The sequence below is a fragment of the Podarcis gaigeae genome, assembly GCF_964106915.1.
Source record: "Podarcis gaigeae genome assembly, chromosome: 1".
NCBI classification, from domain to species: Eukaryota; Metazoa; Chordata; class Lepidosauria; order Squamata; family Lacertidae; genus Podarcis; species Podarcis gaigeae.
In genome coordinates this window covers 86534503-86595661 of record NC_139678.1, presented here as the reverse complement: position 1 = coordinate 86595661, position 61159 = coordinate 86534503, and the positions used below count along the sequence as shown (strand labels likewise).

Here is a 61159-nt window from a genome sequence, read left to right as displayed (position 1 = left end):
ATGACCTGGTATTAACATTGCAGGAGCCTGTCTCTAGTACTAAAAGAGTGTTAGAATTAATTTCGGACTTTGGTCGGGTGGCGGGATTTAAGTTGAACAAGCAAAAAACTAAGGTTCTAGCAAAAAAATTGACAATTATAGAAACAGATGAGTTCGTGAAAGAAACAGAATTAAATGTGGTTAAAAAAGTAAAATACCTAGGGGTGTATCTGACCTCCAAAAATTTGAATTTGTTTAAAGACAACTACGAGAAATGTTGGTCAGAAATCAAAAGAGATTTGGAAACGTGGTCAAGATTGAAACTTTCCTTGTTGGGCCGAATAGCAGCTATAAAGATGAATGTATTGCCAAAAATGTTATTTTTGTTTCAGACCCTACAGATTGTGGACAAGGTGGAATGCTTTGGAAGGTGGCAGAAGGATATCTCTAAGTTTGTTTGGCAGGGCAAAAAGCCCCGAATAAAGTTTAAGATATTAACTGATGCGAAAGAAAGAGGGGGATTTGCCCTGCCAGACTTGAGGTTATATTATGAATCCGCAGCCTTCTGCTGGTTGAAAGATTGGATCTTACTGGAAAACACTGATGTCCTAGATCTGGAAGGGTTTGACAACGCTTTTGGGTGGCATGCATATTTGTGGTATGACAAGGTTAAAGTGCACAAATTGTTTAAAAACCACATTGTCAGGAGAGCAATTTTAATGGTCTGGACAAAATATAAAGACTTATTGGAGAGTAAGACTCTGAGGTGGCTCTCACCGGTGGAGGCCAAGGCACGTAAGAGACCTAATATGGAAGCCAATTGGCCTAAATATGAGGAAATTATTGAAAAGATTGGAGACAATTGGAGGTTGCAGAGCTTGGAAAAACTAAAAAACAAGGTGCGAGATTGGTTGCATTATGCACAAATTCAAGAGGTCTTTAAAGTAGACAAGAAGGTTGGATTCCAGGTGGAAAAATCGAAACTAGAGACAGAACTGTTAGAACCAAAAAGTAAACTACTTTCGAGAATGTATAACCTGCTGCTTAAATGGAATACTCAGGATGAGACAGTCAAATCCGCCATGATAAAGTGGGCGCAGGATTTGGGGCATAACATTATGTTTGAAGACTGGGAAAGGTTATGGAACACCGGAATGAAATTTACGGCATGTAGTGCCTTGAAGGAAAACATTATGAAAATGATATACCGGTGGTACATGACCCCAGTCAAGCTTGCTAAGATATATCACATGTCTGATAATAAATGCTGGAAATGTAAAGAGGCGGAAGGGACATTCTTTCACCTCTGGTGGACCTGCCCGAAAGTGAAGGCCTTTTGGGAAATGATTCATAATGAACTAAAAAAGGTACTTAGATTTACCTTACCTAAGAAACCAGAGGCCTTCCTCCTGGGCATGGTGGACCAGAGAGTGCTTAAGAAGGACAGAACTTTTTTTATGTACGCCACTACAGCAGCAAGGATCCTGATTGCAAAACATTGGAAGACACAAGATTTACCCACACTGGAGGAATGGCACACGCAGTTGATGGACTACATGGAACTGGCCGAAATGACTGGCAGAATCCGAGACTTGGGAGAAGAAACAATTGAGGAGGACTGGAAAAAATTTAAAGACTATTTGGAAAAACATTATAAGTTGTATGAATGTTAAAAAACGCACCTTTTAGGAAATTCTAGCTTCAGTAATGTTAAATTAAAGAAATGGAAATTAAGGTACAAGAAGTCAGAGATAGAATAATGAAACAACTTTATTGTGTTAAAATGAAAACGTACATGATTTGGGTCATAATATATTTGAAATTGGGTAACATGATAAAATGGAAGATACAATAAGTATTGAAACAAGTTAACAAATTGCAGATGTTATGTATCACAGAGAATGCAGGGTTGGGAGGACGCGGGGAAGTCCAGTAGATTTGGAAAAAAGAACAAGAAAATTTGTAACTTTCTTTTTCTACGTTTATAATATGCTCTTTATTCTTTTTTCTGTATTTCATAAAACTAATAAAAAATATTATAAAATAAAATAAAATAAAATACCCAGAATTAGGGGGAGAAGGGAGAGCCTAACCCTCAGCCTTCAAAGTTTTGAAAGGAGTATCGAGCTCTTGCCCAGGAAAATGTACATCCCAGCTCCTCTCCTTCCCCAAAGTTGGTGCTGACTCATTCCATCTGATTCATTTCCAAGACTGCAGAGGCACAAAACCTCCACGCGGTGGCATCCTCTCCCCATCAACATCTCGTAAGGAGGATTTTGGTACATTTTCAAGTTCATTTAAGCAAACTGATCTCTTTGAGAAATGTACTACCACGTATATGATAAATCATAGTTGGCTGCTCCCTGGGATGGGGCACCCACCACAAAGGGACCCAGGTTTTGGCCCTCCCAAGATTGTCAGGAACAGACTGCAAAAGAGCTGCCATATAACCTTTGAGAGATGCTTGGAAACCAGGAATCCACCCGAGTTAGCTTCTCATGTACCTTGCGAGGGGAGAAGCTGCACTTTCTAGAATTCTCCCTCTCATATATTTGTTTGTGTTTCTGGTGCCCGGGTGGTGATGGGAGAGCTGAGGAAAGAAACTATTGTAGCTGAATGAAAGCCCTTATCATCTTTCCACAGAGCCAAGTAGCATCTTTTGAGCCTGAGTTTCTTTTATATGGGTAATGAGCTGCCTTTACGGTTACAAGCCATTATTCTAACAAAGCCCTCCGCCCCCCAGACTGTGGAATGACTGGAAGGAAATTCTTCAGGCAAAGTATCTCCCTGTTGGCAAAACATTTCCATTTTGCCTCTCTTTCCCTCTCTCTCTCATATACAGTGGTACCTTGGGTTACATACGCTTCAGGTTACAAACGCTTCAGGTTACAGACTCCACTAACCCAGAAATAGTGCTTCAGGTTAAGAACTTTGCTTCAGGATGAGAAATCGTGCTCCAGCAGTGAGGCAGCAGCAGGAGGCCCCATTAGCTAAAGTGGTGCTTCAGGTTAAGAACAGTTTCAGGTTAAGTACAGATCTCCGGAACGAACTGAGTACTTAACCCAAGGTACCACCGTAGTTCTGGTAGAAAACTGCCATGCCTACTCTGAAGGGTTGCTGTGAACATCAGTCTGAATCAAAGAGCTGGTACTCACTTACCTAACAGAGCAGTTTCCTGAAAATCAGTACATTTTCATAAATCTTGGTTTGTGCCAAGGATCAGAAACCTGTGACCCCTCTAGATGTTGCTGGAGCTATACTACGCATCGGCCCCAGCACAGGCAATGCTTAAGGCTGATGGGAGTTGTAGTTTAGCGAGATCTGAAGGGCCGCAGGTTTGCCACCTCTGGCCTACATACAGTGGTACCTCAGGGAAGTACTTAATTCATTCCGGAGGTCCGTTCTTAACCTGAAACTGTTCTTAACCTGAAGCACCACTTTAGCTAAAGGGGCCTCCTGCTGCCAACATGCCGCCGGAGCACAATTTCTGTTCTCATCCTGAAGCAAAGTTCTTAACCCGAGGTACTATTTCTGGGTTAGCGGAATCTGTAACCTAAAATGTATGTAACCTGAAGCGTATGTAACCCAAGGTACCACTGTACAGTGAAATCCAGGTCAACAGCGGTTGCTGCATCCATCAAGACACCATTTTGCAAAATTCCTATGGAGAAGGGCTTCTTAGCTCAGTTGTCAGCAGCTTATATAAGAGGAAAACATCTGGGAGAGAAAATGAGGAAGCTTGGCAACTGTTTTGGCCTCCAGAGAGGCTTCTTGCCTCCAGAGAGTTCATTGATCTCTCCCCAGCAGGAACCAAGAATATAATAAGTTTCATGTCCTCTCTCGCCCTGGAGGAAAGATGGGAGGGATCAATGTAGGTGGGAAATACAGAAGCAAGGATCAGGAAAGGTTGGCTGCAGCTCAGATGTAGGGCACTGGATTTGCATACAGAAAGTCTCAAGGTCATGGCAGTTATGTCTCCAAAGTCAAGGCACTATGCCTCTGAAAGCCAGTGGCTAGGAATCACAAGAAATGAGTGTGTTGGGGTGTGTTCAGTATTGCTTTTGGGGTTCTCATACACATCTGGTTGGCCACTGTGAGAACAGGACCCTGGACTAGTCAGGTATTTGGTCTGACCAAGGTGGTCTCTCCTTGTGCCCTGGCATCTCCAGGTAAGCCTGGGAAGACCCATGCCTGAAATTTTGGAGTACTGCTGCCAGTCCATGTAGACAATACTAATGGACCAATGGTCTAACTCATTATAAAGCAGCCAGTTTTGTAAGTTCCTGTAATCAAGACGAAAGACGGAGAAGCCTCAGAACTAGGAAACTCAGTCAGAGTGTAGCAACACAGGACTTTTTGACAATACCTTTTATGGTGTAAATGTTACTCAGAAGCAGCATTTTAAATATCTCTTGAACTGTACCAAATCATCTTGCAGAAGGGGGGGGGGGGACACATCTGAACGCTTCACCGTGTTGCAAAAAAAATCTAGCATATGTGAGGGAGTGTTGCTCAGTCTTCTCCCTGCTGTGAGAGCTTTTCAGAGACAGCAGCCCATTCAAGCATGCCATTTTGCCACCTGCCTCATGGAAATGTGTACAGCTGAGGAAGGGCAAGATCATCTCACATTGATTCACGCACGTTAAATTTGTCCTGTCATAAAGTATCCAAGTGCCTTTCCCCAAATTAATGCAGTTCTTAAATCAGCTGCCATGGGAGACTGACACATTTTCTGAAGTTTGCACTTCTGTTGTTAAGAACAGAAAAGGACACCCAAAGCCCCCCCCCCTTTATGCTGTTTTGTGTAATGCTAACGTTTTCATTGCAATTCAGAATGCTGCTTGCATCAAAGATGTGCTACACATGCTGTAAGACGCTTATCAGCTGGTGTGCATGGAAACAGTGACATCCAACACACACACACACCCCCTATGCCTTTTGGTGCAGTTTTATTTTTGGATCTTTAGCAGCAGAGCATTTCTCCACTGTCCTTGATCCTTTAAGAAATCTACCCTCTCTTGTGTACTGAAATGTCCCCAGTGTTTTGTGGATTACTTTTGGAAGGCTGGATACACTGCTGCAATGCCCATGTCTCGGAAACATGTTTTTAAAAAGGGAAGGAAGAGACACTCTGGGATGAAACTGACATACCTTTTTAGAACGTATTCTATATCCTGCATTGTGGAGAATGGAGAATGAATTAGGACTTTGGGGGGAGGTTGTGCAATGAGGGGGGACACTGCGCACTTCTCAAGTTAACGCAGGGTAAATAGGGGCATTGGCAAGTAAACCCATAGGGCTCCCTACCAGTTCCTACAAGCCTGGTTGCATCAATTCCCCTCTCTGCTCCAAAGCAGCATTTTAAAGGCTTGTTAGATGACATTTATTTCAAGAAACCAAGCAAAAACCAATGTACCACTCAAGAAAAGCCCAAAATTTATTGGGAGATTCAAATCCAAACAAATATCACAGTGTGTGCTACATAAATCTTGGGCCCTATCCCTTATATCAGGTGTACGGAACCTTTGGCCCTCCAGATGTTGCTAAACTACAACTCCTATCAGCCCCAGAAAGCATGGCCAATGGTGGGAGTTTTAATTCAGCAACATCTGGGGGGCAAAGGGTTCCCCACACCTGCCTTTGATTATCACATTCAGAGCCACCAGACTGTCAGCATTTTGAGGGAATGGTTCAGCTGCATACCAAAACATTAGGCTTTATTTAGCATTTAAAGTGGTTAAATCAATCGTCGGCCTAGTGCAACAAGTCCACTTTTTGAAAAAGAAAAAGGACACCAGACTTTTTCCCGGTTGGAAAGTGACAGGAAATGCACTGATGAACAAATAAATAAAGGGAAAGAAATGTAAACAGCCTGCAAGCAAATTGGGATGAATTCAGGACAAATGCTCATTGCCTTATGACCTGCCCTCCACAATAAACAAATCAGAAGGAATGCTCATTAAAGAGTTGCTGAGCTGAGACTTGGCTGGATGAGCTGGGAGGCACAACCTACCTCAGCTGTGCCCATCTGGGCACTTGGCACAGCACAAAGGTACATTGCATGGGGGTAGAGCGTCTGTGTGTTCCTATGTCCACAGAACCACCACCCCCTTTACCAGAAAAACTCTTAATATTGGGATGGGCCTGGAAAGTCTGCACTTGGGAGTTCAGCCAGACAGAACATTAGGGATGCTGCTGGTCCCTCAGCTACCTTTTTGCCCAGCAGCATCCCTGACCGAGCTGACAGCTACACACCCCTGGGCAAGCCAGACCCTCTCCTCTGCTTCTTATCTCAGTGCATCTCCAGAGAGTTTGGTATCAGAATTATCAGTTCCCTTACATGGGCTTCCTATAGGAAGGCAAGATAACAGAGGCTCCTGGGTGTGACAAGAAGGTTGTGTGACCAAAGCCACTTTCCCCACCCCCCCAGAGAGCACCGATTACCAAGCAAAACTCATGGGCCTCATGCTGCCTCTTGTCGTGCAAAGAGTGAGGGTGAACTAGCTTATGCCCCTGCCCTTGTTACAGCAGCAAGCTTAGAGGAATGAAGTGTAATCCAGGAGCATAAAATTTCTTTTCTCCGAGTAAAAGACCCTGGCGAAGCCAAGGTTTTGCACGGCCCATCATCAGCTTTTCCTTCCATTGTAGTCCTACACATGCTAACTTGGGAGTAGCCCCATACTCAGTATGACTTACCGTATTTCCGACTGGCCTGCACATTCTGCTCCACTGAATCCAGGGACATTAGCCTGATGTATACACAGAGAGAAGGCAGAGCTATCCTGTGGTTCTGGTTGTCCCAGCCCCTCTGCTAGGGACTTGGATAGGGTTGGGAACCTTAGGCCTGGGGGCCAAATGCAGCCCTTCCGGCCTCTCCATCTGTTCCTCAAGGCTCTTTGCAGGCCACCCACTTTCCAAAGGCCATACCCCTCACTGGCCCTGATCAACAACCTCCTCCATTCCTTCGCATTTCTCCCCCTGGCTGGAATGTCTTTTTAAATGGTGGTGGTGCTTCTTTCTTGCCAGGATGAAGCAAGTGGGGGAGAAGAGAGAATATAGAGAATTCAGGTTGTGCCTGGCTAGAATGCAGCCTACTGTACAAAAGGTGAAAGAGTCAGATCTAATGCTCTACGCACTTTTGCCTCTGCTCCCACCCATAGCAGGAAGAAAGGTGGCCCCCAGAAGGTTGCACCTTAAGGGAATGTGGCCCTTGGGCTGAAAAAGATTACTCATCTATTGTAACAGAACAACTTGGGTAGGTCTTGAGAACCAATTTTCATTCAAATGAGGGTCTCAAGACACCATTCTTCCAAGATTTGTTGCTACACCTGGTTTCCTGCAGGTAATGCTTTCTCCTGCCAATACTTTGCTTTCATATTTCAATGCAGAGTAATCCTTGGCATGTTTACTCAGATGGAAGTCCCTCTGTGTTCAATAGGCCTTACTCCCTTGTCACTTTGTTTAGGATTGCAGCCTAAAGGTGATGGCTCAATGACCCAGTCATCAGCTACTCACACTTTATCCTCCTTCCTGCAGAGTTAAGACTGTGTAGGTGTTCACTTCACAGTGCAAAGAATATTTTTTTCAAAGTTATTACTGATCTTTGAGAGCCTCTGCAAAAGAAACACATTTTTTCACCTACCTGAGGTTAAGCACACTGTGTGTGCAGCATGGTAAGCCTCCATTCTCAGCTTTGTTTTACTGACACCACAAAGCCTCAGCATTTGACAGAAGAACTGAAGGTGCAAAGTGAAACAGCAGTTCTCTTAAGATTTCACAGCAGTCACTTTGAAAAACACACCCACCCACTGTTTCATGTCTTTGCAAAATAGAGCCAAACATATGTAGTGTCCACAATAGAGAATACATTAAAATGTGAAGTGGACAAAAAAAGGATTCCAAAATAATCTATCGTGCTATTTTATTTCATCGCCAATGAATTAAAAAAAAAAGAGAGATTACGTTCTTTTGAGCCTCTCATTAGAACAACCCTGCGCTATAAAACTCACAGACAGTAGAAACTCAGCTAGCAGGAGCCAAACTCAACTATATACAGATAAATACCAACCATATGGCCACAGTGCTGAGCTTCAGTTAAAAACACCCTCACAGCCATTAATGTACAATCTCCCTTGAGAACATCTTGCATGTGGTGCCGGGGGAAGAAAGCAGTGTATGCCATGGGGGACTGGCAACATATTCTCAGAGGTAGGAGGTGGTGGCATGCCTCCCTGGCTTCGTTCTCCTGCTCCCGTGGGAAGCACAGCCATTGTTGGCCTGAACTCTATGCATTCCTGGTAACAGCTTGTGCTCTGAGAGACAGCTTGGAGAAACACTAGGTGCACCACAAGCCTGGAAACCTGCCTTGCAAGTACATGGAGCACAAATCCAAGCTTGGCCCGGCTGCAAGGACTTATATGCCCACCTGGCTCAACTGGAGAGAAAGTTTAAAACATTTTCATATTAACAGGAGTCAGAAGAGAAGGAACAAGTTGAAGAGGCCAAATGGCAGGACACCTTCTCTCCTTGGATGTAGATGATTTTTTAAAAAGTGCTCAGCTGCCCAAGATTTTGGTTTTGGGGAGTAGGAATATTGGGGAGGCCAAAGTTCCTCCTGATGTGCTCAATAAGAGATGGAAGACCATCTCACATGTGTACACCTGCCTCTCCAGATGGGGGGACAAAGTGACAGGATTGTGCTTACAAGATGACCTAAGAGACCCCCCCCCTGAGCTAGAAATAGGCTGGCACACTCAAAAACAAACACACACATTCTGAAAATAAAGATGCACATTTCAGCATCTCATCATCCCAGGCGCTGCCTTCTACTGCTCCATCACTTCTCCCTCCCACAGCAGGGGATATCACCCAAGCACACCTGGATCCACTACCAAACACCTTTGCAGGTGAAAGGCTGCCAGTCCTACTCGCCATGCCTCATGGATAAGCAGCAGCACCAACAAAACCTTCTGGGGGACGGGGAGCTCAAGAAACGAGCCTGAACCCCTCCGTTTTTTTGCCATTTCACTTTGCACTGCGTGAGAGATCAGCATCCAAGTAGATCCCTCCTCATTAGCATAGTAGAGCCCATTATGTGATCAGGCTCCTCCCTGCAGAGAGGCCCTGCCTGGCCCCTGCCTGTGGGTACACCCTGCATGTGGCTCCAGCCTGACACCACCCGAGATTGCTAGTTTGCTTTGAAGACGTCCTTCCGCAGCCGCACTTCCTTCAGCACCCGGGCCCGGAAGGTGTCCCAGTCCTCGTCCCTTTGGCGCTTCATCCCCACGGCTTCTTGCACCTCCAGGCAGTGCGTCCGCAGGAAGGGATTGTACTGCTTCTCCTCGCCGATGGTAGAAGGGCACTTTAGGGGAGAGAACGAGACAAGTACACACTGTGAGCATGGACAATGGGCAGCACAAAGCAGTAACTCTCCTCCTAACTGCTTTCGCGTTTGCCGCTTTCCTTTGAATGAAGGGGAAGGGAGGCCAGGACTTTGGCATGTTGGGCAAATTGGACCACCTCAACTTTATACCTGACCCCTTTTGCTCTTTCGAATTTGACCTCAAACGCTTTTGATCTTGGCCCGTGAGTGGCTTTTTGCAGGATATGAAAGCAGTACAGACAACATAAAACTCCCCGTCAGGCCATGCCAGCTTTGGCCTTGGTGATGTTTTGCATAGATCCCAACCAAACTACTACAGTGGAGCCTCTGGTCTCAAACGTCGCCGTTAACAAATGATTTGGAACCAAACGCCGAAACCCTGGAAGTAATTGCTTCAATTTTCTAACGCACCTCAGAAGTAGAACGGCTTGTGCTGCGTGTTTTTCCATTTTTCCAATGGATTTTGCCAACCACCCATTGATCCTCGTTTTTTGAACGTTTCAAAAGTTAAACGGTCTTCCATAACAGATTACGCCCGAAAACAGAGGTTCCACTATACCAGTATTTCTACTCAAAAATGTAATTTAATTCGGTGTTAGGTTATGCCATTGCAAAGACCACCACTGCTCTCTACACAGATGGCTCACAGTTATTCTTATTATCATTTATTAAATTTATTGGTCACATTTTTTGCCATGGCAACTCAAAACGACTTACCAAAACCACAGAACATTCTGCCCACTCTAAAAGGCCATAGATAGTTAAAAGCCCAAGGGCTGGTTAAAAAGGAATGTTTTTGCCTGGCGGCCAAAGATATGCAATGGTGGCACCTCCCTGGGAAGAGCATTCCAAAAATGGGGAGCAACCACTGAAAAGGCCTGTTCTCATGTTCTCACAATCTGGGTAAGTGGAACAATGGAAGGAATAGACACGTAGATGCAGGTGAGGTTCAGATAACTGCAGAGAGAGATACTATACAAGGGTTGGTGAAACTAGGCCAAGCTCTGCAACAGAAATGAACCCAGAAGGAATTTAAGACTTAGGTAAGCAACAATGATGAAAATGGGCAGCAATTACAGGCACAGGAACATCACCATGAAAGAGAGACTGAGGTGGGGGGGGGGGCAGGGGACAGTGGGACCCAGCAAAACTGTGGATGGAGTTTCCACAAGCATGCTTGCCTGAGTACTTGAACACTTGGTTGGGTGTGGTTAATTCCCCCCCCCCCGGGGGGGGTTTTCAGGTGATACCTGAAAAGCATGCTATTGATATCTCACAGAAAGGAAGGCAAAGTGCATGGCAAGCAACTGAGGCAGCGAGACCACAGCATGCAAGAATTTGCCAACAGACCCACAACCTCCCAGGCAAGCAGATCCCAGCTGAGAAAGTACCACCTGCCACATTCCCCAGGCCGGTTTTGCACCAGACAACCACCCCACTCCAGACTTCCAGAAGGGAGGAACCAAAATCAGAAACCAGATGCCTGCAGTTAAGAAGACAGAGGCAGGATACTCCCTGGACAGGTGTTACCCAGCTGCACAAGAGAGCCAGGATGCTGCTCTTGGATGAATGCCATGGCATCTGCAGTGGATGGAGGCGGCTGGACAAAGAGGGCCTTGGAGAAGTGGGCATGTGCCCGATGCACAGGAAGGGAAGGGGAATGGAGGGAAACAAAGAAATACACACACACACACACACACACACACACACAGTGCCAGCAGGTTGAGTCTCTTGTCTATAAGAACACTCCAAGATCCATCAATTCCGCCCCCCGCCCCAGCCACTTTTCTCCAATTCTCTCTTGATTCTACAGGGACCACAGCTGATCTGAAAGAACCAGCTCATGCATGCATGCACCCACCCCTCTCACCGTGCTTCTCTTCTCAACCCGCTGTTGATTCACCCACTGTAGCTTCTGCTCCAGGACGGGATTCTCCAGATCCAGAAGGCGTGCAAACATTAAGCACTCTGAAGCATACTCGTGCCCTATTAAAAAAAGAAAAGGAGCAGGCCGTCAACAGGGGCTGCGCTGATGCAGAGCTTCATCCTGCTGAGTGTCACTCCCAGTGACCCTCTAGTGCCTTCACCTCCTCTAATTCCCAACCAGCCACTGCCCTACTTCAGGACCAGCGTAGAAGGAAATGGGCATCGTTTCTGCCCGTGCAGCTATTCCAACTCCTACCTGGCCAAAGCAGTGTGTCTTCAGCAAGATCAGCTGCCGTGTCCAGCGATGCCAGCATTGTTTCTGGCGTCCCTTCAAATATCCGACCTGGACGGTTAAGGAACAAGGAGTTAATTTCTACAGGGAAGAAGCACAAAAATAAAGTGCTTCCTCACAGCCAGACAGAAACAAAAGGAGTTGCTTTATACCAAATCAGACCACTGATCTGCCTAGCTCAACATTGTCTCCACTGACTGATGGTGGCTTTCCATGATTTCAGACACGGATTGAACTTGGGGCATTTGCACACAAAGCAGATGTTCTACTGTTGAGCTACATGCCTTCCTCTGACACCTTTTCTCCCCTTAAGTGTCTCCTCTCTCACAGACACTGCACACCTCCCAGAGACGAGGACCAAATCACCTCTCTCCTATTCCCACCAACAATCTTGGAGCTTGTTGTACAGGTCTCCAAACAAATTAAGCACTGGGAGCACAAGTGCAGCTGCTGCCTTCTAGTGCCTTGGGGAGGCTTCCATATGTGGAGAAGCACAACCTCCCAGGAAGCAATGGCTGTCCTATATCCCCCTTCCCCACTGACTTACCACAGCCAGAGAGGAAAAGGAGGTCTCCCGAGAAGAGAGAGGCGGGCCCTTCGAAAGGTTTGCCATCCAGCACGTACACCATATGCCCCACAGTGTGTCCCGGCGTGAAGAGGGCCTTGAAGTTCAGACGTCCTATCACAATGGTCTCTTTATCTGAGAGGGGACTGGAATGCAACAGTTGGGTTTGTGATCATGAGGAGGAAGGAAAACCATATTGCCAGACTGGAAGACCTTAGCATGGCCCATAGGCCAACCTAGATGTTGGCCCCCACTAAGGGTGCAGAAATCACACCTCCGTGACTAGGAGGCTGCCCGCCTGTCTGCATGCTCCTCCACTGCTCTTGGTGGCTGGGCCGCAAGCATTGGAGGGGGCGCCGATATAGCTCCTTACCAATGGTGCAAAAGAGCCTAGGTATGCCTCTGCACAGAGGAGACTTGGACCCCAGTTCTTGACTGGCCAAATGCTTCCTATGGAAAATGTCATAGCAGCTTGCCATAGAGCGAGGGTGGGGGGACCTTTGCCCTGTCAAGAGCCACATTCCCTTGAGGATAATCTGTCAGATGCCACACCGCTTTCCCCTCTCTTTCTCTCTCTCTTTTTTCTCCCCCTGCCCAATGGGATGTTTAAAGGTAAAGGTAAAAGGACTCCTGACCATTAGGTCCAGTCGCTGACATCTCTGGGGTTGTGGCGCTCATCTTGTTTTACTGGCTGAGGGAGCCAGCATACAGCTTCTGGGTCATGGGGCCAGCATGACTAAGCCGCTTCTGGCAAAGCCAGAGCAGCACATGGAAACACCGTTTACCTTCCCGCTGGAGTGGTACCTATTTATCTACTTGCACTTCGACGTGCTTTTAACTGCTAGGTGGGCAGGAGCAAGGACCGAGCAATGGGAGCTCACCCCACTGCAGGAATTCGAACAGCCGACCTTCTAATCAGCTTCCATTGCTCCATCCATTTAGTGATCCCACCCCATATTTCCACTCCCCCTCACTCTCCATCTGGGACCTTCCAGTCTTCCTGAAACTGGGCTGAGGGGCCATAGATTACCCATCCCTGCTTAGGAGGAGGAGGAGTCAGGAACACTAGCAAATGCTGCAGCTGCTCCCCAGGAACCTTTTTAGCAGATATTAGAGAACTTTGGATTATTCTTTACAGCCTCCCGACAGATCCCCAGCTAATGGGAGGATTTGCCTTTACATTCCAGGCTCAGCAGGGGAACATTTTATCCAACACTTATCCACAGGGGAGGAGAAATAAAAAGGTCACTTACTCTGTCAGTTCTGGGATGTCGTCATAGCTGCTGCCATAGACTCGGCAAGAGCTGTGCCGCCGCCTCAGCGCTGCATTGCCTCCACTGTGATCCCTATGAGAGAAAACACACTTGTTATAAAGCCACAGTGTAAAAAAAAGCTCATCTACCTACCAGTCCTCATTTCACCTGCCCAGTGCCCAGAACCAGAGATGTGTTCCCAAAAAAGGCATGATGGGGGCAATTCCCTCCCAGCTGGGTCACAGAGAATGAAGAGTCCCAAATATTATATTCTTTCCCTGCCCCCCTCCGCAAACGTCTGCATGGATGGCACCCAAACATGGCCGCACAGCATTTGCTCAGCACACCTGTATTTTGAGGCCTTCTAGGGCCCATCGAGGGAAAGGGAAGGAGGGAGCCCCCTTACCAATGCTTGTGAGTGCACAGGATGGCCTCCAGCGTCACCCCCTCTTCCTCGATGACCGACTGCAGAGAGAGAGAGAGAGAGAGAGAGAGAGAAAGGTTTATAGGAGAGGCCCGTGTCCTGCATCCCAGGAAAAGGCAGGAAAGAAAGCTAGCCTGAAACAGAGGAACATCCTCCTGCTCTGTATAAGAGAAACAGGTGCTGCATGGCAAAGGCAGGGGAGGGGTTTATGGCACTGCAGGAACCAGAGTCACACAGCACAACCAGAGGGTCTGAGAAAGGCAAGGCAGCTGATCCCTATTTCAGGGCTTAGATAAGTCTAGCAGAAGGCCATTCTGATAAGATATGTGACTCAACAGAGCAGGAGAGAGCAGTGTGGAAAGTGACAAACACACAATAGCACCACAAGCAAATGTGAAGAGCAAAGAGGCTTGGAAATATCAACAATGAGATTTCTAAACTGATTCTTTAAAAAAAAACAAACGCATGTAAATGTTTTTAAAAAACAATTACATGCAGAAAGTGCTGTCTTCCAGAACTAATGTTTGTACAGATATTAAGTCTTGTATGCAGACATCCACCTGGCATCAAAACAGACTTCGAAAATCATTTACATTAAAAATTAAGCTCACGTCCACAGGGTATACTTCAATATAAAGCAGTAATATAATTTCTCCATAGCGGCTGCTGTGACTAGGACAGAAAGGGGATTACTGTCCTATTATATTGTTAATAAACCATATAAATAAACTGATCTTCAGTTAGTTTTTTAACTGTTTTGTAAATGTTTTTAACTCTCTCTCTCTCCTCTCTCTCTCTCTCTCTCTCTCTCACACACACACACACAGAGAGAGAGAGAGAGAGAGAGAGAGAGAGAGAAGCAACACATGAAGTGACAACACAAACTGATTAAGAATAAGTCTCATGCCAGCATACAAGAAAGCACCCAGGCCAAGCTGAACTTAGGGATCTGCAATTGATCTCTTGGCAGGGGCACTGGGCAAAAGGGATGCTGCGCTGTTTTTGTGATCAAAATCCCCACCTGCGCACGCACATGTGTTTTATCACAAAAACTGAAACCTCCAAGCCTTAATTAATCCAGGGGGTGGGGGTAGAAGAGAGACTGCAAAACTTATCATGGCTTTTGGCTTGGCCCTCTAATCAGGCAGACTCCTGTTACCACATATGAATTAGGGGATAAGGACAGGGCTTACTGATGAGAGAGTAGTAGTATTTGCAATTTAAATTGCATTTAAACTGGGAGTTACTCCATTATGCCCAGGTGCATAATTGACTGTCTCTTGGTCTCAAGGCAGCAAGGGCACTTCCACCGTGTCACTATTCTTGACAGGCCCATTTACCCCAAAGGATCCCATGCATCATCTAAATTTGTTAGTCACTCAATGTCTCCTCCTCTGGGCAATGTACAATACATTAAAGGGCCAGTGTAAGGTTTAGTGCCCAAGCTTTCAGCTACTGGGCAGTGCCACCTTCCCCCATCAGAGTTACATATTCCCAGGCCATCTGTCTTCTATCCACTCTGTTCCGCTATAAAGAGGTTACTGGAACTGGAGCAACAGAGCACTAAGTTTGTGCATTACATTCGCCTCCCAGAGTGCGTCCAGGCAATGCTGCTCCTTGGCTAGGATTCCTTCCGGTTTGTCTTTGTGGAATTTCCTTGCAGGTACAGGCATATTTTGTTGCTTCTGCTTCAGCATTAAGCTGTTACTTCAACTGCAATTCACACGGCATCGCTCTCTATCAGAACAGCACCTAGACAAAGCCCCTCAACTGGGTCAAGGAGGGAGGAATTGCTTCCAGCAGCCCCTCACCCTCCGGTTCTGAATCTGGATCCCCAGCTTTTCCTCTCCGGGTCACTGGTCTGGCTGTCTCATCCGGCCACCCGGCATGTCTCCGCCGGCTGCATCTGAACAAAGCAGCACAGCCGCTTCTCAAGTATAACAGGAAGAGCCAGCCGGACGGGAGCCTTTGAAGGGAAAACACGAAACAAGCCCCAAGCAGGAGGGATGGTGCGCATCATGTGAGGCTGCTACTCTAAACTTGGAATGACCTTGGCCGTGGCCAGCTCCTACCTAGCCAATTGCAGATGGTCAGGAAAGCAAAGTGGCAGGAACCAAAGCCTCAGGCAAGAGGCAGTGAGGAGCAAGCTCTGGGGACGGCTCAATCACAGATTTAAAATTATCTGAAAGCAGCAACTAATACCACTGAAGGAAGTCAAACATGTGCATCTCTGGGCAGGGCGGCTGGCCCCAACTCAATGTAAACAGGGCTCCACATGCCAAGGCAACAGTACAAATTGCATTATCAGTTTTCAATCTCTGCTATAACAGAACTTGCCCCTGCAGCAGGGGGGGGGGCACTCTCCTGGCAGTTCCCCCAGCCACCCCCAAAAGCAGATGAGGTCTCAGCCAGCGAATGGGTGATTCATGCGCAACCATGTGCGGGAAATTTGGGGTCTGAATGAGTGGGAGGCCCAGCTGAGCGAGCAGGAAGGCAGCTGGGTGGGTGTCCAAGCAGGCCTTAACAGGCTTCCCATTGCTGCCCCCAATTTGCCCAGAACTTGCCCCTCAACATATTTATTCCCCTCTGTGAGTGACAGCAGGATCTTGGGACTGGGGTGAGCTATGAGTGGCTAAAGGGGCTTTGAGGGTTGGGAAGGAGGCTGTGGGTTGGAGACGAACATAAGCAGGGGCAGCCACCCCTAGTATTTTGTAAAAGGTTAAACCTGGCTTAGTTTACAACTGATTTAGTGAATGTGGTTTCTTTCTTTTAATGCAGCTTCCTTTTTCTTCTGCTCCCTTTCTTCTGCTTTAAATAAAATCTGTTCCTTTTATATTTCAACCATGAAGTTGCTTACCTTTTTTGTCTAGCTGTAGGAACTGGATTACTTGCATTACCTAGCCTGCAATTCCCTCCTGCTCTAAGCTTGTAAAGAGAGGGGAGTGGGAAGGACAGATGGAGGACTTGCCTGGCCAGATCAAGGGGCTTACTACAAGGAATCCTCTCTTCTCATGTTAATCCTCCACAGCTCCAGGCACCTCCCAGTATGGGAGCAAGGAGGGGAAATGGGAGGTAGTGGCATTTGAGGATTAACACACAGAACGCCTCCCTACCTTCTTTTTCTGAGAGAAGCCAGGTGGGCCATGGGCCTCTCTGCCACATTCCCATACTGGGAATGGGTGCTGAGAGATTTGCTACCCATAGCAAATGATTCCTGCATTGCAAGGGGGTTGGACCAGATATGACCCTTTGAGTCCCTTCCAACTCTCCAATTCTATGATGCCATACTTCCTGATTTGCAGCACAGCCAGTTAGCCATTGTGCTATGCTGGCTCTTGGTTTAACTTGCAAAGAATCCCAGGAATTATAACCTGCTGATGACACGAGAAACTCTCTAGATTTCTACCCCCTCCCATCCGCCTATACTAGAGTTCCCTGCGGAAAGCAAAATTGCTGCCATATTAGCAAAAAATCTACAGCGTAGCTGCTCCACCTGCTCTGTTGGAAGTGTCGTTCCTATGCATAGAAAGAGCCACCCATGTATTTGGGATACTAAAGCCTCTTCTGCAAGTGCAGTGGCTGAACCAGATGATGACCAAACATGCAGATGCCTTCAATGCTATATTATTAATAATAATATAAATGTTTATAAGATGCCTTCCTGGACCAAGTCCAGATATCCCAGATACTGTATAGGGATATCTGCCAGGACCTTCTGTGTGCAAGACAGATGCTCTACTACTGAGATACAGCCCTCCCCCTTTAAATCTGAAGAATCAAATAAGGAAGGAAATGCTAGTCTTGCTCCACAGGGAGAGAGGAGGGGCGATAGGTGTCACGTTTTGTCTCTCTCACCTGTACCGCCAGTGGGTCAGAGGGATCTACAGCTGCAGCACAGTTTGAGCCAGTATCAATAACAAGATAGCTGTAGTTATTGGATAGGACAGGGATGGGAAGAATCTTCACTCCTAGGATGACAGAGGCAGACACAGAGCAAAGGAAAGCAGGAAAGTCAACACAACAGAACTTAGCAAATGCTGCAATTTTTATGTTAGCATTTATTTTCTTAATACTATCTCTTGTAAAATCACCTTATATTTTTAAAAAAGACATATAATATCTAATGTCACACAATACAGACAAAAATATCTATTATCAATACATGCTAAAGTATTAATAAAATTGCAATATTATAGTAAAATGACACCAAGTGTCTTCAGTGCTGCAACACACAGGCAGCTTATATATATATACACACACACCCTGAGCTCCTTTGGGAGGAAGGGTGGGATATAAACTTAATAAATGAATAAAATATACTTTTAAAAGGACAAAGAAGCACTAAATAATACCACTTCAGACTGCTGGAAGGGTTTCGTAGGAGTGAATGCTCCTCCATACAAAGGTGTTCCCTCCACACAGAAAACCAGCCCCTCAGGCTTTTCTTTGACATACTAGTTTCCTACATGGAGGGAATTATTCTGAATGGAGGAGCATTTAGCAACACCCCCCCCACTGCCATCTGAATAGTATAGACCAAACATAGGACTAAGTAACCGTGTGAGAACAAGGCTTGAACTTCATGTGGGTGACCACTCTGTGGGAGGATTGTGGAGAGTCTGTTAGGGCGGTTTGTTGGGGGTTTTCCTTTTTAAAGGGTTGGGTGCGCAAACAGAGAATAAAATGGTCCCAAACACTTGCTTGTTTCTTATGCTGATAAATAAACCTCTGCATAATATAAATGCAAGTACAAACACAAAACAAGAGTTAAGGCAAAACTGTTCAAAGCATTTTGGGTACTCTGGAGCAGGAGTGGTGGCAGTTAACAAACAAGTTTATTTAAGCAACTGAGGTATTTCCCCCTCTGAAATAGCAGAAGCAGGGCGGGGGAGAGAGAAAAGAAAGTGAAATAATAAAATAATAAAACCCCAGACACTAGCTTGCTGCTGCATGTTCATCTTACTTCAGAAATAAAACTTGCTTATGCCCCTTGCAAGAGCTTAGGCACAAGGAACAGTGTTTAGAGTCTTGCACGTGTTAAAAAAGAAAACCTAAACTCGAAACAGAAAGCCCCAGTTCTTCCAATTTCAGGTGTGGTGTGTAATTAATTTCGGGCGTCAAATGTCTGGATTTTCAGGAGGGGTTCATGGGGGAAGCATCTCAAGCAGTTGGATTCCATAAAGGAGTCAAGATTTTGCACTCTGCACACACCACTCTGCAGGTGTTGCCTCTGGCCATTAATCGCCTGGAAATTTCATCAAAAGAAATACCCAAGCAATGCACCTCGAAGCAGCAAAGCACACAGACTAATCGGAAATGCATTGGCAAAAAGACTGGGCACTCACCGCTGAACACCACAGGCTGAGGAACAGAGTGCCCCTGGGGGTAACGCTCCCGCGCTTTCTTCACCTGGCGCTTGTAGAACAGGTAGCCCAGCCGAGTGTGGGCATAGAGATTATACCTGAGGGACAGGAAAGACCAACAGTGAGCTGAGCCTGAACATGTTCATAAACATCATTGACATCATTCCTTCCATTGAGAGTATGCTTAACCATGAAGAGCTAATAGCTGTTTCTGTCTGGCTTCTACAGCAAAGCCAAGTAAAATTTTATAGACGGCTGCAGGCTACGGGGATTAAAACCCTGGGAATCTAGCACAGCACAGATCCACCCAGCCATGCTGGCGATGCTGCTTCAGATTAATGGCTTGTACTTGGAATATGCCAGGTCTCTCTCAGCCTCCTGCATTATTATTTCTTTTCAAATAATATTTGAATAAAATTATGATAACACTATTTTGCTTTGCACTTTTTCACAAGCTGTCACCTAACCAAGCGGTTAACTTGTTAAATGTTCTCCCCTACCACTCCCAAGTGTGAATGCCAGGAGAAGAGGGCTTCATTTCAGCCAGTGCTCAGCCCTGCAAAGCTGCTTTCAGCACAAAACTTTTACATTCAGAGCAGGTTTGGTAATATGGAAGAGTGCATCTGAGCATGAGCAAAGTGTCCTTTCCTTCCTACTATGTGAGCTGGCCTCCACAAAACTGAGGTAAGTGAGATGGCATAACTCTCAGGACAGCCTAAACTACAACTGTAGGATCTTCAAAGTCTGCTGTGGATTCTGTGTTGCTCTACTGTGGAATATTGTGTCTCTTATCACAGGCAGGGTAGAGTACCGTCAGGCACTAGTAAAATCTCCTGAGCTATGAAAGTAAATAGTCAGTTACATGGAATTGAAAAGGGACCAAAAAAACCAGCTGATTTGGTTAATATACAGGACAAAACAAGTGCACTACAGAACAGTGTAAGAAAACCCTTGTTATGCCAAGCTACCTGCTACATACTTTTCTTTCCTGACATTTTTTTATTTGTTACATTTGGTATATTTTTCTATAATGCACTTCACACCCACCATTTTGAAGGCCATGCAAAAGCTCTAATTATTTCTGAACCTGTAGACACTCCCCACATATTTCCAAGCTTTGCTCCATAGCCATGAGGGCTTAAAGCTTATAATTAAAAGACTGGATGCTCTCATAAACCCTTTAGACTTTTCAGCCAAAAGTCTGAGTAATACTATTGAAAGTATTACACATGAATTTCAGAAGCCCAGTCATCTCAAGATGGTTTGTGGGGCACACACATTAAATTAAGCAATCCAAAGGAGTCAGTGGGTATCACTCTTGCTCTGGACTCCGCTATGCCTCCAGGACCATCAACTTCAGAAAACACCATGGTCCAAAATGAGGAGGAAAAAGAAGCAGCAGCAGAAAGAATCAAGCTTGCTATTTTATTCAAGCTGCTTGGAAGTTCCTGCTGATGCCTAGTCACACATCACGTGAGACCTTGGTATCTTAGATGATGGAAACCTTGTAAGATTAGAAGACAACGCAATACCATCACATGCAAATAGCATAACAATGGACGTGGAATGATATAAACTGTTGTAATGTTTCAAAGAATGTGCTAGAATGTGTCAAAGTGACCTGAGAAAAGTACTGCCAAGAAGAAAGGGGTCCCAGTTCAACTTTCACTCCCAACAGGTTACAGTGGTACCTCGGGTTAAGAACTTAATTTGTTCTGGAGGTCTGTTCTTAACCTGAAACTGTTCTTAACCTGAGGTATCACTTTAGCTAATGGGGCCTCCAGCTGCCACCACGCCGCCGGAGCACGATTCCTGTTCTCATCCTGAAGCAAAGTTCATAACCCGAGGCACTATTTCTGGGTTAGCGGAGTCTGTAACCTGAAGTGTCTGTAACCCAAGGTACCACTGCATAGAAATGTATAGTCAATGCCAGGGGTATAGAAGCTCCGGCCTGCAGGCTTATTTAGGCTGAGCAGGGGGCTCACAGAGTCATCAGAAGAGAGGTGACATTTTCTTCACAAATCCATTCTTGACATCTGTTCCTTTGATTAAAGAGTCCCAGCAGTGCAATGTTTCCCTTTGGCATATACACAACACGGCTGAAGTGAAACCATTAATTGACCTTCCACACCGCATTTTCCCTGAGTAGCTCAGATTCCCAGGAATTTACCCAGAAGTGACTTCTAACTCCCAGCGGTTCTCTCCTCACCACATCAGCTTCCAGAGAAACATGCCAGCATTTTCTCTGATGTGCTGTTGTAAAAACAGCAAGAGGCAGCTACAGTTCATGATCACAGTGAGTGGGCAAAATTGGGGGGAGAGAAGAAAGATCAGTGAAGCACTATGTGGTAAAGCTATGCAAGTGGGACTTGCCGATCGGAAGGTCGGCAGTTCGAATCCACACAACAGGGTGAGCTCCCGTTGCTTTGTCCCAGCTTCTGCCGACCCAGCAGTTCAAAAGCATACCAGTGCAAGTAAATAAATAGGTACTGCTGTGGTGGAAAGGTAAACGGCGTTTCCGTGCACTCTGGCACCTGTCATAGTCCTCCGTGCACCAGTAGCAGTTTAGTCATGCTGACCACATGACCCAGAAAGCTGTCTGTGGACAGATGCTGGCTCCCTCGGCCTGAAGCGAGATGAGCACCACACCCCATAGTTGCCTTTGACTGGACTTAACTGTCCAGGGGTCCTTTACCTTTACCTTACCTGGTAGAGATGAACACAGGTTCATCCAGCAGACTCTCTGAATAAAATTTCAGGCCCTATAGCTGGGATCTGCCTCTGCATTAACCAACATACTCTACTGCCAAGACAGAAAAACCAAGCACTTTGCATTGCAGAGCCAACGTTCTCTCCAGCATGCCAGCCAACTGCACCAGCAGAGACTGTTCAGTCAGAACTGTACAGTGTGTTACACAGAGCTACACTTTGTCCAGTTGCTTTATCTTAGAAAAGCAGGGCCTTACAGAGTATTATCTTCAGAACGCTTTGAAATCCAGCCAGCTTCTCTCCCCCAGAGCCGTTTCCTGGAAGAAAGACCCATCTTCAAGCTGTGTCCACAGTAACTTCCTCCAGCAAATCAAAATCTGAGAGCCGCCAACGCTCCATGAACTGTCAGCTATTGTTTAGGATGAGCTAGTTCCAACTGAAATAATGGAAGTTACTGCATTCCTTCGGTGCACATCTAGAGTAGAAGCTGCAGGGACTGTGTAGATTAAGGATGTGAAACCTCAAGCCTGCGGGCCAAACACGGCCCACCAGGCCTCCCCATTTGCTATGTAAGGCAATTCTGGGCAAACCGCGCCCACCTATCATACCTGACTGTCTGAAAGCATTTTTCCAAGCAGTGCTGAAAGAGCAGTAGGGGGCTATTTGCAGAAGGAATTTCAAGCAGCCCCATACTGCATCGTTAAGCCCAGTGTTGAAGCTTCAACACACAGCATCCCCTGTCAAATTTGAACCAGCACGCATGGGAAGAAAAATCCTGGGTTCACGATGATTCCCCATCCCTGACCCACATATTCAAACTAATTTTGCCAAAGCAGAACCCTAATAAATCAGGAAAGGTTAGATAATTGCAAACCGCAAAAACACAGCTCCTTAGAGCAAAGTCACAGCAACATAGAAGGCTACTTTATGATGTGTCACTACTCTGGTCTTTCTAGTTTAGCATTCGTAACATTACTGGTGGCATCAACCTAGCACTCTTCAGCTGTTCTTGATTACAACTCCAATCCTGGTCAGGGGAGATAGGAGTTGAGCTCCAAATCACCTGGAACATACAAGGTTAAGCGAGATCACGCTTAACTGTGGCTTCCTTTCTCCCAGTCACACCGGGGGGGGGGGGACAACGACGACAAAAGCAGGAAAAATCCAAAAACATGCACTAGCATGAAATACTGGCTTGCCACAATGTGTGAATGAGGGTGATCAATCAGTGTATTACCCCCATTCCACAGATAAGGCAGACCAAGGCTAAGAAATAGTGGCTTGCCTAAAACCACCTAGCAAATCTGGGGCAGAGGCTTCACAATTCAGCCACTGTGCCACACTACTGCAGATGGGACACTGCAAATGAAGGGTCTGTAAAAGCACACTTCAGCATTAAAAATGTCTGCTCAGTATTTGATTTTAATTCAGTTGTCAGAATAGCTTTATATAAAACCTATGCTGGTTCCACCTTTCTGGCAAATCAAATTGATATGAATTTATTCACGAGCCTTTTATATTTGGGGAGAGGAGAGACAGGGTTAAAACTGCTGCAGCCCCATCATTCCATGGGGTTTCCTCATCTTAGTGGATTCTTTTTTCTTTAACGTCAACAGTGGCTGATTCACAGGAAGTATTATGTCCCACCAAGGAGGAGGATGCTAAGCAAGCTCAATAGAAAGCCAGGGCAATCTTGGCATATATCCACCACCCCCACTTATCTTCCACCCACATAGTCTTTTTGTTTTGGTAACCTGTCAATAACCTGTCAACTTGCCCTCTTCTCCAGGAAGAGCTACAAGCTGCCTGGACCTAGACTGGAGACCAAGACACCCTTTCTGAGAACAAGTTGCTTTTATGAACTTGCCCAGGCTCAATTCCTTTGAATCACCATATTTTTCACTTGACTACAGTGCCTGGTTGTTTTGTCAAATAGTGAACACCAATGATATCATTGCCTTAATGGAGGGGATGGGAACTGATGGCCCTCCGGGTGCTGTTAGATTCCTATCAGTCCCCACAGCCAGCATGCTCAGTGGTCAGGAAGTCCAACCACAACTGGATGGCTACAGGTTCCTTAGCCTTGCTTTAATGGCTGTGGATGATTCCCTACATATGAAGCACATCTGGAGGGACTGGATCCAAGCCAAGTGCTTGGCAGATTGTGTGAGAGAAAGACAGCTTGACAGTATTTTAAATTTAGAGAAGGACAGGGAGAGTTGCAAGTCGACTGAAAGTGAAGCGTCTCTCTCACTCTGAGAAGATCTCCTGCATTGCAGGAGACCCCGTGTGCTCTGCTTATGCATTTGTAAGTAACACAAACACTGATGAGAGGGCACCATAAGTCTCCAGTATTCCTTATCCAAAGGAAACGTAAGGCTGCAGTTTAATCCAGTTTATTCCTGACGTTTCCCTAACTGTTGATTTCTACATTATATCTGAGCTTTCACATGACGTAAAAGCCACTTCCAGAACAATAATGGATCATAGTGCAGGTTTAGTGCTCATTTCTGTATTATCTGCAAACTGCTTTTTTTCTGGAAGCAAATAACATTCCCGTAACACTAAGCAGGGTCTAGAACTCATTACACAGCCTACCCTTCCGCAGAGATGGAAGGAGAGAAAAAGACATGTTTCTTCCACCGCTGAGTCTGCAAAGGCAGCAGAACTGCTTTGAGTGATAGTCGGGAGGCGGGGCAGGGCTTCCTTCAGGCAGATCACAATGAGAACTGTATTGATCACTTAGCAACCCACATCTGTTATACCTTTTGCAAATAAATCACTCATATCTGTGCTGATCTAAACACCACTATTGATACAATATGATTACTAAGCATTACCGCATTATCTTCTACTTGCTGCTACAGTATTGTTGGGATGGATTTAAGGCACTGTGATTCTCCAGCAGTTTGACTCCACCCCAAGAGGCACATGCCATTGACTCTTGAGACAGATGGAGGTCAACATGGTGGCAGAAGGAAGTTATTCATTGAAGGGTCTGTAGGCAGCGGTTAGAACAACAAGGTGTTGTGGGTCTGGTGTGTGCACAGAGGGGAGACCTCCTAGGAATCCTATGTATGCTCCCTTTGAAGAGAGGGGGGTGCTGTGGTCTAAACCAATCAGAAGGTTGGCGATTTGAATCCCCGCAATGGGGTGAGCTCCTATTGCTTGGTCCCTGCTCCTGCCAACCCAGCAGTTCAAAAGCATGCCAAAAAGTGCAAGTTAATAAATAGGTACCGCTCCGGCGGGAAGGTAAACAGCATTTCCGTGCACTGCTCTGGTTTCGGTGTTCGTTGCGCCAGAAGCGGCTTAGTCATGCTGGCCACATGACCTGGAAAAACTGTCTGCAGAGCGGACAAACGCCAGCTCCCTCGGTCTGTAAAGCGAGATGAGCACCGCAACCCCAGAGTCATCTGTGACTGGACTTAACTGTCAGTGATCCTTTACCTTTCCCATTTTTAGCAGTATTATTATAACTTACTGTCTTGGGGCATATGTGATGGGCCCTGGATTAGGTGGGTTTAAAATAAGATTTGTCAAAAGATAGCTAAATAAGACCTCCATTTCAGAGACAGAATACCACTGGATATCAGCTGCTGAGGAGCAACAAAGATGGAGGGAGCTCCTTATTGCCCTCATGCCCTGCTTAAGGGCTTGTTAGAAGCCCTTGGCTAAACCTAGAAGCTAAACCTAGATGGACCCTTGGTCTGATGCAGCAGAGCTCCACTTATGTTCCTAACCAAGTCCCTTTCTGTAGCACAGAAAACAGACGTGGCAGAACAGGCTGGGAGGGAGGAACTTACGCATGATGCTAATGAAACAGATGGCTAACTAGATGTAGGATTATAAAGTGAACACACTGTCCCTGCTGTGAAGGGCTGCCACCCACCTCCAAACCCCACAGGCTCGAACAGAAACCAAAGGTGGAAATGAAGGCCAGATCAATGCACGTGGGCAGGGCAGAAGACACACATCAAGCCATGGTAAATATATAAGAATGCACAGTTCACTCTGGGATTACCATGTCAGTGTGTCTTTCTTCATATGTCTGATGACAGCCAGAAGGGTGGATTTAAACACCATCTCCTAAGCTATGTCCGATGGGAGGAATGTAAATTGCGCACTTATGCTACACTGCAATCAAGGGATAATGCCAACACATTCTTTGCATACTGCGAACAAAACAGAGGCTAAAAAGAGATTAAATAATAGTAATAATTCTTAGGCCAAGATCATTGAAATGTGTACCATTTGCCAGAACAGAAACCTCTTCACCAAAAGGAAAGAGGTAAGAGTAACTAACTGCCTTTAGGAGGCAAGCTGAAACCAGCATTTAACAATCTACGGAAGTTTGTGCCAACTGCTGCAGCAGTTTCTAGTGGAACTTGTGATACTGATTTCCGCAGAATTTTCTCTTTCTCAAAACCCAAAGCAAAATTTTCCATGCCTACTCTTTACCACTGTGCAATTTGTTTGTGTGTGAAAATCAGGCCAGTGCTAAAACAACAGGCAGTCAACTGATACCAGCGAACCAAAATTAAGTATGCACAAACTCTCCTCATATTGGTCATACAAGGTTGCAATATGTAGAGTTCTTGACAGAATAGTTCCTCTGACCTGGGTGCTTTAGCCTGCACCAATGGGTGAGAAAAGATGCACTCGTATCTTTAAGGCTGCCAGATACAGAATAGCAAGGTTTTGTTCAGGTGAGGAGCAAGCAAAAGTTTGAGTGTGGTGATAGAAACCACCCACTAAATCACCACCACAGATCTGCCCACCCGCAAAAATGCCTTAGCATATTTCCACACCAGCAGTGGCCTCAGATGTCCAGCAGGTCATGTTCACTATAAGAGTTTTCTGCAAAAAGAGGAAATGGGGATTTTAAAAAGTACAGGCTGGCAATTTGATGATGGTGACAACATCATGTGGGCAGCGTGATAAAACTGGATGCATGAGCAGCCGTTAGATGCACTAGAATTCTTGTAAGCCCTCCTTGAGAGTTTATGTTTGCCCGGAAAGGTGGGGTATGAATCTATTTTTAAAATACATAAAATGAAAAGTAAGTGTGCTTATGACCCACCCATTTCAATGGAACTGCACTTTCTCACAATCCATATTTAAAATGTATACTTTTTCTCCCTTTTTCTTTTTTGCGCTTACACAGCATTAACAATAGACTGGGGAAAATACACCAGGTTCCTAGCCTCAAATGTTGAAGGCATGAGGCCCTCTACAGAGGCAAGAAAGTAATTAAAAGCCCAGCACGAAATTGTGGGGAGCCCAAACATCATAGTGCTTTGAGCCCTACAGCCAGGGAGGAAGGACTGAAACTGCAATGTCTGTCACCATCACCACCTGGCCTCTAATTTTGCATTAGTAATTTACACCAATGGAGCCATTTAGGGTGGGGTGGGCACTGCCCTCTGCAATTATTCCTCAGGAACATCTATATTTATAACCAACTCACTGGCTGCATCACAAGGTGACCGCCATTATAAACTATTAAATCTATGCTATTATAAGCATGTGAAAGACATAACACCCTGCGTTTAAAAAGAAACAGTGTGAGATTTACTATTGGATCCATGTTAAAACATTGCTATGGCTATTAGGAAGTATAAAAACGTATGGCCTCAAAAATACTATCTTGCCATTTAATTTGATCGTGACTACATCCCAGAAAGCTGAGAATCTTGCTCTGCTGTCACAGATGTCTCCCTCTTCACCCAATATCTGAAACTTGAACCCCTGACTCTCAAAGCAAAGGTTGCATTTCTAAGACGTACATTTCCCCAAATTGACAGAAGCTGCAGTGTTTAATGGTACGGAGTACATGCAGATGGGAAGGCAGCTTAAGCAAGTGGGTGGGAGAAAAACCAAAGCAAAGCCCTTTGTAGAATTAAAAAGCCCCCACCTGTACCGATGGAACACAGTATCTCCACTGTTAAACTCAAGAGCTGCTTAAACACACGAAACAGCATGGCAAGAATAACGCTTTTAACTTGGATAAAAAACAAGTTTTGGGAAAGAAGAATCTTAACTACAAAAAGTATTATTAAAAAACAATAAGAAAGTATTATCCAGAACTTATGATTTGATATTGGAATAGGACCTAAAAGATGAAGAAATAAAAGAAGTAATGGTCAAATAGGCCCAAGACACTGGCCATACAATACAGATAGATCAGTGGGAAAGGCTCTTGAGGTCGGATATTAGGTTTACTGCCTGTTATGCCATTAAAGAAAACCTAATGAAAATGTTTTATAGGTGGTACATGACGCCTTCCAAACTCACCAAGATATATAAGTTAAAATCCAATTTATGTTGGAAATGTAATAACATGGAGGGGACTATGCTTCATGTATGGTGGGGCTGCGAAAAAGTCAAAAGATTCTGAGGATGTATTCATGAAGAGTTAAAAAAGATGTTTAAAACCTCTATAGAAAAGAAGCCAGAGGCGTACTTTATTGGGTATTGTAGGAAAGGATATCCCACAAGATAAGAAAATACTATTTTTATATGCCACAGCCGCAGTCAGACTATAACTTGCAAAAAACTGGAAAGGAGATAGTATCCCCACAAAGGAAGACTGGATATGTAAATTGTGTGAATTTATAGAAATGGCGAAGTTACCAGCAGCCATAAGACATCAGACAAATCAGAAACTAAAATCGGAATGGCAATGTTTTGAGGATTATATAAAAAAACACTGCTCTAAGGAGACCATGTTGATATGCATAGATTAAGTATGTAAAGTAGAATTAAATAAAATTAATATACTAGGAATATCAGGGATAAGATATATAAGATGCAACGTCAATAAGATGTTAAAGAATAAAGAATGTCGAGTAGTGGGGGGAGTGAAGTCACATGGGTGTAATATCTCTTGTTATTATTTAGTATTTTTGTTTGATTAGCGTATATTTTTGTATAACATAGCATAAGAACTGTAATCTTTCCCCCCTCTCGATTCCAAAATAATAAAGAATAACGCTGCACCCGAGAACTGTCAGCAATAGCCCCCCTCAAGGAGCCTGTTCACTGCAGTGCAATGGCATTTGACAGCAATTAAGCAGGCGACAGCGACACAGTCAGCATCTTGATCAGCCAACACTGCAGCTTCAAACCATCCGGCCTACTGCACTGATGACAAGCTTGGGCTTATCTTTCTTCAGCCCCACTGTCCTGCACAGAGCACAAATCAAAATTGCTCCCTGGAAATGTTTCTAGCAGACTAGGGAGAATCTTTCGTTCCACTCTATTTCCCCCTCACTGCCTGAGGTCTTTGCACTGAACCTCCAAAAGTCCAAACACACAGAAGATTAGGATCAAAAGGCTCATTCTCTCATTCTCCCCCACCCCCAACACCTTATTGACTTTAGAGAAAGACGAGTCAGAAGGAGCAAAGTCCCTCCACGTTAAGCATTTAAAAGCATTAGATGAAATTCCAGCAGCCTGGCAGACAACCAACAATGCAAGCTGGGTACCTTGGCAACAAGACACGCAGAAATATGCTTTCTAATGTTTGGGGGTTTTGTTTTTTTCAGAGAAAGACAGCTAGCAGTCTCACCAGTGTGTAATTTCCAGAGTAAGTGGTGCTGCAAGCGGTTCAAGTGTTGGTTCTTTATTACTGAAGGAAGGAGCTCTTAAGTGTACACACTTTGAGGCACATTCAAAGTACATTTCTTCCCTTCAAAGACCCTTTTATGAGTTCCAGGTCTAATTTGTTTAATGTTTGACATCGTTTTTATACATACTGCTTTTATGTGTGTTATTGAGGATCTGCTTTATTGTATTTCAATGTGTTCCTCCTCCTCCTCCTCCTCCTCCTTCTTCTTGCAATCTACCCTGTCAACTGAGTTACAAGGCAGCATATAATTCTCCCCACCCTACCCCCCTTTTACTCCTGCGCTTCCTCCAAGGACAAGTTGAGGAGGTGGTGGTTGCAACACTGAATACGGCAGTACATATAGTCTTCCCCCTAGCCCTTTTATTAAGTTGAAAACAGGCAAGCTGTTTCCTCCAGATGTTTCGGACGCCAGCTCTCATCAGCCCCAGCCAGAGTGCCAGTGGTTAGGAAAGTCTGAGTTGTAGTCCAACAACATCAGGTAGAGGCAAAGGTTAGCCATCCTTCAAACAACCCTGTGTGAGCACAGCATCCTGAGATATGGAGAGCCCAAAATCAGCTTTTTGACCCTGCCCCTCTCCCTGTGATCTAAGGCTAAGTACACATTAGTGGCTTAAAACACACCACGGTTGTTTCCCCGCAGAGTGTTTCAAGTTGCTTTTTTACATTGCTGTACACAATAAAGATGGGTTGGGGTGGCCTTCACCTGATGTACATTACCCAATTTGTTTTCCCACAATGAACTCCAACTCGCTGAAGCTGTCATCTGTGCCTGCACAATGGCTGCAGTGATAATGTGCGTGCCTCAGCTTACGTTTCCAAATTGGATAGGGGCTGCTTTGAAAGAAAGTGCATCAGACAGGAGCAAAAACTACAGGATACTTAAGGCTTGTGGCTATGGCTAACATAATGTATACCTGGCTTCAAACAACAGCAGTGGGAGCACACTGGAGCCAGAGTAAATGGTAATGTGTACGCAGAGCTAAGCCCTATTTCCAAGGACTTAAATGTCACAGAGGCTCAAGTTTTGTATTCAGAGTTATTTACATCAGCCCAAGGCACTCACTGTGCCGAACTTCAAAGACTACTTCCACACTACTAATAATATTTCAGGCTTTAATTATGGAAAGGGAGAAGGGGAAGAGTGGAAGAGAGAAGAAGGAGGCCAGGGAACATAAAGGCAGGGGAGATACACAATGGTGTGCTAAGGAGGCTTGTTCAGACAATTCTGTTTTTCAGGTCATGGAGGCACAAGCAAAACATGCAGACTGGATGCATTTCCTTCCTGCAGCAATGTTTTATTGAAACGGTGCCTTTCGGGCAACTAGGGGTGCTTCTGAAGTGTTCACTGAAAAGTCACCCTGTTTTTATGCAGGGAGGTTTTATGCAATGTTGGCTATTATAGTGAGCGTCCCTCATGATTTGTTTGTGGGGAGGTTATATGGTGGTGTGTCAAAGTCAGTGCTATCCCACGCTTTCCAGGGAATTTTCTCGCCACGTGCCTTATTGCAGGAAGTTAGATCTTTTGGGGAAGCCGATTTGTTGTGCAAGACCTTCCTATCAACTGTAATTGCACAACCCTAATTAGCTGGTATGTTGACTGAATCTCAACCAAAAATTGTGACAGTCTGGAAACCCCCCGAGAAAACTTACCCCAGGCTTTTAATACAAAAACTGCAGAAGTAAAAGTAACATCCTAAGTACGCTATCTATAAAGAAAGCTGGAAGGAACCCAGTCAGTCTCACTTTTGGTAAACAGATTTCAAGACTGGGCTGCAAATTGTGTGTCCATGAGTGTATGAATATACTATAAAATGCCTAACACCTGCCTCCTTGTGTCTGTTGAAGCTTAGCCATGTGATTTAGCCTTGTAAATAAATTCACATCTGGTATCCCACAGAAGAAAAGCACCTTAGGGTACTGTCACACCACTTCTTAAAACTATAATTTCCTAAGGCTGCTTCATATTAAAGTACTCAGTCAGGGGGCTTCATCAGAAGCATTTGCAACATGTACTGTATTTTTCGCCCTATAGGACGCACCTTTTCCCCTCCAAAAATGAAGGGGAAATGTGTGTGCGTCCTATGGGGTGAATGCAGGCTTTCGCTGAAGCCTGGAGTGCGCACCGATCCCTCTCACTCTCCAGGCTTCAGGAAGCTATCCGCTAGCCGTGGGAGACGCAGCTAGCAGAGAGCTTGCCTGCACCCAGCACCCAGCTCAGCACGCCCCAAGCTTGGGGCTTCGCGCAGCGCTCCGCTAGCCGTGGGAGAGCCGTGCGAAGTCACGCAGCTCTCCCATGGCTAGCGGACAGCAGCCTGTTCTGGGGGCTGGGGTTGGGGTTGGGGGAAGCTCGGGCTTCCCCCGCCCCAGCCCCGCACCTGGGGGGGGAAATATTTTTTTTTCTTTATCCCCCCCCCCCAAAAAAAAAACTAGGTGCGTCTTATGGGCCGGTGTGTCCTATGGGGCGAAAAATACGGTAGCTGGGCCCCCTAGTATAATAGCTGCAGACAACAAAATACAGTATTTGCAAAGCAGAGCATTGGTGGTTCAGATTTAAAAACCACATGCTATGGAGCAGAGTTGCAAAATCCAGAATCTTATCAGCTATAAGGAAAGACAGATTTCCAGGGCTTTGTCAGGACTAAAACAAGGACATAAACCATCTGCAATTGGATCTCTGGCTGTTTTAATTGTAACCTAAAAGCAGCCAGAAGGCCGCAAATATTTTGAATGGCCAGAGGAAGGGGGGAGAGGACAGGACTCCTGCACTTTTAAGAGTTCTATAGAAGAGGGAATTTCAGCAGGTGTAGAAGCTACAACGTGCTTAAATTTCCTCTACTACACACAAAGGGATAGGAACCCTGTCCTCTCAAATCTGGCTACCCTGCCCAAATTGGATTGCAGAAGTGGGATTTAACACTCCATCCCAGAACACTGATTTTCTCCAGTCTAAATTCCCCAGCCACCCTCATCCCCCACAAGTTGCAATCTGCTCCACAGCAGAAAACATGCAAATACCTGTCTATTTTCTTCTGTGGCATAAACATGATTGGGGAAACTTTGCTAAAGAGGAAAATGAAGAAAGGGAAAGCAACCATACAAATAAAAAATAGTTCCTAAGGCTTTTTGAGGAACGCTTAACCCAGTGCTTCTTGATAAAACTGCTTGGGAAAACTTTTTTCCTCCGGGGTGTCATTCCTTGGACTTCTCACTCTTGTGAAGTGTATAGCGACATCTTCATCCCAAGCCTGCTCAGATAATACCAGGTGTCTAGAGTACTTCTATGCTTTCCCACCATGTAGCATATTTATAATTAAATTAAGTAGGCTTGAGTCACCAATCAAATGACAGCTCATTATTTGGCCACAATCAAGAACATGCTTGTGTAAATAGTCACCTGTTGAATGATTGATTTACTGGGGTGAAGAGGAATTGTATACCACTTTTACTGCCCTAAGCTGGCATCCAAGGCAGCTTAATAAAGCCTCCTAACGACACCAGTATAATCAAAAAGAAATAAATCAAGCAAGAGATGAATTCCAAAAGCATGCCAGAAGACAGAGAGACCAATAAAAGCAGCAGTGACTCAGCAGTTGGCTGACCAACCCTAGCCCCAAAGAAAAACCAGAAGTAAAAGTTCAACAAGAACAATTTAATTCAGCAAAAGCCCCAGTAAACAAGATAGGCCTCACCTGGTTCTTAAACAAAGATGGCAAGGAGATCTCCTCTTGGAGGAAGTTCTACAAGTAAGGGGACAGTGACAAAAGTCTTTCCTCTAGTAGGTTAGTGACAGAACTACAGGTCCCTTTATGACAGTCATAACCTTGAAAGATTATACAATGATCTTCTCATTGTACAATCGTAATAAACAAGCACCGTAACAAGCAATGGCATGCAAGTCTCCATGATCAGCTAGATCTACTATTTTCTGTGCCTATGCTTGGGAAATGATTTGGCGTGCTCCAATATCTTCTCCCCTATCATGCTGATAGGGTGATGGAGGCAGGGACACTGCTGCAGAAACAGTAATAGGTCTTAGGCCCTATGCAATTCTCCTGGACCAGTCTCCTGGACTGGTTCTCTCTAAAGTAAGGGGCATCCCAAGTAGGTTCACTGTGGTGTTCTCAGCTGCTGGGCAGGTTCAGAAATGAGCAGGCATCTATTATAGTGGCTCAAGACTTTATTACACTGATTCCCAGTACTGAAGAAGTCAGATTGTGGGCCTGTGTGAATGTCTCTAGGGCCACATGTGCACACGCCCTCCTTTAAGAGCAGGCAGGCACAACCTGTCCTGCCACTCCATAGAATTCATTGCATTAACATGCAAGGCCAAGGCTTTCCAGTTGGTATCTCTTTACAGCAGCAGGAGATTCCCAAATCCATCTGTCAGATACAGCGGTGCCTTTTTTCCGGGGGCGGGGGGGGGGGACATTCTGACTCTGTCTTATTGCTATGTTTCCTGGAATGAACCAAGTTAAGTAGGACTTCTTATCTGGCAGTTTCCCAACACAAGCACCATATAGTTCAGCACTCTTTGTCATCGTTGAATAGAATGCTATGTTCTGAAAGGTCATGCCTGCTGCCTGATCATGTCAATAAACTAATTAGTATATGAAATGAAGAACTAGAACTGCCAGGCATTCAAGAATTGGCTGAAAATGAAAGCATTGCATTTGAGAAATTCATTAGCAGGGTTGTGCACAATTACATCAAGGAAGCAAAAGAAGATGTAAGTCTAGCTAACTTTAATACAAACTTTTGAGTTAAATCTAATGAAATATTCATAATCATGTGACCTTCTCTTTTTTACTACAATCCTATACTGCCTGGGAGCAAACCGTCTTCTAAGGGGTTTATTTATGCTTTGTCTATGGAATGCAACAGATTGGGTTTTGATTTTTAAATAAAATCAAGGTTGCATACACATTACCACTTACTCTGGCTCCAGTGATCCCCTCACCCCCAAAATATAAGTTTTTGCTTGGAAGAATGCCAAGATAAGCCCATCACAGTCTTAAGCTCCCCTTAATACTTGTAGTATGAGTATTAATAACATTGCCTTGCCTTATAGCATCATAAAGATTACTAAGATACCATGAAGTGGTCAGAGCACAAAGGAAAAGTGATATATGCATCATTCCTACTATTATGATGTGAAAGCTGAGGGTATAATTGCTTAGGCAGCCAAAACCACCCACACAAAAGAGAGAAAGGCATCAGCCAGCTTGGAGGAACCTCAAGATTTGCATAAGTACAAATTTGCAGGTGAGGAATGAAGTGAATGGAAACCTAAATACCACCACCCCATACTACAACATTTTGTTGCAGATCTCACTTATACTTCTGATAACTGATTACCCGGGCAGAGCATTACATTTCTAGATGCCTGTGGATTTATTTATTTTCTGAAGTACCTGCTACTTGCACAAAAAATGGTACCTTATAGTGAAAAGGGAAGAGCCACAGCTCAGTGGTAGAACATCTACTTTGCACGTACAGAAGACCCCGGGTTCATTCCCTGACTTTTCCAAAAAGGGCTGGGATAGACTTCCTGTCTGAAACCCTGGAGAGCTGCTGCAATACTGAGCAATAAGCACTTTTGGTAATACTGAGCAATACTGGTCCGACTCTGTGTAAGGCAGTTTCCTATGTTTGTATGAGATATTTTGATTACAGGTCCAGGATTTTAACAAAGCCTTCACAATAACATTTTAGCAGCTAGCTTCAGAGTTTTGCTGCAACAACAAAGAGTTAAGTGCATCAGTTCTGTGAGACATGCATATGTCACCACAGCACAATTCAAGTGTCCCTTAATGATAGCATCTTTTTTTCTGGTTCACAAAAGGTATTTCACATTTACTTGGATCAGTACAGGGGGGGGGGGGGTAGGAAGCCAGCAGCAGCGAGAAAGTCCTTGCCTGGAATTAAATCTTCTTTCCAGAAGCATTCTACTGTCCCCGTTCAGCAGATGGCATTCTCATATTCACAACACATTTTCCTTTCATGTTCCAGGGCTGACCTCTGTTCCGTTACAACCGAGTCACACACCACCAACGCCTCAAACACTTTTAGTAAAATCATCTCCTTTGAGAGGGTGCCAAATTTGGATATGGATGAGGAAGTATCTAAGGGGAAGGGCTGTTGTTCAGGGGCAGAGCACATGCACAGCATGCAAACAGCCCCGGACACCAATCCCCAACACTTCCAAGTAGGGCGTGGAAGCACCTCCATCGGAAACACTGGGTAACAGCTGCCAGCTGTAGATACCATTGAGATGGATGGGCCAAAAGCCTTTGGGCTCAGTTAAGAAATATGTCAGATCTCTTTAAAGAATTCTGCATGGCTCTAAGACTCTGCTGCTTGCTTGCCACGATCCTCAAGTATCTTATTTTTCCTTTTAATAATTTCAATGGGGGGGTGACAAGAAATTTTCTGCTCCGGGTACCACCTGACCTTGCTACGCCACTGGTCACAGTGCAAGAACCTTTTAGCACCGAGTACATCAGGGATGAAGAATCTGTGGCCTCCACATATTGCTGGACAACAACATCTGTCATCCCTTGACCGTCGCCATGCTGGGAGTTGGGAGTCCAACAAAAATCAGAAGGAGCCAGGTTCTCCATCCCTGGTGTACATTAAAAATATGTTTTGTTATAACTTTGAATAATAATAAAAAAACCCCAGAATATCTAAGCAGTGTAGGACTTGGAAGACCTACTATTAGATATAGGAAAAAGGAAAGCCTCTTTTTCCTGCGTTACAGTCATCTCCCACATGGTGGATGTTGCAAGCCTTTTCTTCTTTCTGTTTCTAAAAGCACATGGTTCTTTTCCTCAAGCAACCTAAAGAGTCTTTCCTTCTGCCTCTGTGCTCTCCCTTCCTACCTTTCTGGTTAATGTGCCACTTCCTCACCATCACCACTCACCCTTTCTCTTCCTGCAGACTGCAGTTTCTGACCCATTCTGTAACTCCATACTCAGCAGCATGGAAAGATTTGTAAAGAATGAATACACACACACACACACACAAACACAGGCAGAGCATTTCCAATAGCGAATGAATGGGAATCTCCAGAAGCTGCGGGATATGCATTCATGTCAAGCATTGTATGGGCCCAGAAAGCTACAGCCACTGTCGTTCTGCTCTCCTGTGAACAGCAGGGAGCTTTCTGGATATCACGCACATGTCAGATGTTGCAAACAGCTGATCATTCCCAAGAAAAGCAGGCAAAATGCAGCTGTGGCAGTGGAAGGCTCTGTTCATTTTTATCTACTAGGATGCAGAACAAAAGAAAAACTTCAGAGCTAAAGGTAAGTGATCAGAGCTGTGCAGAACTCAGACATTCTTTGGGAATCTAGGAAGGTGCCATTCGAAGTTAGACCACTGACCCATCTAGCTCAGTTTTGTTTACGACGACAGCCAACAGCTCTCCTGGGTTTTAGATGGGGGGACAACCCCAGACCTACCTGGAGCTGCCAGGGATTGAACCTAGAAGCTTCGGAATGCAAAGCAGATGCTCTACCACTGAGCTACGGCTGTTCCCCAATCCCCAACATGCATAGATGCAACTGCTTCTGCCCACCTCCAAAGTAATCTTATATGTAATCCCTGAAAACCAGTTATCCAAACTACTTACTGTTCCATTTAAAAAAAAAAGTGTATTGCCAATGTAGCAGAAAGGAGGGGATGTCAGCTCATATTAGCAATAATTCATAATACGGTAATGATGATAATAAAATAATAATAGTAATAATAATTTATTATTTATACCCCAGCCACTCTGGGGTATAAATAATAAATAATCCCAACAGATTATTATTCATAATAATAATAAAGCGATAAAACATCAACCATTAAAAACATCCCTAAACAGGGCTGACTTCAGATGTCTTCTAAAAGTCAGATCGTTGTTTATTTCCTTGACATCTGATGGGAGGATGTTCCACAGGGCGGGTGTTGCTACCGAGAAGGCCCTCTGCCTGGTCCCCTGTAGCCGCACTTCTCACAGTGAGGGAATTGCCAGAAGGCCCTTGGAGCTGGACCTCAGGGTCCGGGGCTGAACGATGGGGGGGGGGGGGATGAAGATGCTCCTTCAGGTATCTTAAAACACACACAGGTCATTTTCTCCCTGTGTTTCAAGTTTCATTTTCACATCGCTGTACACACCAGGGAGGTGTGGGGATGTCTTCACCCAACAAACATTACCCAATTTGTTTCCCTGCACTTGTAACACCCCCTTCAAACTCCTATTCAATGAAGCTGTTCTCTGCACATGTGCAGGGGCTGCCTTGAATGTACACACCTCACCTTCCATTTTCAAATCAGATGGAAGCTGGTTTGAGGAGAAATGCATCAAAACAGAAATATTCCATTAAAAACCATAAGAATTATGGCTAACATCTTGTGTGGTCAGCTTCAAACACAAGTGGTGGAGCAAACTGAAGGCAGAGTAAACCATAAAGTATACACATCATAAATCTCTTTTGCAACCATAAGGTTGCAAAAAATATTATCTATTTTCCTTGTCCATCTGTTAGTCCCACATCACAGGAACAGGATTTTTCCAAAGCAAAGTTAATACGAAGAACAATTTCTGACCAAAACTAAACACCACAGTACAAGCAGCATCCTACGCCTCAGAAAGGTATTCTTAGCATTATATCATGCATATCTGTAACATAAATCTCACAGTCCCATAGATCAGGGGTGGGCAGAGTTAAGGCCTGAAGAAGTATATAAAGGGAAGAGCTGTCAGTCAGCTGTAGAGAACATGCTTTGCATACAATAAGTCCCTGTTTCAACCCCTAGCGTCACCTAAGTAAGTCTCTGCTTTTTAAATAGTGCTCCAAGATTTACCTGCTAAAACCAGGTGCAAAAGATATACCTTAGGGAGATCTACAGTACACATTTAAAGTACATACAGTGCACATTTGCAGCACATTCCCCCCCCCCCCAAAGAATATTGGAAACTATAGTCGCCCCATCACAAAGCTACAGTTCTCAACAGCTTTCAACACCCTTTACTAAAGTTCCCAGAATTCCTTGAGGGAAGTCATGCTATTTAAATGTGCATTGCATGTGCACATTTGGATCTGCCCCATTAGAATTAAAAAGGCCCCTCAGAGCACATTTGTTTTCTGTTCCAGAACTGAACTCTGTTCACAGTCCTTTCACACACAAAGTCCACCCCTAGTTAGCTTTCTTCACTTCAGCAGTCCAATTTGGGTGGGAAAAACATTTTTGTTGTTGCTGCTATAGTCAAGCAACAACGGATCTACTGCAAATCACAAAGATCTACCGGTAGATCCGAAATCTACCTTCCACGCACTTTCACCGATTTCAATATATATACTTCTGCAGGGCTATTTCTTAACAGTGCACGTGTGCATGCATGCATATTAAGGCTCCGTAGATATTCCTCTGATGAAATGCATGCAACTGAAATCTCTCCCTTCCAAAAGCAATTAATTTACCGGGTTCCAGAGAGGCAGGCACCGATCCTACAGCCAATGCAAATACGCGCCGCCTCTCGACGGCACTTTCAACTCTAGCGTTTCAAAGCTTCCCTTGATTAACCTCCCGCAGAATCGCACAGGAAATTCCTTCGCGTACTACACTCTTATACCTGGGCTAATGGTACTTTGGTCCACGACTGTTCTATCTAGTCCCCCAAATCGACAGGCGCCCCCCCCCTCCCGGATCCGTACAGCCCGGCTTCCCCTCGTACCAAAAGCAACCTGCCTTATCTTAAAAACCGCACAACCCTCGCTGCCCGTTAACATCGCCACCAAATCATATTAACATTCCACTTGCAAAATTCATCGTTACATCTAGGAGCGCGCAGCGCGCGCACGCACATACCCGCTCTTTCCCCCCGCCCCATCTTAACAGATCCTCTTCCCACTCAATTATGAAGCAAGATCTAAGCAGGCAAACAGATCCCCCCAAACCAGATGCCCCCCCCCGCATGCAACCTTTGCTCTAGACATCTCCTTCTGCTAACAATACAACCGTTGGGACCCCTTAAAAACACACCAGGCCTCCCCCTAGTAACCTCGGCAAGACTTCCCCATTTGCAGCACCCGACGGATCAGAGAAATGATCTCGTCCTCCTCGGACCAGAAGGATCCAGCCGCAGAGTCCTCTCCGGGTCTCCAAACTCACCCGATGCGGAACAGGAGGGGACCCGCCAGAGCCATGGGCATTCGGGGAAAGCGCTGCCTGGCCGCGCACCGATGGAAAGCGCCGCTCAGGGCCCTGCAAGAAGAAGCGGCGAAGGTTGCAAGCAGCGCTCGGATCCGCAGCAGCCAGCTTAGCCAAGCCATGCTCTGCGGAGGGAGCGCGGCAAGCATCGAATCGGACCCGCCCCCCGCCCCTGCCTTTAAAACAGCCCTCCCACCTCCAGCGCCAAGCACGCAGCCGGGCCCGCCCCCTCGGAGCGCCGTCTGGCCCGGAGCCGGAGCCGGTCCTGCGCGGCTTGGGATGCAGTGCCCCCTGAGGGATCTGGTCGTAAATGCCAGCGGTGGTATCCTAGCGGAACGCGTAACGAACTGGTAAACGAAGAAGCCCAAGGCATCGGGCTTTCAGAACAAAACAAAACAAAACAAAACATTTTTTCACAGTCTCTTTATAAATGTGTTGAGATAATAGTATTAGTCAGTGCTTTTTTTCTTAAAAATTTTTTAGGGGTACTCTCATTTTGACTCAAGAAAATCACCATTTTTTAGTTCAAATAAAGAAAAATAAAGATAGTAAATGGACAAAAGTACAGAGATTCACAGTATGCATCGTCCCCCCCGGAAAAAAAGCATTGGTATTAGTATTAACAATAATTTTATTAAATTTATATACCAACCTTCAAGAATCACAGTATTAAAACTCAAAAATATGATGACAAATCTGGTTCATTTCCATAACAGCAAAACTGAATTAATTAAACATTTTTCTCTCCCTGTGTCTCTTTATAATCCTGCCCTATTACATCATAAATGTGCAGCCTTGACCTGCTTTTAACCTGTTGTTTTCTCCAGATGTATTGGGCCACTGCTCCCACCAATCACTGCCAGCGTGGCTTAATGGCCAAGGAAGATGAGAGCTGTGGTCCAACAATAACTGGAGGATGTCAGGTTGGAGAATCCCTTCTTCCCCAAGATAACTGCAATATACCTGCAATTAAGAACACAGAACAGTTGTATCATAAAACAATGAGAAGTGCAGCCAAATCAGACAAGGCATATAAAAACAGCTGATTATCTTTGAAAAGACAAGTTGAACCTACTGCCCTAGCCTCTTTAATGATGGGGCTTTCCTCCCCTGTAAAGAAGTCAGTGGCATTTCCCTGGTGCACAAAGAGCAATGTAACATTTTCATACAGTTCCTTGACTCCACACAAGTGTGTTTGTTTTAGTTTCGAAAGGCAGTGTGTGCACTGTGGCACCTACTGATTAGAGTCAATAGCATCAAATTTCTCATTTTTGAGCATGTAAAACAGAGTTTACCCAGTAAGTACGATGCATTGATAACTTAGGCTGCAAGTCTATGCATACTTACCTGAGAGTTAAACCCATTGAATAGAACAAACCTTACTTCTGAGTAAACAGGATTGCACTGTTAGGACACTGCTTTCTGCTGCACCACTTCATATGCTGAACTGCATTTTTAAAAAGAGATTTCTTGCTGTTTTTGCAAACACCTGTGAGCTTAATCATTGCACTAATTCTGAGTCACAATGCATGTTTGCAGAACCGTAATGTCCTATGAATGGTATTTACGCTAAAGTAAATATACCTAGGTTTTTGAAGTCCTTTCCTTCCCAAGCCTGTTGCATACATTATTGTTATTATTATTAACTTCATTTCTATACAGCTTTATATTTTTAAGAATATAATCTCAAAGTGGTTTTCAACCTACACTAAAGCATCAAACAAAACAATCCTGAGGAAAACATTACAGAAGAAAGTCAAATATAAAGTATACATTCAAAGCAACATAATTAACAGGAAACAAAAATATTATCTTAAAGATTTTTAAATAAAACATTGCAAAGGAGGTCGATGACAGAATGCACATTTAATGTACCAAAGTCAACAACAACAAAGTTAAATGCACATTTAAAACAAGATGTAGTCTACAGCCACATGTCTACTGTAAGGATGACCATGGACATAGTCAGGGGGTGGGGGGCAGCTGCCCCCCTAAATCAAGTAAATAAAAAAATGCTTAACTAAAATAGAAATTGTAGAAAGATTTTGACATATTTTTCTGAGCACTTGGAGTCAAAAGAAATTAATTTAAAACTACTGTTGTTGAGACAGAGGATGATGACAGGTGGGTGTCCTGCTCCCTCCCCCCATAAATCCTGGCTACGCCCATGAGGACAACTACCATAACCAAGGGAAGCCATACTTACTTCCGCCTATCCAAGTGTTGAAGCATATATTTACTTTCTGATGGAAGCCCTTAATGTGCTTGTTGCATAGCAATAATTAATCAATTTAAGGGCAGGGACTGCTTAGTTGGTAGACTTTATTTTTTAAAAAACCAAACTCACCAAATAGCAGAGTACTGCTCTGGAGAGAAGAGTAACCTTGGATGACTGTTGTTTTTTACCAATATATTTTTATTTTATTTTTAAGATGCTGTATGCACATTCATTCACTTGGGTATAACCCTAGAGGCGAACTCAGGCTCCAAAGAATTGTTTGTGTATAAATTCAAGCTTGCTTATATATATAAAGGATCACTAAATGCCATGAGCATGCCAAGAATTGAATGGTTTGCTACAATTATATTGAACTTGATATTTGTATGATTGTGGCATACTTATCTATCCAATACTATTTTTCATATTATTTCATCATCCTGGAGATCACTGGATTATCTTTTTTCCTTTTCATTATTTATCTTTATCTATTAGCTCCTCTTACTTAGTCTTTCAGTACTACTAATAATATCTATGCTAATGGTACCCAGTTGTTTCTACCTCTCCCGCCCCCTTCCTTTGCTGATCTCTCACCTGTTTTGCATTTACCTCAATCTCCATGCTGCTGGCTCCCACGGGGCTCACTGGCTTAGAGACTGACCCCAGCCTTCCTAACTGGGTGCCCTCCACCTGTTTCTTCTGCAATTCCCATCAGCCCCACTCTGCGCAGTCAATAGGTCATGCTGGCTGGAGCTGGTGAGTGTAGTCCTAATCAGGTGGAGAGGGCCAGGTTTGGAAAGGCTTTCTTAGAAGCCGGATCCTTTCAGATTCTTACAAAGTAGGCTGGGCAGAGGAAGGAGACAATATAAGCACAGAACGGGGATATCTCACCCTGCCTCATCATAGGATTGACTCTCAGGCACATCTAAAAGCACTTCTTTGTTTGCTTATTGAGGAAAATGTCAAATAGAAGAACCAGAATTACAGAAAGTCTTCCAGGCATATTAAGAAATATCCCCCTCATTCCTTGACTGTTGTACTAGCCTGAGCCACCAGATGGTGCAGCAGTACAGTGGCAATAAAGTTTGTTTCTGTCTCCATGAATGAACAAACAATGCACACACACCATTTTTAATTATTTTTAATGCAACTTAGGCTGTTGGATTTGTTTCTTGTGATGCAGAATCTTCAGTGCCAACTGTGAACAGAATTTGTTTCTAGGAAGAAAACTCTGGGAACTGAGTTGCTTCCTGGAAACTGTATGCTGACATCATTTGCTCAGAGCTCTCTGCAAAGGCGGGACTCGCCTGTATGCTGGTGTTCGCTGATATCTCAGGGAAGATGCACAAGGTCGAAATAAATACGCACAGAGCAGGAGGGAGTAGTCAGGCTTAATGAATGGTTCCCCCAATAAATACTTGCAAGCTTTTATGCTTATTCTCAAAAGATGCTTCTTCAAGATCACCTTCATCCGTGGCTCACATCCCATTTTTCAGCTTCATTTGCTTTTGTTCTATTTTGTTGTCGTCCTTATAATCTACTCTGTGCTCCCCTCCCCCCGTGGGAAGCCTGTCTGTTTCTATGGCAACACCGATATCATGAAGATGGTGTTAGAGTTTAGTGACAGCCGCACAAGACATCAGACAATTAAGGATCTCTAGTAGGGTTTGGCATTGCTGACACCTAGAACATTGGCCTCTAAAGCTGTGCACAATATATTTAGAGCAGTGCAGTGCCTTAACTAGCGTGGTGCCTTTCTGCATCTCTGTAAATGAGTGAGGGACAAAACAGATAGATTTAACCTTTGCTTCGTTAAACGTTTCATCACTCAGTTCCTTCTCTCCCCTCACTATTGCATACACATACTCCAGGCCAACTCCATCCCTGCAATGACCCACATTCATCCTGACAGCTGCTCATAATCTTGACAGTGCCAGCTGAGCCCCGGCAATTTCATCTTTCTGTTTTCAGGAGGATGGAGAGAATGAATGACACGCCATATATTTAAAGCACACAAGTTCCCTCAAAGAGCCCTGGGAATAGTAGTTTGCTAAAGATGTAGCTCTGTCCAGGGTAAGCTACAGTTTGCAGAATTCTTTGTGCTTTAAATGTATGGCCTGCATGCAGCTTCAGTATGGGAATCTGTCGTGCACATCTGTTGGAAGGTGGGGGAGGGGTTGAGAACTGCAGTCTTTTGCCCTGTTACTTGCAAGTTACTTCTGAGTAGATGTATCTGGGATTCCCTTACCGGGTGGTGTTGAGCAAAGTAGACCCATTCATAGCTGTCAACTTTTCCCTTTTTTTAAAGGGAAATCCTATTTGGAAGAAGGGAATTTCCCTTTTAAAAAAGGGAAACTTTGACAGCTATGGACCCATTGCACTTAATAGGTCCATTCATTTCAGTGGGTCTGCTCTGAATAAAATGTAGCTGAATACTCTAAATCAACAACAGAGCTATCATTTTACTGAAAGCTTAGGGCTTCTTCCTCCCTCATTTAACCAAGGTGCCTCCAGGCATGTGCTTAACTTGCAGTATTGGTAATAATCCAATCTTGCCTGAAGGCAGAGAGGACATGGTTGAACTGGCTGTAGTTTGATTTTTGCTTTGGGGCATAGTGGACAAAACATAAAGAATAAAAGATGGAAAGACAGAAAGGAAAGTACAGTACAGGTATGGAAAAAAGGAGACTGAATATATAAAGAGGGGTTGATAATGGATACATTTGGCAGATGGATGTAGAAATGTCTATGTGGGGATGTTTCAGGACAACTTTCTCCCACCAACTGTATCTAAAGTAACTTAACAGTATGTATAACAACCAGCTGTTTATATATATTAACTATCTGTGTAATGCTAGAAGTATCCTCCAGCTGTACCATTTTTTAAAATAGGATACTAGTTCTCTTCTGTTGGCCCTAATAACTTTCCATTCATAAGGATGAACTGAAATTCTGAAAAAGTTTACAATACTGGATTAGGTAAATGGTAAAGGTAAAGGACCCTTGGGCAGTCAAAGACAACTATGGGGTGCGGCGCTCATCTCGCTTCAGGCCGAGGGAGCCTGCATTTGTCCACAGACAGTTTTCCAGGTCATGTGACCAGCATGACTAAACCACGTCTGGCACAATGGGACACCATGACGAGTGCCAAAGCGCACAGAAATACTGTTTACCTTCCCACTGCAGCAGTACCTCTTTATCTACTTGCACTGGTATGCTTTCAAACTGCTAGGTTGGCAGGAGCTGGGACTGAGCAATGGGAGCTCACCCCGTTGTGTGGATTTGAACCACTGACCTTCGCATCGGCAAGCCCAAGAGGCTCAGTGGTTTAGACCACAACACCACCCACTCCCCTAAAATACTGGGTTAGCGTTGAATAATGTTGCAAGAAAAGCCAGATTTGTTAACCATTGAAAAAAAGTGTTTAAGATGACAGAGAGACAGACATGATGCTGTTAAAAGTTCTTCACTGAAGTGTCCTACTCCCGAAGAAGAACCAGTTTATTCATAGAACTCTTTTTCATTAGTCACAGTGATGAGTTACTCTTCTACTTAGAACTTCTCTGTGTGATATATTCTTGTGTAACATCTGTGGCTGGGATTCTGCATGTCCTAAGTCCTCAAAAGTGCCATGTTTTGCTTTTAGGAAAATGTGATACTTCCCCCATAAGATTTTGTAGCCATAAGATTCTGTTTGATTCGACTAAGACACAAATGCCATCAGTTGTTGAGTCCTTTGCTACTGTGATGGCTTTATGGAATGTGACTACATGCATGCCAGGGGTGCCATCACACCATTTTTCTATTACAGTAATAGAAAACAGTATTTTGTGAGCTTCCTTGTTAAGGTATTCCTTTGGTGGCTTTGAATTCACTAATTGTGTGGCCCCAATGCAGGGGTACTTAGCCAGCAATAAATGGAGAAGAACAGCAGCAACGCTATCTGTAACCCACAGTCTGGGTGTGGGTGTAGGTAAAACACCACTAATTTAATTTTGCTTTTCTAAGGCAACATTTGGAGGTCTTTGTCCCCCCATCTATGTTCAGCAAGGTCTTTCCTGTTGATGAGCTATTCTTCCCCTCAGTCATTATACTGTCATTGGATCAGGAAGTGTGAGAATATTGTGCAAAGGATGGTGTATGTAGACCATGCCTTGTTTGGTTGTGCAGACCATTGAAAACAGAACTCCACAAATATACCTTTTATATTCTGATTGCCGGTTCCTAATTCCCAGCTCATGCCCTCCTCTCCCTTTGTGTTCTTCCCTGTTAGAATTCTGTGCATGCTAGAATCCTGTGAAAAGCTTCTCTCAATGCTACCAACTCATTCTGTCCCTTTAAGAGGTGGGGAGGAAGGCTGTTGCTGCGGAAACCAGTGAATACATTGCAACCTCACTGTGGAAGGACAGGAAAAAAACGCAGTGAGTCTACAGTGGGAGGCTTCAGGTCTAACATGAAGCTGACTTCCACTCATTTCTCTAAATTCATCCCCATCCTGGGAAGCTGCATGGGTGGGGAGGAAATAACTGGGATGGATGCAACTGGAGTTAGCATTTGGGGCATTCATTGATGAGGGTGGAGGGGCTTTGTTGCTACATCAGGATGCTGTACAGAAGGATGTACGACATGTAAGTGGAAGGAAATAGGGGGTCTTTGCAGCCAATATTCTCCCAAATTCATACAAATGCTTTATTGATTAATTGATTGCCAGGCTAGGAGCCATCCAAGTATTATTAAAATAAAAGGAGGCAGTTTGAATGAGAAAAAGACAGAGAAAGCACATACCTTATCTCAATTTAAGTGCCATTTATTTATTTTTAAATTTTAAATTTTGTCTACCACTTAATCGTCAAAACCTGTACTGTAGATGGTTTGCATAAAACATAAGATAGACATTAAAATCACCAGAAGTTAAAAATGAGTCGATCCATTAAAAAGTATTTATAAAATCACCAGTTAAAAATATATGTTATGAAATATAAAAGGGAATTTCCAATTAAAATGCTGACCCTACCTATCTGGCTTAGGCTTGCCTAAGCAAAAACGTTTTAGAAGGCGCTGTAAACAATACAGCAAAGGTGTCTGCCAAATACTAGTGTGCAGGGAGCTGCAGCATAGGGACTGCCCCATTGCAAGACCAGTTCATTACTTGTGCAGAACAGGCTTCCTGCAAAGAATCCTGAAAATTGAAACTTGGTGCAAATTCTCTGTTAAAGACCTTTGAAGGACGACCTTTCTCAGAGTTCCATGGGAAGAGGGAAGATGGCCCTCATCCTTCCTACTATTCTCTGGGAAGAGCCTGCAAAAAGCTTGACCATAGAGATCTATCTTAGCACCCACCAAGGAGATGGCACAAAGCACAGCACAGTAAGAGCCATCGCTTTGACTGGATATCTGACTTTTAGACATGCAGGGCCCATTAGCTGGTCCTGATTCCTAGTTTTCATTTTCAAAAGGTTTGTAGTGTTTATAGCCTGGGAGGTTGGTGGGAATAATGGGAAATGTGCATTGCCTCCAAGGGAATATGGCAATCCTGTTAAAGCGGTCCATGAGGAGGTGCTTTGGTTTGGATGCCCATGCAAGGGGCTAGGGCCATAGTACTCCTTGTGGCATAGCACCTATTTGATGCAAGCCATAGGGTCTCCTCAACATTGGTTCGACCCCTTGGTTGATAATCCAACAGACAGGTTGGCTGAGGTCGGTTACAACCCAATGCCTTCACCAAACTCCTTACAACTATAATCAATAATGTTGTGGCCTAAATTCAAACCATACAGTTTCATCACGAGTGGTCTTTTGGTCAGCAATGTCTGTGGGGTGGTGGGCTCACAGCACCTGAATGAGCAAATGGCAGATCCCCATGTCTTGGACACATTAGCTCAGTTCTTTCTGGTGTTGATTTCATGCTAAATTCTTCACTGTGACTCTCCCTTGTATATATCATCAAAATAAATTGAAACAGTATGGCAGGCTGGGACTATTCCCCTTATCTCACACAGTATGTGGCTAGAGCTATGTCCACTCCAGCTAATGTATTGCAGGCAGGGTTTGCATCCAGTCTGCTTTGATCATCCATATCCTTCCTCCCCCCCCCCCCCCCGTTCTTCTTCCAGATTTCCTCACAGCAGACCTCTGGGAAGTGTCCTCTTCTACACCCACCTGTTCCAAGGCTTTAAGTCCTCATCTCTCCACAATGCAAAAGAAGACCTCAGACGAGGTGGCGAAGGAGGTGCCAATACCGAAAGTCCCAGCTGCCAACAAAGGGGCAGTGGAATTCCTTTCGCTCATTGGTGGGTGCCCCTTTTGAGGAGGGAGGAGGCTCTCCTACCCTGTTCTCCCCCATGTAAGGGAGGGGTCTGACAGGCAGGAGCTTTTTCACTATCAACCTTTGAAGATATATGAGTCTTAGGGCCAAAGTAGACTGACACTAAAAGCACCACTGGGAAAACCTTTTTTCTTTTTCTTCATAGCAGGCACTGAGGGGCAGGGGTATTGGTATTGCAGCAGACATGGAGGAGGTTTAAACCTCTCCTCATCCTGCCACCCAGCTGCAGTTCCAATGAATTTTCCCACTCCACGCCATACTGGGGGCAATATCAGGATGGCATTTTCATTGGGATTTCAACAGGGGGGAGTAAAAGATCCGCTACCTGCATGCTGCAGTCCCAATGAAAATGGGGGGGGTCCCCCTGCACCTGCTATTATTTAAAAAAAAACCAAAATGGAATAGGAATATTCCCAATGTTTAGTGTTGTGTCTAGTTTCCTCGGTTCCAAAGTATTAAGGAACACTATTGGTCAGCGTAGGCGTGATTGTATCAGCAAGTTTCCTGCTAACTCCTAAGGCAAAACCAAGTTTCCTATCTTCAACAGCCAATTTTGTGAGCCACCTTTTAGACCTGGTACAAGGCTTTGCCAGATTGACTTGCAAGTTGGTATGTCCCAGGGCTGGGATGGGGAAACTTCAGGGCATGGAGCCAAATGCAGGCTTCTCTGTCTGACCCTCAGGACTTTTCCCAGAGCCCTTTCCCCCCTCTTCAGGCCACATGCCTCACCAGCCCTGAACGGCACCCTCCTTGAGAGCTTTTCCCTCACTGGAATGTGTCCTCAACCTCAGACAATATGGGAATGTTCAGGGTGGCAGGAGAGGATATATTGTTTATTAATATCCTTCCTAACTTGCACTAGCAAGTTCCTTTATGTAGCAGAGTTACATTCCCCCTTTTATATGCATAGCAGACAGCTGGTTGCAGGCTCATGTGAGCCTCTCACTATTATACAATTCAGTCTGTCTCAAATTGAATTGTATGTTCCCAGTAAGTTCCCTTGAATCCCTCTTAAAAGAATAAAGACACAACAATCTTATTCAAAGTCAATAAAAGAAGTTTACTCACATCAGTTCACAGTTGGATTCCTGAAGGTAGACTCAGTTTCAAATATGTACATGTGGCTCTACCCCATATGGGGGAATAATCCCAGTGCTTCAGCTAGCTGAGAGCTAGCAGAGCAGTCCTAGCTAGAAGCTGGTCAAACAAAGAAGGAAGTCAAAAAAAAGAGGGAGTTGTGCTGCATGACTCATCCTTTCCTTACCTGGACAGGTTAGGTCACACCCACCTTCTATCACATGCAAAAGGAAGGATGTTCTAGCCAGGAGGAACAGGAAGTTTTGACTGGCTGGACCAAACATTCCCTTGCAAGTCTTCTCTAGCATTACAAGGAATGTTGTACTTGACTGCCTCTCATGGATCACACCCCACAGACAATGCTTCTTGCTTGTCTGGATGCAGGACAGAGAGGAGAGTATGAGCATAGGTAAGAAGTAGTTTACTATACAAGGGTAAAACTCACACATGTTGCTTTGCTCGCTTTTGCCTCTGGCCCTGGGCACTATTGGCATATGGCCCCTGGAATGCAGCCCATTTTCCCCACGCCTTTCCCTGGCTGACCATCCTTTCAAATGCTGTAATGGATTATGGACAAAACACCAGGCACATCACAGGCAAACAACTGGCAGGCCTTGGGGAGAAGCCAGGGAGAAAGGAGGTCAATATGACCCAGATGACTCCAAACTTAGTGGACTCATTCCTTCAGCTTTTCAGTTAAACACTTCCATATAGAACATGGTTTGATATTAGGTCTCTGCTCATGAGTTTTAGGGTTGGATCTACCCTTGTCGCCAAAATACTCTGCATCCACCACCACCAACTGGTTTCTTTTCTTGGGGGATATTTTCCCATTCTGTGTGGTAACAGGCTTTTCTCTCTCTGTTTCCCCCAAATGATAATGTTCGACTCTCTCATCTCACAGAACTGAAAGAGATAAAGTACTGCATTTTTGGGGAATCACTGGTTGCCATCTCGGAGAGTGGAGAGACTACAGGGACATTCACCATCTCAGTGGAGGAGACCAGCTATTCACCAGATGACTGGGATGAAGAAGACCTGTACCTGGTCCGTGCCAGCAGCAAGGGGACCATTGATGGCATCCCTTGCACAACGTCCATTACAGGTAACTTCACTGTGATAATTTGGCAGGAGGAGGGTGGTGTTATGGAGAAGAGAGAGAGTCAGCCTACTCCTGTGTCCAAATAACAGCCTTCAGGCCTCAAATTATACAACTGGTGATATGGGACCTTGAAACTATGGATGCAGAGATGGAGCTATAACATGAGAAGAAGAGATTTAACCATAGAGTATTTGTAGCAAGTGAATTCAGTCATTATTTAGTTCCTAGTGCCATGCTTCCTTAGTCTGATAACCGTTTTAGACCCAAGGGAAGAAAAAGCTGAGCAAGGTTCCAGCCACACAGTGTGGACATAGCACTTAATATTCTGCTATATCCCCAATAAGGTCCTACAATTCCTGTTCCTATAAGCTAAGGTTGTCATACGTCTGGAATTTCCCGGACATAACCAGCAATTGGCCGTCGGAAGCAGTGTCATGGCGGAATCTGTTGAAGCATCCAAGAAAATCTGGACACATGGCAACCCATGTCAGCAGTGTCGTTTTGGGTGATTTTCCTTAAAAATAGCTCCAAAACTTCATTTTTATTTATTCTTTTGAGATTTTGTCGAAAAAGCTAAACAACTTTTCTGTCCAGATTTTCACTTTTTGAAATATGGCAACCATACTATAAGCAAGACTCTACTATGTTTAAAATTATTCCCACTTCATTTAATGGGACTCATAGGCTATGAAACTTGTTCAGAATTGCAGCCTTCAATTAGCAAAGACCTCCTAATTTTGTGATGTACTTATTTAGCACATTTCTTTCCCACCTTCCCTCGAAGGAGCTCAAGGTGGCATACATGGTCTTCCCTCTTCCCATTTTATCATCACAACAACCGTGTGAGGTACGTTAGGCTCAGAGACAGTGACTGACCCGAGGTCACTCTGCATAATTCACAGCTAAGTGGGGACCAGAACCCCAGTTTCCCAGGCACTCTAACCACTATACCACACTGCTGTTCCTTCTCCCAGCTATTCCCTTGTCGCTAACAATATGCATTTAATTTTTATTTTATTTTCTTAATGCAGCTGGTATATGTTGAATAAAAGCCATGGAGTATTATTTGTGCATTCACAACCACCCACCCTGAGCAATCACGTGTTTTGGTAGGTTGCCTAAAACCCATTGAAACGAATGAGATTTAAGTAGTTCATGCACAACACTAGTCATTGTACTTTTCTTGTGTAAATATGTTTTGTTTGGATCTGAGAGTTAGTACAAAGCTGATGCTTAGAACCTTCTGCTCTCCTTCAAACACCTCAGTTGAGCTGCTTGACTCCCTGGAAAAGCAACTAGGCAGAGAATGAAGAAAAGCAAGGCCTCACCAAAAACAGACCACTCTTCCCCGAGATGCGTCAGTAGTGCTTAGCCATTTCATGGCATTGGACAGAGTGGTGTTACAATTGTATCTTAAGCAAACAAAGAAATGGCACAAATTAGGTTGGGCTGACAGCACAGAAAACACTGGAATGCAACATTTTGGAAGAGAAATCATCTGGATCCTCCATAAAAACAAAGTGAATGAATTATATCCATTCCAGAGAAAACAGCTAGTGTGGAATCAACCCAGTCACAGTAAGTTTGGCAGCCGTCACAGTGGTTTCTAGAAGCTATCAGACACAACTTCAGGAAAATTCCGAGAAAGGTAGGCAGCTTCAGGAACTCTTGGTAAAACTGGAGTATTTCCAAGGTTAATAAAGAGGGACAAAGAGGCAACCCGGGCTTGCAGGGAGTGTTTAGGTGGCATAACCTATAACTGTTTGTTTTTAAAACCTTTATTTCTTTCTTTATCAGGATATGTAACAAAGAAATTGGAAACTGTGGAGCAGCACACAAAGGAAAGTGTGAGGGTAAATATCTTGTTTGTGTCCCCTTCACCATGGCTACCTGGATGCAAGATAACATCTAAAAACCTGAAATGAATGAATAAATAAGAAAATTGTCCTGTAGCACCTTAGAGACCAACTAAGTTTGTTCTAAACACCTGTAATCCTGACAAGATTTCTCCTCTTCATATTGAAGCATGGGGGTAGAGGAAATCTTTTCAGTCCCGCCCCCCTTTTGCAGGTTTCCTTCATGATCTCCATTTTCTGCCCTCCTGGTTAAACTGACCAGGTTAGTTGGCCTTAGGTTAAGGTTACCAGACGTCTCCGTTTCCCAGGGACAGTCCCTGGATTTCCAAATCAGTTCCCTGACAAAATCCATCTACTTAGTAGGAAGTTGAAAAGTGTCTCCAGATTCATTGAAAAAAATCTGGTAACCTTACCTTAGGTTCCTTTGAAATGAGTGGAATATCCAGCCCATTCAAAAGCAGGCTGTTGGAAATGCAGTTGTCAGCCCACCTTCCCCCTGTGGGGACTAGGATTTAAAGCAACACTTTGGTCTTGCCTACATGCACACACCAGAAGCAGGAAGCAATCCAACAGGACTATTTATAGCCACAGCCTACATAAAGTCAATTTAAGACAATATGGTGCCTGAGACAGAAAATCCAAATCATGTCAGCAGGACAATTTAACAATAAATAAATAAATAAATAAATAAATAAATAAATAAATAATTCCTTCCAGTAGCACCTTAAAGACCAACTAAGTCAGTTCTTGGTATGAGCTTTCGTGTGCATGCATTTCGTGCATGCACACGAAAGCTCATACCAAGAACTGACTTAGTTGGTCTTTAAGGTGCTACTGGAAGGAATTTTTTTTAATTTTATTTATTTATTTTATTTTTTATTTTGACTATGGCAGACCAACACGGCTACCTATCTGTAAATAAATAAAATAACCGACCTGCATATTGGCGCCTGACATCTTCCTTCTAACATAGCTGACTCCACCTACTTGTAAGGCCTTAGATCTCTTCATGTTTCTGGGGTGGGGAATAGTGTGTCATTGAAGGGGTGATAGATCAGCTTATAAGTGCTCTGAATTTCTTCCAAAATTAAACTTTTATACTTATTAAGCCATTAGCTGAGATGGGCTTCCTCCAGACAATCTTTTTTTTGTTTGTGTGTGTATAATTTTTATTAAATTTTCTGTTTTACAATTTATAATATTCATTTAAACCAACTTAAAATGTCAATGACTTCCCTTCCTCTCTTTCCATGGTTCATTTTGCATATAATAAATCCCTGCATATTTTGCATAAACTAAACCATTCAGTATTCCATTATTACATCCATCAAAACTTGTTTACACTGTTGAATTTACCTTAATGCTGCCAATGTTTTCAAGTGTACACAATTTCCTCCCATATATTCAATAAACATTTTCCAATGTATGTTCTTTTTGTTGTCTTATTCTATATGTTAGGTCCATAAGCTGTGCATATTCCATCAGTTTAAGTTGCCATTCTTCTTTAGTTGGGACCTCTGCTCCAGACAATCTGTACATTCAGCATCCATCCCAATTTGCTTATTTGGTGGTTAGACTATGGGTGGGATTCAGCTAACAACCCCCCTCCCGCTAGAAGCCCAAACAAGGATTTCCACAACAACAGTTTATTTGTACCCCACCCTTAGCCACTCTGGGTGGCTTCCAACATATATAAAAACATTGGTTTGGGGGGGGGGGTCCAGGAGAACCCTTGGAGCAGGACACAGAGGGAGGAGAAGGGAGATTAGCACTACATTGAATTCCTTCCTATGCTTGGTCTTAATTGGTCCTGATTTGTTTACAAAGCAGTTATATCAGAATAAGCCTTCATCCTGATTTGCTTTTGGGAACTGGTCTTGCAGGCCAAACTGGGACCCATAATTAGATATTCCCCACCTCTGCACTAGAGGGACAAAGGGCTTAGACATAAGTACTCTTGGGTAAAATTTTTTTTTTTAAAAAAAAAAAACCATCTGTCTGGCATGGATTTATCATCTTGTACTTTTTTCTGCAGTTCAGGGAGCACCCAGTGGAAACCAGGACCCATGTGGTGAGACGCCAAGACCAGCTTTTTGTGAGCAAAACTGTGGTGGAAAGAGATGTGAGTAAATTCTGATCCTTCTTAAAGGATTTGGAAAGTCAAGCCCAACTCCCTCCCTTTCTAGGTTAAGGGAAATAATCACACTAGTAATTCAAATCCATGTCACTTTCATGTCTGTTCACCTATAAGTCAATTCCAGAGTGATTTCCCTATTAAATCCACACAACCAAAATTGTATGTTATGTACCGTATTTTTCGCCCTATAGGACGCACTTTTTCCCCTCCAAAAATGAACGGGAAATGTGTGTGCGTTCTATGAGCTGAATGCAGGCTTTCGCTGAAGCTTGGAAAGCGAGAGGGGTCGGTGCGCACCGACCCCTCTCTCTCTCCAGGCTCCAGGAAGCTATCCGCAGCCTGGGGAGTCCTGCAGGAGTTCCCACAGGGCTCCCTAGGCGGCGGATAGCAGCCTGCTTTCCCGGAGCGCAGAGCGCACTGAAGCAGAGTGCCCTGCACTTCGGGAAGCTATCCGTAAGCCTGGGGAGCCCGCGGGAGTTCCCGCAGGGCTCCCTAGGCTGCGAATAGCAGCCTGCTGCACGGAGCGCGGGGCGCGCTGAAGCAGTGCGCCCCGCGCTTCGGGCAGATATCCGCAGCCCTGTGGGAGCCCTGTGGGAGTTCCCGCGGCTGGGGGGGAATAATTTTTTTCCCCTTTATTCCGCCCCCCAAAAACTAGGTGCGTTCTATGGGCCGGTGCGTCCTATAGGGCGAAAAATACAGTAATACTTATTTTTAAACATTCCCCCTTACTCAAAATACAAGTTTCTAAGTACATTTTCACTTGAAATAACATGTTTTAAAATGCATTTTGATTGTGGCTGTTGTTGAATGAGAACTACATGGGAACAATCAAGAAGTGAGTTCTGACTCACACATTACTTATTCATTTAGAATATTTATTTCCCACTTTACAAGCAGTTTACAAAAGATCCTGAAATAAAGATTACATTCAAATCTAAGTCCAGGAACAGAAATAACACAATGTCCCTGTGGTGCTAGGATTATTCATAACACTGTAAGGTCTGAATCTGGTTAGGTAAAGGTAAAGGTACCCCTGCCCGTACGGGCCAGTCTTGCCAGACTCTGGGGTTGTGCGCCCATCTCACTCAAGAGGCCAGGGGCCAGCGCTGTCCGAGGACACTTCCGGGTCACGTGGCCAGTGTGACATCGCTGCTCTGGCGAGCCAGAGCTGCACACGGAAACGCTGTTTACCTTCCCGCTAGAAAGCGGTCCCTATTTATCTACTTGCACCCGAGGGTGCTTTCAAACTTGCTAGGTTGGCAGGCGCTGGGACCGAGCAACGGGAGCGCACCCCGCCGCGGGGATTCGAACTGCCAACCTTTCGATCGGCAAGCCCTAGGCGCTGAGGCTTTTACCCACAGCGCCACCCGCGTCCCACTTGAATCTGGTTAGTTCATACTTAGTTTCACAAATACTGTATCCCTCAAGCATTTCTAGCTACTGTCCTTGAATGTTATCTATAATAACTTGTTCCACTGGATGTCATCAGGGATTAACAGACTATGAGATTGTTATGTTACTTTCCACTATTTTGTAGTCTAACTACCTTGGAGTCTAGCCTTGTTGCAAGGCTTGTAAAGCAATTTGCACCCTGTTAAGTATTCCAAATAGACAAACAGCAATATGGCATACTATATGTATTGCCTTTATACCCCTTCTTTCTTCCATGATGGAATTCAAGCCAGGTGGTCTCCAGACACCAAACAGACCCAGATCTCCTGAGCATCTCCTTCAGAGCATGTCCCAGAACAACATTTCCATTGCACATTTCCAAACCCTCCACCTTCATTATCTCAGTACTTACACTAGCCCACTAAGAAGAACAGCATTGTCCTCATGTTGCAGATATGAGCTGGTCTGAGGCCAAAGGAGTCATGCTTAGTACCAAATGCCACCTAGTGAATTTGCAGCTGAGATCTGATTTGAACTGAGGACTTCCCAACTCAAAGTCTTCACCACTATGCTGCACAAGCCCTCATAACAGTCAGATGACAAAGGGCAGCAAGATCACAGTTTCCCATTCTTGTCCCATGAATGGCTAAGCCTGTCTTGAAGCACCAGGAGTGCCATCTATAAGTCCCAAAACAATTTCCCCAGAATGACCTGTTGTTGTCTTGGATTTGGTGAAAATGTCTTTCCTCTATTCTCTCTCATAGGAAGAGATCCACGTTGACACATTTTCTTACAAACGTGCACAGCTTCATGGTCTAGTCTCAGAGTCTGCCAACTTCCTGGTGATGCGGGTGATGGCCAGGAGGCAAGCCGTACCACAGGATGCCATTTTCCTCGCATTTGGCATTGACCAGCACATCTGCCCCTGCACCTATGTGAGTGTGTCTGGTGGGGCACCCTGCAGGTGTCGGCAATGTATGAGGAAGTTTGTCTCGGGAAGGGCTGTGTTACAGCACATATTGTGCTGACCTATCCAGCTACATAGGCCCAGCCCTCGGTAGATTGGCAAAAAATTCCACGTGAAGATTTGACCAAAACATGCAGGCCAGCTGACTGTCTAAAGTTAACTATATGCTGGCAGGAGAGAACAAGGCTTTGCTGCCTCACCAGCAGCACTATTTTTACTCACCTTTCTCGTTCTTCAATTCCATTCCCAGAGTTCCCTGGGCATCCAGAAGCAGAAAGTGGGCAAAGAGGAGGTGGAGGTGTTTGTCATCGAGAGAGTTGTGCACTCCGTGGACGAGGTCCCCCTGTGCTGGCAGTTCTACTTCCTGTCGGATGGGTAAGGAGGTCCCAGTGCAATTGCTTGTGTCCAGCCCTTCCTTGCAGGCAATGTGGTTCACTCCCTCTGACCTAGAATAGCTTCTGACAGTCTTATTGACAGCATTCTTACTGTAGGTTTCCTAGCGCAGCCTGGTTTCCTTTGAATGCCGGTCCTTCGGCAATCTTCACAGAACTTTAGCTTAATGGTTGCCATCAATCTGATTTTAATTAATTTTTATAATGAAATGTTTTTAGAATGCTGCACTATTTTATTGTTGTTAGCTGCCCTGAGCCCGGCTTCGGCTGGGGAGGGCGGGATATACGTAAAATTTATTATTTATTATTATTTATTATTTTTAAAAAACCTATTGTTGTTGTTATTATTATTATTATTATTATTATTATTATTATTATTATTATTATTATTACATTGAGTGAATGCAAGGTAACCTAGTTCTTTATTTCCACTCTCACAGTACACAGGTTGTATGTACTAAATTCCCCGTCTCTCCCTCCTTTATTCCACCCTAAGAACCATAAATGAAACAACTCAGTTGCATTTCGTATGCAAAATGACGTGCAAAATGTGGGGAGGAGAAAAGGAGACAGAAGCTGTTTGCATCTTCAGTATACACCAAGATACATTTGTCAGTTGATTAACTAAAAGAAACACATATGTAATGGCAGGAGAACTTCTCCTTCCTAGGCCTGGCATGCCTCATGATGATCCATTCACAGCACATCATAAAGGCACCAGAGTTGCATGCAGCTACAGTCCTGCATGGCTTCTGCTATCTCTTACAGTTCCCAGGCAAATATGGGAGGGTCCAACTGGCTAGTTTTCCTTCTTGCCTCCTCCACCCAGGCATTTATCTCGCCGTGTCCAGGTTGGATCCCCGGCCACCATGGTGATCCTGCAGATGCCCATTCTGATCGACACAGGTAAAAGGCAGGAGTCTGTGATATTTCCCTCAATCCACCCAATAGGCAGCAGGGAATGGTCACCAGAGGCAATTGGGGCATTTGGTAGTTGAACCCTCTCCAGACATCCTTTTTTCATTGGACATTTGTGATGGTCTGCAATTGAGATGGTCACATCAGCTATCCATAGTTAGTGCCTGCAAAAGTTTTGGGGTCCTCACGCTGCTTCATTTCCAAGCAGTGCATCTCCCATAACCTACTGCTGAAGTTTCATACCTTTTTTATACTACAAATGTTCTGGTTTATTTTTGTTTTGGTTCTGTTGTGCTATTGCCCCTTTGGAAAGCAAAAAAATGATAACAATTGGGGAAGTATCCCAGAGCAAACTAAAGTAGACTAAATCCACCACTAACACACTATTATTGTGTCAAGAACGCATTGCAGGATACACCCACAACAAAACACCAGTCTGGAGAGGCCCAGGATCTGTGCTGGCCTCTACTGGGGACAGCATCTGGGAGTGAATCAACTAACCTGGGCAAAATGGCAGAAATGCATTCTCTTTCATTTGGGCATGGATTGAAATTTAATTGCACTGTTTATTTTTGTTTATTTTTAAGAGCCATGGATTTCTAGTATGTGATGGACACCTATCTCTAATTCCCATGTTCCTAACTCTCTGCTTCAATTTCCACCTCTTCCCAGATGAACCAGACCCTCGTCCAGTCTTCGAGAAAATCCCGCTGGATTGGGAAGAGGATGTGCAGCTGTATTCCCAGTTCTTAGACAGAAAGGTGAGTTGTGTGCCAGCTAGAGTCTTGCCTACGCCCTTAAAATGTGCCAACTGTTGCCAAGGGTCAATTAGTGGGCCTCCAAATACATATAGTTTTACCTGAAGTACTTGGGTAGGGCACCAAACTGGACAGAGCAACAACCTGAGAGCCCCTCCTCTAACGGGGGTTTGGTTTCCTCCCTTCAGGAGGAGCTGCAAGCAAGCCATGCCACCTATGTGCGCCGCCACCCAGAGCTCCGTGCGCTGTTGGCAGATTTCTTACAGCTGCTGCTCCTTCGCAAGCCCGATGACGTGGTCACCTTCGCTGCCGAGTTCTTTGCCCCCTTTTCAGCGGAGCGCCCACCCTGCAGGTCGTTTCGGTCATCCGACAAGCCCAGCCCCTTTCGCAGCCACGTCTAAACTACTCCAGCAGAAGAATAAAGACCCAGAGAATGATGCTGGGGTTTGCGGGAACTGTTTTTGGAAGTTGCTGGGGGCACGCCCTGCCCCAAGGGGTGCATAGTGACTACTACTGTGTCCAGGGCAGAGGCTCCGTCCTGAGGTACGCTGCGTCCCAAAGGGTGTTAGGAGAGCTGCTGGGAGTAGGAACTGGCGACTCTGCAAAGTGGGAAGTGGTGGAAAACCTCCAGAATGTGACATTTTGGATCAAATGTATCCTTAAAAAAGAAAAAAGAAGGCAGGAGTTAAACTTTATAACAGACTTCTCTGAATTTAAAATTTTGTCTTTAGAGACAAAAGCTCAGCCAATAAATAATTGAATCAATTGATAGAAAATTTACGAAAAGTGAGACCAAATAAAGTTGTTTTTTTCCAATTATTGAAAACAATGAGTTTAAAAGGTGCATCCAAATATGTAGACTTCTGCGTAGAGGGACAGCTAATGGCTGTGGAAGAAGATGCACTGGCCTGATTCAGATGTAACTGAAAAATATGGTCAAAAGTGGGGAGCTACTGTTTATTGCAGCTAGAAACTTAGCATCTCCTCTCCTCCCGCAGCAGGGGGAGGAGGTGAGAAAGGTAGGTGTAACTGTACGAACCGATGGCTCACACCTGCTCGTTGTTATATTTGAAGCAAACCTTGAATAAGGTATCAAACAAACGTTAATTCAGATAAATCTGCAAGTGGTCTAAAAAAAATCAAGAAGTAGATATCCTTCCCGAAGAATGGAAGGAGATGGAAAAGGTGGCGTCAGCTCTGTTTCTAGTATATCTGTCAACATTAAGAGCCAGTCATTCTCACTCAGGCAGGTCCTTTTTCCAGTTACATCTGTAGGCACCCAACCTTTACATTTGAAACATGTAAATAGCAAGATCCCCATCAAACACAATTTTGTTGTTTTGTCTAAATCAATATTAGAAGTTACAACATTTAAACATGCACCAAAACCTTAAAACATTTAAAATTGAAATAGTCCTCAACTATTCTCTCACAACACCCTCCTGAAAGTTCAACATATTACAGAGCACGTTATGTTCTCTTGATGTGAATAGATTTGGCAAAAAAAAAAATGTGCTCACTTAGGAGAAGGGTGATGTTTATATGGGGTGTTTTTGCCTTGGGAAAGAGAACACAGGAAATGTGGGGTTTTTTAAAAGAAATATTGTGCCTATTATCAAACTATGAAAGTACAGCTTATTATTAACACAGTTCTTTTAGCACAGTATCGCATCCCCCTTGGTAATTGTTCCATAAAGGGATGTTTGTTTGTTTGTTTGTTTGTTTGTTTGTTGACTGACTGACATTTTTTTCTGTACAAAAATATTATGTCTGCATAGGAAAAGCAGTGTACAGGGATAGCCCTCAGCCACCCATAGATAAATGATGATACTACTAATGGTGGTATTCTATTCCATAAGCGCAGTAACCCATAGCTAACAGGGATTCTTACAGTGCGTTTTAGTGTAATAAACACAAGAGTTGTAACCCATTTCTCACGTTTTCCTTTGGTTTTGCATTTTTGAAGCAGGGATGCCATTTCAGCACTGGCCACCATGCTGTTGAAAAAACAAAACAGGAAAATGAAACCTTTCCTGAAAACATTGCTATTGTGTTGGGCAACTCCTCTCTGCTCCTCAAAATTACAGGGCAGATACCCATTGCATCTTGCTCCAGTGTCAAGACTCTGACTGAGTCACCCTGGATGAGTTATGAGGTGGGGAGGTTGCCTTTTTCCCCAGGCCTTGACATCTGTACTCCAGGGGGCAAACCAGCTGCTTTTGAACTTACTAGCCTCCTTCCTTCCTCTCTCTTGCCTGTTGAGGAACCAGAACCTTTCCAGCTGCGAAAGAAAC

At 44.5% G+C, this 61159-nt stretch overlaps 2 protein-coding genes across 5 annotated transcripts; one reads left to right on the top strand and one right to left on the bottom strand.

The window, feature by feature from the left end:
* Positions 1 to 5392: 5392 nt before the first annotated feature.
* On the bottom strand, positions 5393 to 40394 carry LOC310848850 (putative hydrolase PNKD). 3 transcript variants are annotated; one of them, XM_083748397.1, is made up of 10 exons: positions 40376 to 40394; positions 39685 to 39777; positions 19167 to 19282; positions 17677 to 17789; positions 13804 to 13862; positions 13398 to 13490; positions 12127 to 12290; positions 11544 to 11630; positions 11232 to 11347; positions 5393 to 9340 (listed from the first exon to the last, which is right to left on the bottom strand). In XM_083748397.1, the coding sequence occupies exons 2-10, from the start codon at positions 39723 to 39725 to the stop codon at positions 9167 to 9169; spliced, it is 963 nt and encodes a 320-aa protein (XP_083604523.1). In that variant the 5' UTR covers positions 39726 to 39777; positions 40376 to 40394; the 3' UTR covers positions 5393 to 9166. The 3 variants fall into 3 exon arrangements, with proteins under 3 accessions (XP_083604523.1, XP_083604522.1, XP_083604524.1); XM_083748396.1 differs by lacking the exon at positions 40376 to 40394 and having other exon boundaries at positions 39685 to 39888; XM_083748398.1 differs by lacking the exons at positions 39685 to 39777; positions 40376 to 40394 and adding an exon at positions 39262 to 39317.
* Positions 29728 to 59302, top strand: CATIP (ciliogenesis associated TTC17 interacting protein). 2 transcript variants are annotated; one of them, XM_083748197.1, is made up of 13 exons: positions 29728 to 30148; positions 30371 to 31537; positions 32001 to 34785; positions 46215 to 46362; positions 48055 to 48231; positions 50248 to 50448; positions 52243 to 52298; positions 54337 to 54423; positions 56595 to 56765; positions 57048 to 57172; positions 58019 to 58095; positions 58780 to 58868; positions 59054 to 59302. In XM_083748197.1, exons 5-13 carry the CDS (start codon positions 48135 to 48137, stop codon positions 59264 to 59266), a joined length of 1116 nt encoding a protein of 371 aa, XP_083604323.1. In that variant the 5' UTR covers positions 29728 to 30148; positions 30371 to 31537; positions 32001 to 34785; positions 46215 to 46362; positions 48055 to 48134; the 3' UTR covers positions 59267 to 59302. The 2 variants fall into 2 exon arrangements, with proteins under 2 accessions (XP_083604323.1, XP_083604324.1); XM_083748198.1 differs by lacking the exons at positions 29728 to 30148; positions 30371 to 31537; positions 32001 to 34785 and having other exon boundaries at positions 46362 to 46569.
* Positions 59303 to 61159: the final 1857 nt, after the last annotated feature.

Coding starts and splice junctions, on each gene's coding strand:
- LOC310848850 (XM_083748396.1), bottom strand. CDS start 39,872: ATGCTTGCCGCGCTCCCTCCGCAGAGCATGGCTTGGCTAAGCTGGCTG. Junction 17,790..19,166: donor TCAGCCTGTGGTGTTCAGCG/GTGAGTGCCCAG, acceptor CTGTCATCCTAG/GAGTGAAGATTCTTCCCATC. Junction 11,348..11,543: donor AGACACACTGCTTTGGCCAG/GTAGGAGTTGGA, acceptor TTTTTTTAATAG/GGCACGAGTATGCTTCAGAG.
- CATIP (XM_083748197.1), top strand. CDS start 48,135: ATGCAAAAGAAGACCTCAGACGAGGTGGCGAAGGAGGTGCCAATACCG. Junction 48,232..50,247: donor GGAATTCCTTTCGCTCATTG/GTGGGTGCCCCT, acceptor CTCATCTCACAG/AACTGAAAGAGATAAAGTAC. Junction 58,869..59,053: donor CCCAGTTCTTAGACAGAAAG/GTGAGTTGTGTG, acceptor TCCTCCCTTCAG/GAGGAGCTGCAAGCAAGCCA.